A 67,698-nucleotide genomic window follows, 5' to 3' on the forward strand; every position below is an offset into this window, starting at 1 on the left:
ACTAACCTTATACTCTCCTGATACATCTAATATGAAATTGGTGGCTATTTAGTGACTACATCCTTAACTCAAACTAACTTAGCCTTTCACTCGTGAGGAGGTGTTGGCCTAGGGTGAACCCACTTACTTGTGATCTATAATTTTTCTTAATACTAATAATAATATGGTGTTATACCCCTAATCTAGCCTCCTCATGAATCGATGGAGACTAGTTAGGTTTGTAATATCCTAAGGAAATTTAACCTTAATTAACTAAGTTCAATTATAAGAATTGAGTGATTTGATGTGGTATGTGGCTAGTGAGATCTAATAAGTATATTCAATTGTGATTTCAACCCTAATTATAGGTTTGAAGTGAAGTCAGGCTACCCAGGCATCAAAAGAGTGAGAAAACCTGCAGGGATTGTCTTTGTGCTAAATGCCACAATATGTAACACGTCTACCGTGGTGCACAGATAACAAACAAAGAAGGAGGGCCCCTTTGTGCTATGCGACGTGGCACATATGGCTTGTGCTGAGTATGCACGATGCATGGTCAAAATTTCCAATAAACTAGCTCACAATCAGATAGAAAATCAGAAAGAGAAAAGGGAGAAAATGAGAGCAAGCGACAATCCTCTACTAGGACTCGAGGATTTGGACCTTTGGGGACTTTGGGCCCTTTAATCATCTAAGGTAATGTTTCTAAACCCCTTTCTTCCCTTCCTCTTCCATTTTAATGAGGATTAAGATTAAGGCTTGAATATGGAAAGTGATTTAGGATCATTTGAGTATTAGGTCTGAATCCATTGACTTAAATAGAGTTAATGAGAGTTGTTTGAGATAACTAAAACTAAGATTTATAAATTTATAAGTTTTGGTAGTTGGAAGGGCATTAATGATGGTTTGAGAGTTTAATGAAGTTATTGGAGCTAAAGAGAGTTAATAAACTCAATGGATAGGCCTAAATGTAAGAAGTAAGGGTATTGGATATTTTAGAATTGGAAAATAAGACATTAGAAGTGTGTATTTGACAATGTTGATGAATTAGACTTGATTAATTGTAGATTAATTATCTAGGTACCATTTTGGGCTTGGGAAGCAAGCTTGGAAGTAAGATATTGATGGGTAAACCATTGATCTCTTAAAGATTTAAGGTAATCAGGGGAACCTTACTTTAAGTAGTTGTTTATTAATTGAATTTTAATGTGAAATTGGGTTATTTGCATGCATGACTGAATTTGTAAATGTGAAAGCATGCTATACGCTTATAAACCATATGTTCGTATGTTAATTTTGATCTTACATAAATGTGAAGTTGGTTTTGAAATGAATGTTTTTCAAACTATGAATGTGCATTAAAATGAGAAATTTATGATGTGTGATTTGTGGAATGATGATGATATGGTTGCATTAGTATGTGATTATGACATGTGAGGCTAAATGAGGATTGCAATTGGGTATAAAATTTGAGATTTGAAATGGATGATAATTGTGAAAATAATATTGATGCTCACTAGGGTAGTGTATTGTTGTAAGGCCAACGTGTTGATATTCAAATAATAAAATTGTGAAATGGGTGAGCATTGTACATTACATGATCAGTTGGCAGGAGTTTGCTTAAGGAGAGGAGTAGATAAAATTCACATGGTATATATGGCTACCCTCTAATACATGAGGGCTAAGCTTTGTCCCACTATTTATCGAGGGACTGTCTTATAGTTTGTTGAGAGATTAGAACCTAGCTTCTCCACTTGTTTATCAAGGAGATTAGTTTAAGGTATACGACACCCTAGGGATTCGAGAGTGGGGGAAATTGTGGTCCGAGAATGAGTACTGTAATCTTTGGCTAGGTCACACCTCACGATTAGGAGCTTAGGTAGTTAAATCACACAGACATAACCCTGTTTGATATTATAACACACTGTTTTAGTCAGAAGATATAAGAAGAGTAAAAAGTGGTTTAATTATGCATATGTGTCTATTTAACATGTTTCATGGTTATTAAATTTTTGGCAAGTCATGGTAGCGAGTATGCCATTATCAAATAGTTATTTGTGTTGTGATAATGTGCATGGGATTAATGATTTGGGTTATTATCACATCTTTATGTGTCTTGTGATAATGTACTTTGTGATTTGAGATAAGAGATGTAAAAGTGAAAAGAATTATGAAATTTTAACTTCTATCACATGCAATTGAATGTTTATGGAGTTATCAATCCATTTATGTGTGATTATTTCAATTGATATACAATTGCATAGGATAGGTGTACCTTGATTATTGAGTGACTAGACTCACCCCTTTCTTTCAATATTTTACAGACTCTAACTCCTATGCAGAAAGGGAGAAAGCTATAGAGGCTTAGGAATCTAGAGTTCTTACTGTATAACCTCTTAACCTTACTTTTCTTTGTGTAATAATTGATATATTTTCAATTAGATTTATATTTTGCATAAAATTACACTTTTGATGTTTATGATTTTTAGAATGTATTTTGAGCCATGAGTTATTGTTTATATTTTGCTCAAGTATATTACATGGCTAAAATACTAGTATAAGTGTAGAATGTTCATTTTATTACAATTGTGAATGTTGTTATTAAAATACAATGCTAAAACCTCCCTTTCTATTTTTGGGTATTAAAGGGATTGAGGGGTGAAAATTTGATATGGTAGTTTATATGTGCATGTGATGTGTTGTACAGGTAGTTCTAGGTCTAATGAGTATGGTCTGAGTGCTGGGAATAACATTTAGCACATATATGGGGTTTTGGACACCCTTTTAGTCGTAAAAATTGTAAAAAGTGGTAAAAATATGTTTAGGTGTCTAACTTCCTTCTGTGACTTAATTTAGAAGCAAAACATGTGCCATTAATAAAAAGAACTTTTTATAGGTACCTAAATCATCTCATTAAGATGTTAAAAGGAGAAATGGAGCATACCAGAAGTTTTCTAGAATTACTATCATATGACAATAAAGTTGCTGTCAAAATGTGTAGCACGTTGCGGCATGCGGTACAGAAAAGGATCCACTGTAACATGGTGTGCACAAGCCACGGTGCATTATTTTGTTTTTCAAAACTTGTTATTTTTCAATTGTTTTTAAGTTTTTTCACTCTTTTGAGATATCCCATACTTCTAAAACTATATTTTACTCTCATTAGAAGTTGGTTAAGGACTTTGGAATGAATTTTAAATCATGAAAATTTAGGATCTTTAAATCATGAAAATTTGGGATCTTATTTCTTCAAAATTACAAACTTAGTAACCCTATTGATTTTAGACCTTGATTACCTTAGATTTGTTAGCTAATCGTGATTAGATAAGGGAGATATTACGCAAGCTGTAGCACCATTAATGTTAACAAAGTCATCACTGATGGACCCCATGGCACGGGTGACATAGCATTAATGGCAACGAAGTTTGAGGATGGTGATCATGAGCATGGTGACATAGAAGGAGCCCAATACTTCCAATCCAATATACCTAAAGACCCATTACAACATATTGGAGGTTCAATGACAAGAGCCCGAACTAAAGCCATGAAGCAAGCCTTGTTCAGTCTTGTGCAAGAAGTTTAAGAGCTTGGAGAGCATTGGGGCACTCCTCTCAAGCCCAAAGGAGAGCATCTATACGTGTATAATATATTTAAGATCTAAACTCATGAAGAGTCAAGCCCAAGAGGTGCAGACCTTAGCCCAATGCAAGGAAGACTACAAGTTGAGCCTCTTGCAAGCAAGGAGGCATGAAACCCTAGTGAAGAAGTCAAGGGTGGTGTGATTTTAAATCCTTTATGATCCCTTGATTGTCTCCTAAATTATTTCCTATTTTAATGGTCCTTTGATTTGATTTTCTATTTTGAGTCTAGTCAAAGGTTAGAATTAATTATAGTATTAATTTCTAAATTTTGTAATCCCATAGTTTTAGGATCACATCTCCTAAATTATGTGGCTGAATATTTTATCATTATTTTATATTATTTCTCCTTTTAGTATTAGGAAATTAGGGTTTTAATTTTAGGAAATATTCTTTTCTATGAGCCTATATAAATTAGGCATGCTCCCTATTGTAAACAACACAGAAGTTGAATGAAATTATTCATTTTAGAGTTTATAACTCTTGTGAGCCTTAGTGCTTTGTGGTGGCATTCCGTGTGAGAAACAGATGTGATCAAGAGTGTGATCAACTCTTGTGGTGTCTTCGAAGGTTGAGGTTCTTAGAGGCAGGTGCTCTAGAGGATCTTCACCTTGATTATTATCCTATTGTTTACTTCATACCTTTCTTTATTTCTGTCATAAATTTCGTCCCTTCCCTTTTATTCTTGTGTTTTTGTTGTTTCAGGGTTCTGTCCCTAAACTAGCACGATTCTGCTTCCGTGTCCCCTATCAGATAATGATGGACCCCATGGCACGGGTGACATAGCATTAATGGCAACGAAGCTTGAGGATGGTAATCATGAGCATGGTGACATAGAAGGAGCCCAATATTTCCAATCCAACGTACGTAAAGACCCATTACAACATATTGGAGGTCCAATGACAAGAGCCCGAACTAAAGCCATGAAGCAAGCCTTGTTCAGTCTTGTACAAGAAGTTCAAGAGCTTGGAGAGCATTGGGACACTCCTCTCAAGCCAAAAGGAGAGCATCTATACGTGAATAATATATTTAAGATCCAAACTTATGAAGAGTCAAGCCCAAGAGGTGCAGACCTTAGCCCAATGCAAGGAAGACTACAAGTTGAGCCTCTTGCAAGCAAGGAGGCATGAAACCCTAGTGAAGAAGTCAAGGGTGGCGTGATTTTAAATCCTTTATGATCCCTTGATTGTCTCCTAAATTATTTTCTATTTTAATGGTCCTTTGATTTGATTTTCTATTTTGAGTCTAGTCAAAGGTTAGAATTAATTATAGTATTAATTTCTAAATTTTGTAATCCCATAGTTTTAGGATCACATCTCCTAAATTATGTGGCTGAATATTTTATCATTATTTTATATTATTTCTCCTTTTAGTATTAGGAAATTAGGGTTTTAATTTTAGGAAATATTCTTTTCTATGAGCCTATATAAATTAGGCCTGCTCCCTATTGTAAACAACACAGAAGTTGAATGAAATTATTCATTTTAGAGTTTATAACTCTTGTGAGCCTTAGTGCTTTGTGGTGGCATTCCGTGTGAGAAACAGATGTGATCAAGAGTGTGATCAGCTCTTGTGGTGTCTTCGAAGGTTGAGGTTCTTAGAGGCAGGTGCTCTAGAGGATCTTCACCTTGATTATTATCCTATTGTTTACTTCATACCTTTCTTTATTTCTGTCATAAATTTCGTCCCTTCCCTTTTATTCTTGTGTTTTTGTTGTTTCAGGGTTCTGTCCCTAAACTAGCACGATTCTGCTTTCGTGTCCCCTATCAGATAATGATGGACCCCATGGCACGGGTGACATAGCATTAATGGCAACGAAGCTTGAGGATGGTAATCATGAGCATGGTGACATAGAAGGAGCCCAATATTTCCAATCCAACGTACGTAAAGACCCATTACAACATATTGGAGGTCCAATGACAAGAGCCCGAACTAAAGCCATGAAGCAAGCCTTGTTCAGTCTTGTACAAGAAGTTCAAGAGCTTGGAGAGCATTGGGACACTCCTCTCAAGCCAAAAGGAGAGCATCTATACGTGAATAATATATTTAAGATCCAAACTTATGAAGAGTCAAGCCCAAGAGGTGCAGACCTTAGCCCAATGCAAGGAAGACTACAAGTTGAGCCTCTTGCAAGCAAGGAGGCATGAAACCCTAGTGAAGAAGTCAAGGGTGGCGTGATTTTAAATCCTTTATGATCCCTTGATTGTCTCCTAAATTATTTTCTATTTTAATGGTCCTTTAATTTGATTTTCTATTTTGAGTCTAGTCAAAGGTTAGAATTAATTATAGTATTAATTTCTAAATTTTGTAATCCCATAATTTTAGGATCACATCTCCTAAATTATGTGGCTGAATGTTTTAACATTCTCTGTAAGGTTCTCTTAAATTTTGAAAGCAAGAAGGCTGAAAGCTCTTATTGTAACTCCTCTCACCCTAACATTCTTGAGGGAATATAAGCTCTTATTGTTGGATCACCGTTGCCATTAATGCTATGTCTAGTTTAACCCATCCGAGTTTAGGTAGGCTCCATGTATCATCATTTATAGAGTTTCTTTTGCCCAAGCGGGTGAATTTGGATAGAAGCTTCAAATCATTATTTATCTGTTAAGTGCTAGAGAGGGCAATATTGCTATCTAAGATCTCATCTTTTGAGTACAATTTTTTACATTTAGCTTTCAAAAATTCTAACAAGCTTCTGCAGAAAGTCTCTGCAAGGGCGTTCTTCTTATTCTTAAGCTACCTATTTCAATTTTTGCATTTTAGATTATCCAATCCTACATATTAAGAGAGAAGAAGGTATTAAGTTTTGTAGAATTAACTAATTTTTTCCAAACCTTTTTAGCTTCCTCACAGTTGCATAAATTATGAATTGAAGTGTCAAGGGAGTTACAACCAAGCGAACAAATATGTTGATAGGGAGTATTTTTAGTTGTTTGCATGGTTGGTTTGGAGACGATTTAAGGCAGCCTTCCATAAAAAGATATATTTTTTTTTTCATATGTAGGCCACTTTCAAAACTTAGTCCATATATTAGAGTGATATTAGTCTTTATGAGTTTCCCTGGCTTTATAAGCTAATTTGATGGAGAAGTTTCCATCAGAGAAGGGTCTCCAAAGAAGTGCATCTTTTTCACTTTGTTGGTTAGGAGGTTGCATAAGTGAGATTTGTTTAAATACATTAGGGTGGAGATTGTGACTTAAAAGATCAATGTTTCATCCTCCTCAAAAGTTAGAGACCTTAGCATGGAGAATAGAATTGGTATTGAAATTATGACGATGATGAATGATGATCTCAGGCAGAGCTACTTGTAGTTGAGGTGGGACATTTGCACCCCCTTAACTTGGGAGAAATAAGATGCATAAAGTATGAGTTTTGATATTTTGTAGTTTATACTCTCTCTTTTTTTTTTATACTCTGCACTCTCTTATTTTAATATTTTAAATTTTAAACCCATTTTAATCTTATTTTTTATAGCCTAGATTTGAAATTTAATTTTTTAACTCAAAGCCAATGAATATTAGTCTGTAATTTCATTATATTTAAATAACAATATTATTTATTAACCTTTAAAAAATAGAAAAAAAATTTAATTTGACTAAACTAGAGCCACACATCCTCATCTCAAATGCTAGTTAGAGACTAGTAAAAAAAAAAAAAATAAAGATTCAAGGCTTAAGAGTAAACTTGTTGAATGTTTATTTTTTGTTAGCTCATTATACTTGTAAGGTTGAATTAAAAAATAAAGAATAAAAAAAAGAAAAAGAAATAGTGTATTTGGAAGGGTCAAAATTTTTTTCTCGTGCTGCGAATCCTGACTCCACCATTGCCCTCGGTGAACCAGGATCCTAGCTTTACCACTGATGATGATGATTATGATATTTTTTTCCTTCCTATCATAATATAAATTATTATTAATTAATATACAATTATAAGAGAATAGAGGAAAATTTTGATTTTCTAAAAATTTTCTCATATGTATAATCGTGTTCTTGAATATATTCCTTTGATCCTATTTATAAAACATTTTAAACATATTTAACCAAAACTAAGAAAATTTTTAAAACTTATTAATTCTATCTAAAAATTTAATTATTTCTCAACTTATCTCCCATTAAATATATATATTTTAATAATATATTTTTTCTTTTCAATATTCAATGAAAATTAAATAAAAAAATTTTTGATAAAAATTTAATGAGATGACTTATAAATAGAACAAAAAAATCTTCTCTTTCTATTTTATAAATAAAACCAGAAAAAAATAATTATAATATTTAAATTATTTAAAACACCTTTATTACTAATAAAATAAATAAAAAGATAATTTAAAAAATATAAAACACCCATAAATGCCTCAAATAAAACTTCTAAAAAAATACTCTCTTTGTTAAAAAATGTAAAATATTTTTAATCGAACCTCATCTCTCAATAAAACTGTTACTTATTTTTAAATTAACTCTATATTTTATTATACTTACTTTATTAAATACTTTATAATAAACATGAAATTATTATCAATAGGGATATTTTTTTTAAAAAATAATGATCAAATTTTAAAAGATTAAAAATAATTTATATTTTTAAATAATCAAATCCTTACAAATTACTTTTAAATGGAGGGAGTAAAAACTATTCACTCATATTTTGGTCCATCCTAGGCTGACGCGGTAAGTTTTTCGCATTTGCAGGTCATCTCCACCGGAACGCACCCTCTACCGGAAGGCCGAAAAATAAAAAAAAATCACGTGCGGAGGTTTTGGCCCAGCAGTTCCTGAGAGTTCCAGACACACCCCGCGGGTGTTGAAACAAGGAGTAGTGGGTTAGTTCCGTGCGTGCCTGGAAAACGGGGATCGAGGAAGGAACGACAGTGGGTCTCCATTCTGCAAGTTCACTTCACTTGACTTCGTGGGGTAAGTATCAAAGAGGGACCTAAAGCTTGCGGAGATTTAGAAGGTCAGCCATGGATCCTCCGGCTGCTTCAAGCCCGACTGTAACTCAGCGTGATCAATGGATTGTAGAATCTCAGGTCCATAAGATATACGAACAGTTTGCCAATCTTCCTCCTAATGCCCAATCCGTCATGTAAGAATCTTTTCCTTCTCTATCACTCTCAAACCCAAGTTTAGTTTATTCATTGCCTCGATAACTAATTATCTTCGATTCTAGGTTGGAGCTGCAGCGTGATAGACACTTGGAGTTCCTGGAAAAGGGTCTTAGAAATCTGGGTTCCGCGTTTTGCGTTTTGGATGCCAAGTAACTCATTCTCTCCATTGCTTTCTTTTTACTACATATAGGCTCATGTGAAGTCTCGGTTGAAATTTGCTTGTGCCTACTTAAAGGTATTTGCTTCCGCATTCTTACTGGTGTGATAATGGCTTGATTATGTTGAGTTTGTTTGTTAAAACTTATTGGCTGATCCCCCCCCCCTTTTCGGTTCTAGAAATAGCTATTCATCACCCTAAAACATTTGCTTACCAGGATGATAACGTCTACTTCTTATGATCTGGTTCTGGTCAGTTACGGTGGAGTTATCTTGTTTAATTTTGTTATTTGAGCTATTCGTGGAGTCCAACAAGCGTAGCAGACTAAACATGCCTTCTCTGCAGTCCCATCTGTCATAATTAAATCTACTTCATTGTGGGAACTGGAGCATTTTTTTAGCGTCATAAGAACCATTTGAATCTTGATAGCTGCAGCCCTATAATTTTTATAAATTTATGATATCCTCATCTTGGTAGCGTATTTCTTCCTGAACTTATTTCCTGGTCTTAAATGTTGTGACATGCAGTCGACCTTGGCTATGCTACTGGATTCTTCACTCCATTGCTTTGTTGGGAGAATCAGTTGATGATGAAATGGAAAATAACACCGTTGATTTTCTCTGTCGTTGCCAGGTTTGACATTTTGATTTAATCTCATTGTTTAGTTATCTTGCATTTTATGTAAATCTTATAAGTTGATCTCTTTCTATACGACTTTCTTGTTCTCTCAATGTCTCTTTCCTTGCCTGCTCCCATTGGAAGATACATATTATATATAGATATAATTATTCTTGTCATGTCTTGACTCCATGTTTAAAAAGATCTACCGAAACAAATGACTCAAATTAGATAACCCAACCTTAATCAGAGTTGAATAAATAAATAACAAGGAGTTGATGCTGATGAAGAATTTAGCAGAACATGTATAGTAGGAGAAACGAGAATGGCAAGATAATGGAAGACTATAGCTGTTTAAACAAAGGAGTTAATGGTGAGTAACACCTTTGTGTGCAATATTTGAATAACGTGAGGGGAAAAGTAGCAAATAAAGGAAAAGGAAGAAAAAGAATTGTGGATGATAATAGTAAAGGAAAAAAAGGACTCATGGAAATAAAAGGACCTGCTTGTAGGACCACTAATTGACAGCTACTGTAATACCAGCTCCTTATATCCACAAACTTAAAGAATAAATAAGAAACTGGGAAAAGAATATTGGAAGGGGAAGAGAAATAGAAGCATAAAAGGATAGAATTCACATGAATAATAAAAACTTGACAATCAGTTACGGGGACACCAAAGATAGGGTTCCATTTGTTAGGTGAGATAACTTGGACATAAACACGTTTTTGCTTAATTTGTTGATTTGTGGTTCAGATATAGTAAGTCCTACTATGGATGAAAAGTGAGAATGATGAATTAAAAATGATCACTGAGCCTTGAGGACATCTGGCCTTTCTCACAAGCTAGGCATGAGGTTGATATACTTTGCCTATGTGCAATTTTAATCTGGGTCAACAAACCCAGTCTATCCTATTGTTGTCATCATGTAAACGTGCCATGTGTAATAATAATTTTTTAAAGATTATTTAAAATAGATATTGCTTTTATTTCTTCTCCATTTTATGATTCTTATCCCACTACATGTCTTATATTTATTTTTATTACTTGCAGGATCCAAATGGTGGATATGGTGGGGGACCAGGCCAGGTAAGCAACTATATCACTTTCTGGCATATTATTTGTTGAGTGTTAAACTTTGGCCTTGTTGAATGCTGCAATGTGTATGCATAACAAGTTAATAAACCAATGCACGTGGTATACCTCCATATTTGGGCATGATATTACTGCTACTTGCGTGTGACAATGGGAGAATAAAGTGATAGCATTGTGTTCAAATAACTTGAATTCATGGCTTTCGTAGACTTTATTGTATTGCTTAAGTTAAAGCAACTTTTGTTTAATTTGTTTTAGGTTATTACCTATAAGTTTCTCTTTGTGCTGGAGATTAAGATTTTGTGAAGTAACTTAATCTGTTGTTTTCTTTTTATGGAAGTTAGACATATGCCTTGGATCCTTGAGGTTGAATTTGTTTTTGCTACTGCTGTGGCTTCAAAGTAGTATAATTCTAGATCTTCTCAAATTTTAGTTGTTTGTTCCTTTGCATTCTCTTATGTTACAATGGTTAATATATTTGAAATTCTCCTCAGATGCCTCATCTTGCCACAACTTATGCTGCAGTCAATGCGCTTATCACATTGGGTGGTCATAAAGCTTTGGCATCAATTAATAGGTGGTCAGTTTGTGCTCTTAAAAGCAAGCTTATGTTATCACATTACAATATATGCACTTTTATTTTTTTGTTAGCTGTAATTTTCTGACATCTTGAAGTGAATGATTTTTTTTTTTTAATAACATATCATATTCTCAGAGATAAATTGTCCGGGTTTCTACATCGAATGAAACAACCAAATGGGGGATTCAGGTTTGTATTTATCTGTGTTGAATTTACTAAAAATATTTCAATAAATAAATGTAATTGACATCCACTCGCAGAATTTATAATAAATAGTGGGTAACTTTGATCCAGTAACTAGTCCATCTACTTAGACAAACATCATTTCACCTGTGGCAAATTTTGATTGTCTGTATCTGTACATTATGAGTCAGTTACACATAAATCAAAAGCTATCTGTATGTTTAAGTGTTTTGACTCTAAAGTCAGTGTGAAAAGCATTTCTTGATGCTAATTAATGTCCTTGTTGGCACATTCAGAATATATGGCCCATCCTTGAATTAATTTGTTTATTATCATGAATTCTTTATTCAGGATGCATGATCTAGGAGAAATTGATGTTCGAGCTTGCTACACTGCCATTTCTGTGAGTGTTTGTTGTCTCTGTAGCTCTATCTTCATGTCATATTTGATCATGTTTAGATATGTATATAATCAGACACGGAACTTTGTGGATGACATTGCTGACTTCATCATCAGAGTATTCATTTCATTATCTTGAACTTGGCTTTTGTGTCACATGTTACTAATAAGCAATGACAGGGTGTTAAGCCTATAGGTTAATTGACACCATTTTACTGTTAACCTCTATCATCTTCATTGTGGAGGGAGACTTTTTACCATTGGTGTATGTGCATGTTTGAATTATTGAGTATCTTCCATATCATTGCTTGTTAACACCTTTTTTCGGTTCTCTAGCACATTTTTTCTTTATGGATTGAGCTTGGTTGCCTTTATATACCTATTCCTAGTGGTTCTAGATTGCTTTCTTTGGAAGACAATTGTCGCTTGAATGAGATTATATTCATCAAACAATATTTTGAATACCTATGTACGGTTTGTTTGTTTTGTTTATTTATTTATTACCAGAATTGTTATATGGCATAAAATTCAACATCTTGTTTGAACCAGGTTGCAAGTGTCTTGAACATTCTAGATGATGAGCTGATCCGTAATGTTGGAGACTTCATTTTAAGGTTAGTTTGAAGCAGCACTAATTAAATTTTGTTGCAGAACATGGCTGTATGTTGCCATCACAGATAACATTGTTCAGAATTGAAGATAATTGTTTGAGTTCTTCATTTAAAGATAATGGTTTGAGCTCTTCATTTGAAGATACTTGTTAGCGGTTACAGGGATTGTATGATATGTTGGGTTAGTAAAATCTCTTCTTGTCTGGTTGCTAGAATCTGTAATACTTTTGACTACCTTTCTATTGGTAGACTTTGGTTAATTGGCTCATTATATATTTAGCTATCTAACAGTTGTGTTTAGACTTTTCATTTGGAATATCTTAAAGTTTAGGACTATAACTCTTGATTTTAATGGTTTATAATTAATTTGTTTCATATCATTTATTTCTTATGGTGCATGCTATATGCTCTGGCATTTCTCTGCAGCTGTCAGACATATGAAGGTGGCATTGCTGGGGAGCCTGGTTCTGAGGCTCATGGAGGGTATGTTTCATTTTGCTCTCTGTTTCTCTTTGCTCGTCATGCCCTTCCTGAGGCTATGCTTTGTGATTTGGAATTGAAAATAAAAGGGTGTGAGAAGTGAGGCTGTTGGAAAAACAGGATGGTATTCAATTTGAACATTGGACCTTGGTTGGAAGCACCAAAAGTGGGAAAATATGGAAGCACTTTTATTTTTTGGCCTTGCAAGCAAATATGGAGGGAAAATATGTAAAATTAACTAAATAGTATATAATGTCAATAAGTTATGTTAACATATTAATTAAAATCTCAGAATTATTCTCATTTAATAAGTAGATTCCAAAACTTCACATTTGTAATATCTATGTGGCATGTATGTGGATGTGCCTATCTTATTGTGAAGTCCTAGTAAATTATGACTTTGTTTTAGCAGGTATACCTTTTGTGGATTAGCTACAATGATTCTGATCGGTGAAGTTAATCGCTTGGATCTGCCTCGTTTAACTGTAAGAGGAACCTTCCTTTTCTTGTGGCTCTCAATTAGTCTTACAAAAATTTCTTGAGGTTGCAATGTTATATTGTATACTTGTATGAGGTACTAATCTGAGTTTTTGTTCTAGGAGTGGGTAGTATTCCGGCAAGGTCAGGAGTGTGGATTTCAGGGGAGAACTAATAAATTGGTTGATGGATGCTACTCTTTTTGGCAGGTGATTTTAATTTCATTGTTTTTTCTTTGGGGTTATTTGTCTTTTGATAACATAGATTGAAACTCGACTGTAATCAGGGTGGGGTTGTTGATCTATTGCAAAGATTACGTTCTATTGTTGAGAAACAAATGCCAAGCTTAGCTGCTGAAAGAGGCTATAGTGCTGAAGAGTGTCCACAGATTCCTACAACATCTGACGGATTTGAAGAAGGTTTGGATGGGATCTCTCATGATGAAACTTGCCATTTTGGGATTCTAGACAGGCTGTAGTCTCTGATAGATGCTTGAATTCTTCTACGTTGTTGAAATCTCCGTTTGATGCCAACATTTCTAATTTCTCATTCCCATGAGCTTATGATTTTCGCAGGTGTGAGGAGGTCCTCTTCGGTTAATTTTAACGACATTGGTTGTAATTTTATGAAGGAACCCAGAGTAACAGAACCTCTTTTTCACAGCATTGCCTTGCAGCAATACATTCTTCTATGCTCACAGGTCTGAATATATTCTTATTCTACCTATTGGCTATACTGCATTTCAAATATAAGGCTTTTTCTGGAAAGTCCCATGTTTCAATGTATAAGGCAGGGAGATTAAGCTTTTGGTACCCAGTCAATTGCGCGTAGTTGTTAGAACTGTGTGTGGAGTTGATTATTAAATGAAGTTGTTGATGATGCAGGATCTAGAGGGTGGATTGAGAGACAAACCGGGCAAACGTAGAGATTATTATCATACGTGTTACTGTTTAAGTGGGCTCTCATTATGTCAGTATAGCTGGTCAAAGAACCCAGATTCCCCACCGTTGCCCAAGTCAGTGTTGGGGCCTTACTCTAATCTCCTTGAACCCGTCCATCCCCTCTTCAATGTTGTCTTGGAAAGATACCACGAAGCCCACCAATTCTTCTCCGGCTTCTCCTGACTGGTGGTGACCCCATTTTATGTACCTCACCTGTATTTCGTTCGATCACTTCGATTCTGTTGGCTAACTAGGGTCATGTTTTTAAGATTGTAAATTGCTTCTTGTGAGCATTCCATTGAAGGGGGGAAAATCTATGGTTGTTAGTAGCTTTATCTACTCTTCGAAATATTGGCTAATCTAATGAGTTAAATTGTGCTTGACTTATGAATGTTGCCTCTTGTCGGGTTTTTATGTTAGGGAAAATTACACTTAGATTTCATAGAAAAAAATTAATTATCAAAAGGTTTCATGAAATGTATAAAATATTTTTTAGTCTAACTCATATGCATTTATAACTTAGCAAAGGGTATTCTGTTGTAAATATCCTTTATGAAGTTATAAATGTATAGGGTTTAAAATTTAAGAATATTTTGTACCATTTTATAAAACTGTTTGGTAATTAAATTTTTTTTGTGGGATTTAGGTGTAATTTTCCTTTTATGCTATTTATTCAGATGCTGTATACAAGTCATTTTTAAATGCCGTGTCAAAATTAAGAAAAGTTAATTAATCATCTTGTCGAAAAAAAAAAAAGAGCTTATTTTTAAGGGAAAATTGTTAAACAATATCCCACCGCAAATTTAATTGTAAAAAAGAACCTGGCACAAAGTAAAAAGACTGAAAGACCAAAATGTATTTTTAGCCTCACAACATCGATCACCGCTTACTCACCCTCCTCACATCATCGATCGCTACTTGTCGTCCCCCGTCTTGCGATCCAAGTTCTTTGCTGACAAAGTTCAGATTGCCACTGCATTCAATGAAGACTTTGATGCCTCGAGAAGCCTGGAGCATCACTCTCATCTTGCACCATTTGCCATGGTGTTGAACAATAGATTTAGGTTTACTGCAAGGCTCGTCAATTCATTGGGCTTGTTGCTTCGGAAGTTAGGTCAGTTGCGCTCCTGATAGTTGATGATTCTCTACTTCTTTTAGGGATGCACATGGGCAGGGTAGGGCTGGGCAGGAGCCTGCCCGATGCCCAGCCCAAAGAATGAATGGGTTGCAAAATGCAGCCCGAAACCCAGCCCTGCCCATAAAATGCCCTATTAGTTTGGGCTGGGCAGGGCTGGTTGGGCAGCTTTGCCCAGGCTATCAAATAATCGCCCTGCCCATTAAATCACAATTCTTTTTATCATTTTAAAATAAAACTTTCACAAATCAACAATAATCCTATGTGTCAACTCAAAATAGCATCTATAAAGTCAAAAACCATAAATTCACAATAACGGTAACAGTCACAATATCAAATTATCCATAATTGAATCCAAAATAACAACTATGATCATTGAAAACAACAAAATTCACAAAAACTTGGAGCATCATATGAGAAACAACAATTTGAAAGAGTAGACTCCAATTCACAAAAGACTTCTTCCCAACTCTCAACCTGCATGAATGGAAGAGGAAAAATATGTCATAACTAAACATATTAAAATCCTTATTCAAGGCAAATGCATGGTGAATCTTGAATGGAGTAAAAGGAAACTCACATGCAAGCCAACATTTGCTCTGGAATGCATCAGATTTGGCCTCCTCTAGATAAAAGCAGTCAAAAGAAATGGAATATACAGTAGCCGAAGCATAACTTTGGTAAATAGCAAAGCATAAGGGACCTATCACTAGTGTCCACTTCATCCAACTTAACCAAATTTACAAACTTATTTAATTTTTCAAAGAGTTAATAAAGGGTCAAGATATACCTGTAAGGAAACACTTCAATCAACACTAGCAGCCGCATTCTCCCCTCCAAATGTTGCATCTGAAGACCAAAAAAAAATTACATTAATATAAAAACTAAAATAAAGGGTGTATGTGTGCATGTGTAAACTTTAGAAAAAAAAAATATGTTACTTGTAAGCTGAATAATATTTTCTGTCTCATTAAAGTTATCAAACTCATGGAGCTTATCAACCAACTCAGAGAGAGATTGCCCACTTTGTAGCCAATTTTGCCCACAAATCAATGCTTCTGTCATTTTAGGAGATAAAGAGCTCCTATATTGATCAACTACACGTCCACCAGTACTAAATGCAGACTCAGAAGCCACTGTAGAAATTGGCATAGCCAATACATCTCGTGCCATGTGGGAGAGAATTTTATATTTTTCAGAATTGGCTTTCCACCATGATAGTATGTCAAACTCAGAATCAGATGATGAGATTTCAGCTCTAGAATCAGTTGCAAGATATCTATCTAGCTCACTTTGTGGATCCATTGAAGTTCTTTGCTTCAAAGACTCTAACCACATTGCCCCTGGATCCTCAATGTCGTTATCATCATCATCATCAAGAGAGGGCAATGATCTTGTAGATGCATTATTTGTATGGGTAGGCCCTAATTCAGTAGGAACCCCAACAGAATACTCATCAAATAGTCGATACAAATAAGTTTTGACCTTCTCCATCATCAATGCACATTCCTCAGGGTTACTGAAAAGGAGTTCAAACATGTGATTTACATAAACTAATTTGTATCGAGGATCCAAGATCACAGCCACAATCAACAATGGATTCATATTCTCTGCATGACCCCAATACTTATCAAACTTTAGATGCATCTTAAAGCTCATATCTCCTAAAAAAGTATTACCATTGTTTCCAATATGCTTCTGCAACATTTGCTGAACACGAGCAATTTGGTGGAAACAATCATTTGATGTTACAACAAGGGAGCTTGAAAATTTCAAAGTTATGTCATAAAAGACCTTCAAGAATTTGATGAAGACTTTAGCATTTTTCCAATCATCAAGAATAGGGCTAGAGAAAACACTTCCCTCTTGCCTAGAGCTAAAGAATGCAATATAGTCATCATCTTCATCACGCATCCTCTCAAACTGTAACATCCCAATTTAAATTTTAATAGTTAATTTTTGGTAAATAGAAATTTTTTAAAAAAAAATATTTAGAGATAAGTAAATTAATAGGAGATGATTATTAAATCTAACTTAGGATATAATTCTAAATTTAAAAAATAAATAAATAAAAAAATAATAAAAATAATAATAATTAATAATAATAATAATAATAAAATATTATTATTAAAATATTATTATTATTATTATTATAATAAAAAAAGTATGAGAAAGAAGGAAAGAAAGAAGAGAACAAGACGCTTTCGGTGCTCTTCCCGCAATGATTATATTTATATAATAATAATAAAAAAAAGAAGAAGAGAGAGGAAATAATAATAAAAAAGATGTGGGACCCACTGAATTTTTATAAAACTCACCCGTTTCCTTTCATTTCTTCAATTCTTTTCCTGCACACGAGCTGAGGCGGAGAGAAGTGAGTCGCTGGTGCGAAATATCTAAATTTTTAAGGTAAGAGTTTTTAATAGGATATTTAGGGTGTGATTTTAAGCTTTTCAAGACTAAGTAAGTGTTCTAAAATTTTTACTTAGTCACCCTTCTTCTTTGGTTTCTGATTTTGTAGTGGTAGAAAATTTAAGATCTGGAAGAGGGATGAATTTATGTTGAATAAATATGGTTTTTGAGGTTGTTAGTAGTATAATAAATATTCTAGAGTATAAATTTATTGGTGATCTTTGAATTTGTGGCTTATCGATCAAATTTTAGACTAGATCTGAAAATATATGTTGATTTATTGAGGTTTAGATGATTATTTGGGATGAGAAATGAATTATTATAGCTATAGGATTATGATTCTAAGCTAGAGACTTAATTTTTAATTTTTGGATATTTTAGGTACGAATTTATGAAATAAAAAGAAAATTTTGATAATAGAAATTAGTTTAGAAGTTGATTTTTAGATTATTAATGTTTATTGATAATTAAAAGAGGAGTTAAAAATTTTACTTAATAGTATTGACTCTAGATTTGTATTAAGATTGAGATTAGAAATTATGTTATATTTTTAATTCTATTATTAGAATTATTTTATTAGTTTCAAAAAAAAATTGAAACTAATATTTATAAATAATATGTTATTTGTAGATTGTATTACTGGTGAAGATTGTGGTGAGAGAGAAATTTTAAGGAATAATTTATTGAAAAAGCCACGAGGTAACCATGCTTTTAATTTGTGATTAGTGTTACTTCATGTTAATTGGGTGATTATTGAGAAAATTATGAATTTTGTAATATTGTATAATTGTGCAATATTATTATGAATTTGTTTAATTATTATGGGAGGTGTTGGGAGACTTGCTATTATTGTTGTATTTATGTGCCACGTGGTACGCCCCTATTGGAGTTCAATAGGTGGCTTGTAAGGGCTCGGGCTAATATACCTTTGGCTGGGTAATTTAGCACCGAGTGAGGGCTACAGCTCGAGGTTAATGGAGGGATATAAGGATGGTTGTTTGTGTGTATTGTAATATTTCTTATATTTGTTAGAATTATATTATTTTTAATTCTCACTTAGTAAGCACACACTTAACTGTTTGTATACACTATCATAAATTGGCTTTGGTTACTGGGACTTTTGAGTCTCATTATGTGGTTAACAATTTTCAGGAGAAGAGCCACGAGTGACACGTGGAGGAGACCCAGAGGCTTAATGGTATAGATCCACTATCTCTTTTGGGTATTTAATTTATGATTTATAATGTGTTATATTGCCAATATTAGGACTTTTTGTTTATTGTCAATTATATGAATATATAAATGTAATCATGCCTTTTAAACTATTTCTATTTTTGGTATAATTTGGATGACTGTAATTTTAATATTTGGTTTACTTTGGATTGGTTAAAATGGCATGATTATAAGGCCAAATAACTGGCTTGTGTTGAAAATTGACTAAATTGCTTATTTTACTTGTTGGGAGTATAAGAATGGACAAATGTGATTTAGTTTACTTGTTGGGAGTATAAGGATGGACAAATGTGATTTAGCCTAATGGCATGTGGGAGGTAAAAATTTATTTGAAATGTTATAGTGTGTAAATTGAAGCTAATTATAAAATATTTTATATTAAAATTATTGATATAAAAATATGTTGGGTGGCTGTAACCCAACTATGGTTGAGTTAAATTATTTAAAAAAAATTTTGGTGTGTTACACAAACACCTTTTGAAACTTCATTGCAGCTTCCAACATCAAATATGTTGAATTCCATCGAGTGCTAATATCAAGGCAGACAAGGCTCTTGGTTTCTATTTTTTCAGATTCAACCCAATTTTTAAATTTTAGAAACTGTGAAGGAGAAGACCGAACATATCTCATAGCACTTCGAATGGCTTCAAAACTATCTTTCATGTGTTTGATGCCTTCATTGACCACCAAATTAAGAACATGTGCACAACATCTTAATTGTAGATAGTCTCCTCCACAAATCAAGCCCTTCCAACTTCTCAACCTCCTTTTAAGATATCCCAAAGCCGTGTCATTAGATGAAGCATTATCCATAGTTATGCTAAACACCTTATCAATACCCCAATCCAACAAGCATTGCTCAATGGTCTTCCCTATAGTCTCACCTTTATGATCTTCAATCATAATAAAACTTAGGATCCTCTTATGAAGCTTCCATTCATTATCAATAAAATGTGCCGTCAAACATAAATAATTGAAATTTTGGTTTGACGTCCAACAATATGTCATGAGACAAACACGCTTAGAACATTGCTTTAAGATCTTCTTTAGCACTTTTACTTTACCAAGATACAGCTGCCACACATCTCTCGCAATTGTTGTTCTTGAAGGGATTGGAAAGCGAGGTTCAAACTCATTCAACAACTTCTTAAATTCAGGCTTCTCAACAATTCTGAACAACTGCTCATCACAAATGATAAATTCAGCAAGAGCTCTTCTACACCTCTTCTCATCATATAAGTGAGTGACTAAAGATTTTCCTTGCCTACTTGTCCTACCTGATAACAGATTTATCATTCCTTATTTCTTATCTTTGGTGGCCTTATGAGGGTTCTTTAGACACTTTGGGATGTGCCTCAACAAAGAATGTGTCCCATGGCGTGATGGATCAGAAGCATAAGTCGTGTGGCAAAACTTGCATGCTGCTCTATGCTCCCCATTAGTTTCTTCTATAGGCAACCTAATAAAGTAACCCACACCTCCGATGTATGTTTAGGTTCCTTTTCTTTCCTTTTTCGACCCCTTCTCTCAGCATCTGTTACTTGTGTGACATGTTCTGTAGGAGTTTGGGTGGGAGGAGCACGAGGGGGAAGAGAAGGAGGTGCAGGTGGAGGGACAGATTGAGGGGGGAGGGGAGGTAGAGGGGGAGGGGCTGCTGTTTGTGTAGGAGGAGTATGGGTTGGGGTTTGTGTAGGTTCGGTAGGGGTTGGTGAATGGGAAGGTCCAGTAGGGGTTAGTGTTTGAGATGTTTCAAAATAGCTTGATCCTCCATGCTAGCATAACAAAATTACAGAACCACAAATTTCATAATAAAAATACAAAATCAAGCTTGTTATTCAATGATATAAAAATCACAAAGAAATACATATAACACATAATAGAGATGTAGAACAGTCATGTAAAAGCAGTGATTATAGATTAGGAAACAAGAAATTTACCATTTTCAACAACTTTCTTCTTATACAGTAATTGGGATAAAATTCATTTATCAAATCATTAACAAATCAGATAAAGTGTGTGTGATGTATTATATATGTAACATTAATACATTATAATATAATCTATAACAATAAAGCCAGAACTCAACTTATAATTGCCCTCACAATCTCATATCATTATTTTCATCAACAAAGCTTTTTTTTTTTTCAGACAGAAACAAATCAAATCAAAGACTAATATGGAAAAATCATGCAGGCTTGGAAGATACCAGACTCGACTTTATATAGAGACATTGAGCATTATCCAAGTTCCACCTTAATCCCAAGTATTCTCATTATTCAACTGGGTTCTCCTATCTACTTTGCAAACTCTTCCTACATCAAACACAGGCACGTAATATTTCTTCTCTCTCTGTATATATATATATATATCATGATGATCCAAGTAATTGACCCTTTTTTATGAATTTAAAAACTATGAAATAGGATCATGAGGTATATTCAATACGAGGCGAGTTCTAGTACTGGGGAAACTATAGAGCATATCATCCTCGATTTATCAGGTTCGTATGTCATTATGTTTCCAATGAAGTACTTTTCTAGGTACATATATATTTTGTAACTGCTATTGAAGGATTATTGCACTAAAAAAATGAAGAAGAGCAAATTGAAAACCTGGGCACTGGGCAGACGAACTGAATAAGATTTAAGAGTGGAGACTGGAGACAGAGATGAGTGAACAGCAAAACAGGTGAACAAGACAGATAAAGTCGAAGAACATGCAATCTATCAACACGCACAGCTGGAGTTGACAAACGCTGAACGGACGATATCGTGCCAGACTGCCAGTGGAGACTGATGGCGAACGGTCGAAGAGAGTGACTATGAGAAATACTCGAACAGGGAGAGGGGAAAGAGGAGAATGACGGCAACCATAAAGATTGTGTGAGGGCCGAGGAGAGAACGACGGCAAGCAAAGGTGTGGCAGTGTGAGGGGAGAACGACACAACGAGAGACGAGATTAGAGAATGAAGGTTGAAGATTGAGCTGTGTGGCAGTATTGGTTTGTGCTTCTGCCTTATGGGACGCTGAGTCGCTAATCCAATGATGCTATTGCTGATTGCTGAGCCTGAGACGCCACCGGGACGCTGGAGTTCGGACTCTAGAGTGGAGAGTAGAGAGACGGCTAGGGTTAGAGATTAGAGAATAAGAGGTGGGAGCGGGAGGGACGCTGTCGCTAACTCTGAGTCTGCACTGCAATGCTGATTGAAATGCTGGAGTTGGGCTGTGGACGCTGGGCACTGGGCAGATGGACTCAAGCAGACAGCAGATCCACAATTTGGCTTCAAAAAAAAATATATGAGCACATTTCGGGCTGGGCCAAACGGGCAGGGCAGCATACCTTGCCCGTTGCCCAGCCCTGCCCGAATATCAGCCCAGCCCAAAAATGCCCAAATCATCTTGGGCTATTTTTTTTGGGCCGGGCTGGGCAAAATTTTATCGGGTTTGGGCGAGCGTGTCGGGCAACTGGGCTCCATGAACACCCCTAACTTCTTTGCTATCACTATTATTTCCTTGCTGCTCAAGGTTACCCTTGCATTGTAGTTACATCACATCCCATCGAGAGAGTATTTAAATTTGTCAAACAAAAAAAATATAAAATATTTTATTTTAATCAAAACTAAAGATTACAACAAGAGGATGATTAATGATAATTAAAGATTATACATGGATGCAACTTGTTATGCCCTGCATTTCACGGGATCCTAACGCCCTTTGTAATATGGAAGTGGGGTCTCTCTACTTCTTTTTTCTTCATTTCTCTCCACTTCTCCCATCCTCATCATTCATTAATTTTTTTATTTAAAAAAATTATTTAATAAAAAAATTTGATGGAGACGGGAGAAGTGGAGGAAAAGAAAGGAAAAAAAGGGAAGAGACCCTGGTCGTTGTAATACCCCCCACCGTTAGGAGTAGCCTTACAGGCTGCTGGACCTAGTCCATGTGGCAACACAAACTCTTGTAAAAGAAAAAAAATATATTTAGGTCCTATGTAAGTTATTTATTTATAAATAAATCTTATGAATATAAAAAAAAAAGGGACCAAATTTTTTGGAATCTAAACGTAATTTGAATTTTAAGGGAAAAGACTTCTAAACGCCTATATACTGAAACAAACAGGCCCTATGCCAATTCCACATTCCTTCATCCTCACCGTCCTTGTCGCCTTCCCTCTTCAGTGACGTCAGACTGCTAAACCTCTCTCAACAAGTTGCCTTCGTCCATCGCTTCGTTCAGGGCTTTTGCATACCATCGCGCCGTTGCCTTCGTCCGTAGTTGCCGTCTCATCGATGCAGCTTTGCCGTCGTTGTCATTGTCATTGACTCCATTGCCATCGTATTTAATTTGCTTGACAGCCCTGGACGCTTTTTCTTGCCCCTTTCTCTTGGTTTTTATTTTTACGTGTTGGTTGAATATCATACTCCTTATTTAGTTGGTTTTGCCAATGAGATATCTTAGAAGAAGAATGTTATTGGTTATGGATACACTTGGAAAGAAATTGCTGCTATGAGATATTTTTTGGGATATATGAAGTACAGAAGTAGTGGGATTTTGTATTAGTCAAAAGACTCTTAAGTTTCTTTTTTTACAAAAAAAAAATTGCTGTTGTTTTTTTCATTTTAATGCAATGTCCAATTCTTTTTGTCTTTGTTAGAATCCCCGAGAAATAGATATGTTTTAAGATTGGAATTTGGACAGTGGGCAGAGGAAGGGATAGGTACGAGAATTTAGAGGTCCTAGAACTTCAAAGGCTAGAAATATTTGGAATAGTCAAGTGTTTTTGAGGTCGTAAATTGTTTCTTGTTAGCATTCCATTGGAAGACATAAAAAACTCTTTGCAATATTTGTATTAGGCTAATCTTATAGATGAGTTAAATATGACTCACTCACAGTTTGTCAGGCTTTCATATTACTCATTCCTATACTATATATAAATTATTTGTAAATGCTTTATCAGAATAAAAAAGTTAGTTAATTCATGATATTTTTCTACAAAAATTTAGCTAATTTTTATTAAATGTGTCATTTTTAAAAAATATTATTCTTTCTATTAAAAAGTATAAGATATTTTTAATTAAATCAACCCTTAATAAAATAGTTATTTATCTTTAAACTAATATCATCTTTTCATATTTATCCTTATTTAATTGAGTATTTTATTTTAAAATAAATATAAAATAATTTATTCATTATGGACACTTAAAAAAAACACAATAATTTTACTATGAAACACTAAAATTTTTTTATATTTTTTAGCATCCAACTTCTTAAAAAATATCTTTTAAATAAAAAATTATTTTTTATAACATTTTACTCCACTTAGAAAATTACAAATAAAGTATAATAAAATAACTACTTGTTATTTTTTTATGCAAAGTGATTTATAATAAATTATTATTGTTTTTAAAAACATTATTTATATATAGGCCGAAAGAGTATTTAAATCCGTCAAACTTAAAAATAAATAAATAAAAACAATTTTAATCAAAAACTAAAGATTATAATAATGGGGGTAATAAATGATAAAGAGAATCCCATCTAGCTCTTTTTGAAAAAATTAATTATACATAACAATTAATAATAAGTTATATTTAACAAAAATTAATGTTCTTGTTTTAATAATAATTTATTTAACATTAATTTTTATTTATGATTAATTTATTTAAGAAAAGCTGGGTGTGATTCTCCCTAGATGATAATTGAAGATTGTACATGGATGCAACTTGCTGTACCCTGCCATGCACGGGATCCTAACGGCCTTGGTTATAGGACCTACTCCACGTGGCAACACATACTCTGGGAAAAGCAATCAAAATCATTACAACCCAGCCATCTAAGCTGGCCGGTTAACTCTTGCCACGTGGTGACTTGAGCTCCGACTCTTCAAAAATCACGCCGTCATCTGATCTGTGATCACGTGTTGATTCTTTTCTCGTCCAAAAGCCGTTAATCGCGCCTTGCTGTTGCTGGGCCTCTCACGTCTCTATAAATGAACGAAGCTTCTCCAGGTCACTTGGAGATGATGAGAAGAACAAAGATAAGTTTTTTTTTTCTTTTGTTTTTTTTTTGGGTGAATGTTTTTAGAGTATTTTTAAAAGTAGTGTATTATATTATCAGCAATTGAAAATTTGTCCCTCAATCTTTTAATAATAACAAGTCAGTATTATTTTTTAATAATAATATTATTTCTTACCCTTTAAGCTAGTTTTAATTATAATTAAGATGACCGAAAGTCCAAAGCAATATCCCCCAACAAGCATCCAAATGTTTACTCAACAACATTAAAATATCAAAACTAAAATTAATGAAACAAACAAAGTAACAATTAAAGCTATTAATTATGATCGATCTTTAAAAGATCAAGATCTAAATAGACTAACTTTTTTAAGTCTAATTACATTTTAGAGGTTTATTTTACATAACCCAGCCCTTGTTCTCAAGGTTAAAGAGCCTCAATCCTATTTTTTTCATTTTTCAAATTAAAAATTTAAAAAAACATATTTAAAATCTCAAAAAATTATTACATATAATATTATGTTTAAAAAAATAAATTTAAATTAATTCACATAATAATAAACTTAAATTTAATAAAAAATAGTAATATATCAAAATCAACTCTCATAATAATTAAATTTTATTAAATATTGATGATTTTTTATTGTTATTAACATCAATATAATTTAATTATTTTTTTTTGTAGAATCTTATTAGTGATTAAAGTTTTTTTAGTATAGTATTTATTTTTTTATATTAAACTTTTAAAAAGTAAATATGTAAAAAGCCAAATCCATTTAAACTTAATTTATTATTTTATACCTTAAAAGTAAGAACTTGATGTTGAATATTTTTGAGCTTGAAAGAATCAATTTGATTGACAGCTCCAGTAATAACGTCGCTGAGCAGTGAGAGAATAGCGGGAGAGAGAGTTTGGCTTCCTCGTTTGCTTCAACATTCCAAGTCATTGCGCTGCGACCTCCACTTGCTGCACATGAATTTCCTTGAAATTCTCAACTATTTTGATGTCAATTCCCTATTCTGCACCCTTCATTTCCTCAAAATCCCACCACCTTCCACGCGTCTCTCTCCTCTTCGTCTTCTTCGGCCCTCCAAATATATAAATAAAAACATTCAAATCAACTGGAGCTATCCACCTATCTTTTATCTCTTCGTAACGCCCCTTCGAAAGTTCACGCTCTTGCTCCTTGCAGAGTTCTGTAGGCAATCCCGATTTATCAATGAGGTACTTTTTATCTTTTGGTTGTATTCAATTCTGATCACTGAATATTGAATTCGATAACGCTTCACTTGTAACAATACTAACCAGCGTCTGGAAAGAATACATGACACAAATTTAGTTTAGTATATGGTTGCTTCTTCTTTCTTATGTAAATGTTATTGGGCACTGGAGTCCCTTTCCTTTTTGTCTTTCGCTTTCGTTCTCTCACTCTCTTTTTTACATACGTGATTTTCGATCGGAACTCATTGGTTTTCTTCAAATACTAATAACGAAAGAGATAGCCGATTGTGGAAAGGAACATGGGCTTTTTTCCTGCTTGTAATTGAAATGGATGGATGTGTCTAATTCTACGGTGTTTTCTGCTTTCCTCTGCCGTAGGATTTCAGCAATTTCTCTTGATTAAACAGTTCAATGCCTGGATTAGCGATGAATGATTTAAATAAGAATAGTGCATCAGATGAACGTAGTGGGGGTTATACAACCCTTAAGGAGAATTTTACTCAGCAAGCATCTCCTAGAAGTCCATTTAGCTCTAGTAATTTCCGCAGTGGCTCTATTGATCTGCCTATTGATGGTTTGGTGGACAACTCTATCGAGCAATTGTATCGCAATGTGTGTGACTTGCTGAGTTCTGATCACTCACCCTCCAGGGTTAGTTTTTACTCATATGGTGAAGAGGCAAGGATCGATTCAGAATTATGCCATCTAGTTGGAGATTTTGCAGATTTGGAGATTACAAAGGAGGTAATTACAGAGTCCAAAGTGGAAAGCGATACTAGCGGATCAGCTCCTGAGAATGATATTGCATCAAATGGTAACAAGTATGTAAAGAAAGAAGACATGAACCAATCATCCAAATCAACCTATAAAGGCAAAAACTTGCGTGAAAAGCCACCCATTGACAAGAGGAATGAGAAGAATTCCGGAAAAGGAAATCCTCTTTATAGTCTGAGGAATCAGAGGAATGTTGGTTTGCTTGGTGTGAAGCCGCAGAATGGGCTTGAAGGCCTTATTGATGACCCAGACCTGGGACCATTTTTACTTAAGCAAACAAGAGAAATGATCTCTTCAGGTGAGAATATGCAAAAGGCTCTTGATTTGGCTCTTAGGGCTCTGAATTCGTTTGAGATATGTGCAAATGGGGAACCCAGTTTACAAATGGTAATGTGTCTGCACGTCTTGGCAACAATATACAGCAAACTAGGACAACAGAATGAAGCCATTCCTATTCTCGAGCGTTCTATTGATATTCCTGTTTTAGAATATGGCCAAGATCACGCACTAGCTAAATTTGCGGGGTGCATGCAATTGGGTGACACTTATGCGATGATGGGGCACATGGAGAATTCGATATCTTTCTATACACAAGGTCTGAAAATCCAAAGACAAGCCTTGGGAGAAACAGACCCAAGACTTGGTGACACATGTCGCTATGTGGCCGAGGCCCATTTCCATGCACTGCAGTTTGAGGAAGCCAAGTATCTTTGTCAGAATGCTCTTGATATTCACAGGAAAAATAGGCATACCACTTCCCTTGAAGAAGCATTGGACAGGAGACTCATGGGACTCATATGTGACTCAAAGGGTGATTATGAAGTTGCCCTTGAACATTATGCTTCAGCAAGCATGATCATGGCAGCTAATGGCCAAGAATTAGATGCAGCTTCAGTTGACTGCAGCATTGGAGATGCCAATTCATTTTCGGGACGCTATGATGAGGCAGTTTTGGCTTATCAGAAAGCACTCACAGTGTTCAGGTCAACAAAAGGAGGTGGTCACGCAGTTGCTTCAGTTTATGTCCGTTTAGCGGACTTGTACCACAAGATAGGAAAGCTTAAGGAATCAAAATATTACTGTGAAAACGCAGTCAGGATTTTTGGGAAGACCAACCTGAGCCCTTGTATCCCCTCAGAAGAGATTGCAAGTGGGTTAGTAGAAGTTGCTGCTACATATGAATCAATGAATGATATAGAGCAGGCAGTGAAGTTACTGAAGAAGGCGTTGAAGATATATGATAAAACCCATGGTCAACAAAGCACCAGCGCGGGAATTGAGGCCCAAATTGGGGTTATGTATTATATGCTAGGGAACTATTGTGATTCTTACAACAGCTTCAAGAGTGCCATTGCCAGGTTTCGTGCCAGTGAACAGAAGGAATCTGCTTCATTTGGGATTGCACTGAACCAGATGGGTCTTGTCTGCGTGCAGCTTTATGCAATAAACGAAGCGGCAGAAATGTTCCAAGAGGCCAGGAGTATATTGGAACAAGAATATGGCCCATATCACCCCCACACCTTAGGGGTCTGCAGCAATCTAGCGGCCACTTATGACGCAATGAGCAGGTAATTAACTCACGTTCCTTCTACATGCCTGAAATACTGAGAGTCGTCAGCGATTGTTTTTCATTATGATCATCAGAAAAGAATTCATTTCATTTATGGAAACTAAAGTTTACCTATAAAATTTATACATCAAAGAAGATTTAAATGCTCGTTGAATCTTGATCTGCGGTGAACAGTGAACTCATAAATATCATTAAAATCAACAGTAAAAATCACATTGAAAGATATACTTAATTTCCCGTGCATTGCACGAGTGCAAATACTAGTTAAGTTTAATGTTAAATTTGTAGGAAGGAAATCCTCCTTAGCTTGCTGTAATATATTCTTACATATTAATACAATATAATTTCTGGCTTAGAAAATTGTTAAACTGGAGGAAATGTTTCTTTTTAATACAAAATTATTAAACCGGTATTCTATTATTGCATTTTAAAAATTAATGCATGGATTTTGCAATTAAATTTTGATATAAAGTTACATACGGATGTTAACATCATCTTGTTTCCTATGGTTTTCGCAGGGTGGACGATGCCATAGAAATTTTGGAATATGTGATTGGCCTGCGAGAAGAGAAGTATGGGAGAACTTCAGATTTGGACGATGAGAAGCGCAGGCTGGCAGACTTGCTGAAAGAAGCAGGGCGGGCACCAATAACAAAACATCGATGACATTACAAAAGACAAATTTCGGCCAATTCTAACTTTAAAAGACGACGACATAGACATCACTTAAAGCAGGTATTGTCACGGACAAAGGAGCAAGGCCCAATCAAGGTTCTAGCCCAGCAGATGCGACTGATGCGAGCGGAGCTTGGGTGGATGTAGTTATTGGGCAGAGACGCAGTTGTCGAATTAAAAGACCCACGTGGAAGCTTAGATCCATGGTTGACGTAAATGATAAATGAGCGAGAGAGGAGTTATGATGGTTATTCTTCTGACTCTCTCTCTCAGTGGGCAGTACTATCTGCATTTCCTGAATTTCCGTTACGCTTTCTGCTATCACCGAATTGTCATGATCCATGTTGAGGCAATAAATAATTCATTTCATTCCATTCGTGATTTTGACTGTGACAGTAATGCATGTAGAATATGATGAAATTGATTGTTTAACTTCTTTCGATTATCATTTTTGCAAAGTTGGAAGGGGGAAAAAAGATATAAGTGGAAATAATCTGCACTTCCCCGTCCCCCATTTATCACAAGATTTCCGAAGCTATCTGCTTTTGCATTGATACCCTATACTGATCACAACACAAGGTAGTTTCTCATTTATTTTCTTGCTACTTGTAGAATAAAGATAATTTCACTAATAAAAAAAGTATAGTTATAGACGAAAGGAATTTACATTCTTGCCTCTAGTAGAACCAGACATTCAATAAATTATCAAGCACAGGATATACCTTTTTTCCTCCCCAACAAGCTCAGATATATATGCATATATGACAAATAAGGAATGTTATCTTGCCAATAATCCTACAAAATCAATTAATGTACCCATTAGGATTTCAATATAATGTATTCATACATACATTAGGATTGAGTGGATTTGATCTCAACCCAGCCTGATCCAATCTCTCAAGTCAACCCTACAGACAAGACTAACATGGTACAAGATTGGTTGAGCACCCTTGCATCTAATGGCTTGTAAAGAATATGATTTTCATTATAAATACATTCGCAACTATTATTTTATGCAAGACACAAGAAAAACTTTTTTAAAACTGAATTCACTCTTCTAAACATTTAAACCTATTGAAACATGGTTAAATATTCAAAAAACAAAAACAGAAGTTATGAATCCCGATAATGCAGCTTGAAAAATGTATTTTGCTCATAAATAATGTAACTTTCTATAAATTTATATTGATAATTACGAATTATTTTTAATTAATATTGAAGTTTTGAAATTTTATACTAATGATGGATATGGATAGGGACTCGACAGCAACCAGCCAAGGACACGAAAATTTTGAATAAAATGAAATACATGTATACCACACACAAACATGCAGGATACCAGGCATATCATGATTCATCAGGCTTTGGTTCAAGAATAACAGGGATCTTCCGCTTCTGGTCACCTCGCAATACTTCGACGATCACCTGGATATGAACATCATTCAAAATCAAAAACTCTTTACTGAAATTACAAATTAGTTATTTAGATTTAAGTTTCCATAAACAGGTTGATTAAACAAACATCGCAACAAAAATAAAGTTCAAATAAAAACGGATTAAGTTAACGAGGTCTTGTGCATGTTTTGGCTTCTTACTGCTCAGGTTTCACTTGACTCAGCGAAACCTTTCGCTGTCTGGATTGACTTTTAGGACAGACGTTTGACACGTACGTTCCAACAAAAAATGGAAAAGGGAAAAAGTAAATAACATGTCTGGATTGAAATTTTTATTATTGTCATTTTTTAAACAAGAATGGCCAGTGGAGAATATTGCTAAAAACAGAACTGTTTCTCGCTGAGGCAGGGGGCTGAACACAAATAACATAGATAACATTTTAGATAGAGTCCAACTTCTGCCTTAACAGTATGATTTATTCTGCTACACGTATATGACATCCGGTCTGAACCAGCGTAAACTGCAACAAGATACAAGTAATGCAGATAATTACATGTTTTACATCTATTTTTTTAAAATTGCAGTTTTTTTTTTATATTTTTTCAGCAACAAAAATTGCAGAGTTCAATTTAAGTTTTTCTAAAAGAAAATTGCACTCAATCAAGGGCATCTAAATTTTGCAGGAGCTCAAGATAGAGAGACTCAACATTGCTACAGGAAATAACAGTAGGACCATACCTTATCGTCCACTTTACACTGATCAAGAATTCTGTACAAATCACTTCCATTAGTAACCCTTTTACCATTCACAGATGTTATTATGTCGCCTAAAATGAGTCTACCATAGGCATCACCTTTGGTCGATTGCAAGCCCTACCAAAAAACCAAAAAATTTTAAACTTCGATGAATTTCGAAGAGAAGGGTATAATACTATAAGCTGACATGACAAATAAAGGTTAACAGGATAAGAGTATGCATACAGCTTTCTCAGCTGGACTGTCAGCAGAAGCATCCAAGACAAGCACTCCACTTACACCCAACTGCTCCACAGACTGATCGGGTGCAAACTTGATCCCTAAAACAGGTCTTGTGACCTTCCCAAACCTCACCAATTGATCAACGATACCACTTACCTAAATATATGAGACAAGTGATTAGTCATCAAATTTAAAGGATGATGAAAACAGAGCCGCACTTTTCCTCATATCCAAATAGTAACTTCATATAAAGCAAGGTTTAAGTTAGAACTCACTGTGTCCACTGGAATAGAAAATCCAACGCCAGATGATGCACCAGATGGGGAATATATAGCTGTGTTTATACCAATATGGTTACCAGAACTATCCAATAGTGGTCCCCCACTGTTCCCTGGGTTAATCGCAGCATCAGTCTGTATAACATCTTGAATTGGCCGACCAGTTGCAGCTGAACTAATTTCTCAGCGAAGTCCACTATTGAGAATGTAAAAACAGGCAATTAATACAAAAGATAGATAGTGCAAAAACCAACACATGAACTTTTCTATTCACCATAAAACACATCTTTCCCAAAAGGTAAAGGATAAAGGAAGAAAGAGAAAAAATTACCCAAAAAAGGAAGAAAAAAGAAAAAAGGTTTTCTAGTATAAAGCATTTCAGCAAAGGGATTAGAGGTATAAGTCCTTGCCCATGATTTTCTTGACTTGTTACTTTCTCTTTTATATTTTCATCTGTGCTTTTAGTTTCAAAAGAATTTGCTTTAAACGTGGGTATGAATTCTCTAGCATTCTTCGCTGTTTAATCTTATCTTTAGTTGCCTGATTAAGATTTTAGATATCTTTTCCTTCCACACCCCACCATCTTTCCCTCATTTATATGACTTTAGAATACCCTCATAGACAGGCTATTGGAGGCTCAGAGTTAATGCACTATATTTTAGGGTCAGTGGAGAACAAATACTAGTCATGGACAAAAGTAATTAGATGTAACTCAAATATGCACACCATTTGACCCCAAAACTAAAACAAAAACTAAAACTAAAATGGAAGATACGCATCACACTATACCAATTTGATAGGGATCTATTTTGACATTGCTTTGCTTTAGTAAAATGTCGTATACATGCCTGGATTTTTTTTTTTTTTTTTGGGTACATGTAGATGCATAATTCAAAGTACGACATAAGAGTTGGAAATTGTAATATTTAGATAGAATGAGGTTTCTTTTTTTAAAAGAAAAAAATGATTGATTGGAGTTTCATACCTGATGGCACCAGTAGTAAGAGCATGGTCTAGTCCAAACTGCACAAGGATAAACATCAGATTGGCCAAACAAACAGTCAATTATGTTGACACACATAACATTCTAGTTATAGATTATTTAGAAGCTTCATTAAGAAGTTCAGCAGCAAGCATACTTGAAAACTTCAAAGAAATTAAAGCATGGCCATGACAATTACAATCTTAGTAACTTTTCCACTGTTCTTTTAATATAAAAAAAAAAAAGTCTTTTTGTGCTTTCATTTTAATATTGAATATTGAATTGCCGGAGCATTTTCAATTCACTGATCTTGGAAGCATGCTTTTGCACAAAATGTTGAAGAGGAAAAATTGGTACGGCAACAGATGCAGGCAATACTGAATAAATGACCATGGTCAATAAAAATGGCAGATCTTTGACAAAAGACAACAACCATTATTAAGTGTATAAAGATTATAATCCAGTTTCATGTAAAATTGATTGATTACAGATATATAAATCAGGAATAACAGAATTGCCATGATCTCTGAAGCCAGAAAAAGCATGGATATTGCAATTTATACAAGCAGAGTGTAAATTTGTACTCACTGGATTCCCAATAGCGTACGCTTTCTGACCAACAAGCAGGTCATTAGAGACAACAATAGGTATAGGCCTGAGTTTGTCTTTAGGCCCATCAACGCGTAACACAGCAACATCCTTATCCTGATCAAAGCCAACAACTTTTGCATCTTATGTTGTCTGGTCGGCAAGAGTGACCCTGCAAATTACTAGCACTAATTGAAAGAGGAACAATGACTTTGCTTAGGCATTTTAAACCATTCTCACATAAGAATCCACAGTCAAGTTTTCTTCCCGACAGGCACAAGGAAAGGGAATCAATCATATCACTTGCCAGACTCAATACAAAACAAACCATAATGAATTAGGTGCAATCATTCACACAGCATGTTGACTTTATTTAACTGATAAATCACAATAAAGTTAATAGAATTAGTAAAGTAGAAAATCATTTGGAGAAACAATAAACTGAGACACACGCAGAAGAGTTTGTGACAGACAGATGGGCTATGTACTAAAATTCCAAGCTATCATCCGAATACTTGAAATAGAGATTAAAAATTCATTGCAAAAGTAATTACAAATAAATGGCATAACATAAGCAAATTATTTTTCCCAGTTCTTTAAAACAAATATAGAAGTGCCACCAATAATCTTATTTAATCTGTTGCCATTTGGCAACTTTGTTCTGTTCCACGTCTAGTTGCATAGTTTAAAGTTCCTACTTCCTAGCATCATCATCATCATATCATTCTAAAGCCGAATTTTATCTGGAACTGACTAAACTTGATAGAAGAATTCAAATTTCAAAACCAAGCAACTGACCTGAGATCAGAAGCTGCACGGATGACGTGATAATTGGTCACAATATGAACATTTTTATCCCAAATAAAGCCTGATCCAGAACCTTGTGGAACCTCCAATACGTCCAACGTAAAAGCATCCTGCCTAAGAAATAACAATCCACCCGCTCTTAAGAACATTAGAATCCACATTGAAAACAGGAAAAAAGAAGAAATTATAAACAGAAAGATCGGTCAGCGCTAGTTAGCAAGACACTTACTTAGCAGCAAGATTGGTAATGTATACAAAAGAGGGAGTGTTCTCTTGGAATAGACGAACAGTAGCGAGCTCATCGGACTGCAATTTCCTGGGCGAAGTGACCACAGAAGCAGAAGCGGAACCAATATCGGCAAGAAAGAAGGAGAAAGACAGAGCAACAGAAATGCAGAGAAGAAGAAGAGAATCGAGTTTAGGAGAGGAAGTAATGATTGGCGAGGAAAGGATGCTAGCGTTTCCGGAGAAAGCAGAGCGAAAAAGAAAGAGGGTACGACAATTGGGAATGAAGCTTTCGTGGAGAAGACCAACGGATTTGGGAACGTAAATTGCAGGTTTGTAGCGTGGGGATCGAGAAACTTTGGATGTGGAATGCAAGTATGTGGAAGGGAGTGCGCAAGCAGAAGCCATTTCTGTTTCTTGTTAACTATGGAGCTTTGCTTTCAAATTATTTGCATTTAAATTTAAATAATATTCAAAAAATTATAATTTTTACAATGGATAAATATGTAAGGAGAAACCAAATACATCAATTCTATTATAAGTTCTATGTAGAGACGGAATGATAAAGCGGTGGCTTAAGAAAAAAAATCATAGATTCATGATTACAAGTTTTTTGTAAATAATAACAATATTTTATCCCTGTAAAAATAAAGCTTTCATAAATTGAAACACAGGCACGGTTACATAGGACCGTGGATTTTTTTTTTATGACATATATGAGCGCTTGTATAAGCACTAAGAAGTAGAAAAATTCACATGGAACTTTCTGAATAATCTCAATTTTATATTTTTAATCAATATAAATATTAAAAAAATCAACAACCTAACAAATCTAATTATAGTCTTGTAAGCTGCATAGTACATAGTATAAATAATATGAATACAACTCTATCTTAATTCATAACTGAAACTTTGATTAAAAAACTTGTTATCCATCTGAAAAACTTAACCAAATAAAACATAATTAAATCAATCTCCTCCGGTAGAAGAGTTTACCTCCAGAGGCAATACATATGGACAGGCTTCAAGAAAGACAGAAGCATAATAACCCGTCCTCTAATAAATACAGGACCAATATTCCACTTCACCGAGTAGCGGCAGAATGGGTCACATTCACATGCTAATCATCAAGACCACTAATTTGGAGTCAAACCAATAGGAAGACTCAATAAGAACCCTATAACTAATCTCGAGTTCTCAATTCATTAATCAAGAAAAGAGTGAACAAAACAATAACTTGGCAATGTTATTTATAGGCATATACGTGCTGCGTTGCTATTACCATATAACGCGAATAAAACTCCATCTTAGCTGTAACACTCGATGACAAAATGAAAAGTATAAGCAGGAACTACAAAATTTTATCAAGAGGTCTTAACTCTCTTGGTACGGCATCAAAATTTCCGGCATCTACGTCAGATTGCAGCATAGGGTGCTTCCCCGTTTTCCAGAAAATGCCCTCCGCCATGTGCTCCTTGTTTGGAGTGAGAAGCACATAATTGGGATCTGCCCTTTCGTAACTGCACAGAAGTAAGAGGAGCGCATCTAAATATGAACCAACTTGTCCCATTATGACCGAGTACAATAACACAGCTTATTATGCTATGTACTCGCATAAATAAGGTTATACTGAAAGTAGTTCTCATTTTCATGCAGCAACATTGCGCGCATCTACATTGACCTAAAACTAAATTAGCAGATAATCCCTTTGAACAAAAGTTAATGCAAAAAAATGAACCTGGCTTCTCTAAGACTCTCGCTTTGGATGCCAAACCCATAATGCATGTTACCATCAACACGATCCCGAGTGGCTACAGAAAAATAGAACATGCTCAGTACTCCAAACATCCAACACGGGGATAATACATTACTAATAAACAAAAAACTAGGAACCCATACATAAAATCAACCACAATAAATTTTACTATGTTAAAATAGATATTTTTAGCATTTCCGTTTTTATTTTTCGATAAAGTTCTTGGTAGCAGATTGAGGCAATTTTACCCGTCCCTTTAGCTATGTTAGGGTTGTACAAAAATCACCGCTAAGTCAAATTGCATATCCAATGCATGTCACAGGGACGAGAAAATATTCACAATATAGATATCACCGTTTTCATGTCTACTGCTTCCTGTAGTTGGGCAAAACTAGAGGAACAGGATTTTGGAGGCCTGGAATTATTTTTAAGAAATAGAGCATTACCACAAGAATCTAAAAGCTGAAGGAGGCAAACAGGATGGATTCTATAATCTAAAATGCAAATATTTTGAATTTCGGAAACTTTTGGGAGAACACCACCCCAACACCCTTGCTTTTCTAGGGGAAAAAGCCTCAATGCAAGTCCACACCTGATGGCAATGTTATATAGGCGAGGGCATAATAGCATAAGCCTATCATACATGTGGTATAAATACAAGATGACAAGTTGGGGTATAGAAGTGTTGTATATCCTCCAGGCTACACATACAAGAACCAATGAAAAAGGAGGAAAAAGAATTTAGTGAGAATGAAGAGAAGAACCCCACACCTGAAATATTGAAAGTAAAGGAAGGTTTCCACCATGACTTGAATGCCAATGCCATTGATAAGCCACGATGTCCAACCTTTGCCTGAAAAAAGGGGTGGTAGTCTTGTTAAATCCAATCTAATCCATGTGCACCTGTATCACATAGTATCAGCAATTCATTTATACAATTTACCTTCATCAATAAGTTTTTATTTGCCTGCCAGGATGCTCCTACTTGAAAAGTGGAGTCGAGGATATTGTTCGATGTCATAGCATCATCAACCCTTTCACAGAAAGAAAATCAGATCCCACTACATTAGTGTACACCAATATGAATGTAATCTGAATTTTTTTAAAAAAAATACCTCGTCTGTAACTCAAAACCAAAATCAATATAATTTGTAATTCCAACTACATCATGCTGTTCAAAGGGGTTCTTCACCTGTTCAAGTGAAAGACTTATTCAGCAAAATATTCATTTATACAATTACACCTGTCAGCTTGAGACTACAACCAAAAAGAAAAAACAAATCTCATAATTATTAGAAGAATAAAACAGTCAACAAGAAAATGTAAGTAGTGTCTTGGATCGAATGGTATCAACATAAATATGAAATAGAATCAGATCAAAAGGTCAAAGCGCCCAGACATAAAAAGGTCCTGGGTACATAACATTAGCCTCTAGTTTAAGTATTTTTCTGAGTACGGTGAACACTATATTAAGAAAAGCTCCTTCTTAAATTTACAAGTTATATTATAAATTTACAAATAAAGGGACCAATATCCCAAGTTTCCAGAAATTACAAGTTTATTCAATAAAAATTTACTCCCTCCAGTCTTGAATATAAGTTACAAATAACTCCCTCACTATATTAAGAAAAGCTCCTTCTTAAATTTGTCCCAAATCAAAAATATTTTCAACAAAAGCCCCTGATTTAATCTTTAAGCTTCTACCTTAAATTTAATGATACATAATTACAACTCCTAATTTAAAGTAATGATTTTCTACCCAGATTTCCTTTAATGAAAGGCATCATTGGAAAAAATTATTTAGTGCAACAAACAATGGTTATTTGTCAGCTTATAATTTGGACCAAACAAGTCTTCTAAAATTTCCTTATATCCAAAACCAGAGGGAGTAATTCTCAACTACAGATGATTCTTACAAGGAAAACAAGGCAATGGGCAAGAGAGGTAATTTTTCACCAGTCTCATAATTCATAATATATGTCAACATCATAGTTAAAAATAACATCTCTTAACAAATAACCATGGATGACAAATTTAGTGCTCATGCTTAACATCATGCCATTCAAACATATATGCAACTGTTATGCAACAAGAAAAATCAGACACTGATGGAGGAACAACAACCACTGAACAGAAAAAGAAAAGGAGAAAGAACCAAGAAACATACCCGTCTTTGGACAACCATATGTTGATAAAATGAGGCGATAAACTGCAAATTGTTTAGAGTTTAAGAATTTATTGCACAGTTCCCAACATTTTAATAACTAAAATAGAAGGAAGAACGATGCATTAAGTTGGCTTGAAGTTAATTGAGTTGAATGCATATATTAGACAACAGGCCAGTAGAAAATTTTATACTACTTCCATATTGAATAGCTTCATGAAGCAAACAATAAATTAACTAGTCAAAATAAATGGAAAAGTTGCCAAACTTAGCAATCAATTTGAGATCCAGCAATAAATAAATAAATATGAGAAAGCAGAATATACCTGAGAGCTTCTAACAAGCTCAAGACCAAAATTGAAGGACGGACTCAAGGGGCTGCCAAATCCCACACCATAACCAATCGCACAACTCCAGTTCATCAAATTTGTGAGTTTTGAATCTCCATCTAAAGAAGAATCAAAACATTAAAAAAATTTGCACACAAATTACTTAATTCACACATTTTCTTCTTATTAGAACTCTTGCTTCACTACATTAAATCCTAAAATTCGTTTCCCAATTCCCAAAAATCCCACAATGCATGTGCTGAGGTGCACCTGTTATACAGATTCACAAATGAAGTTAAGCAACTTATTTCAACTACAAGTGCAAACATCAATTCCACTCAAATAAATTGAAAGCAAGAAAAGTTTAAAACCCTTAACATGACTTGTACAAATCATCCTGAATGGAAAATTGATGCAATGATGTCAGCTTTCTGGTGAGAGCAGCAAACATGTCATCTTTTCTTGTATGATTGCAATTTATATGCTGACAGAGAAACAAACTCAATGATGCAGCAAGCAACAAAGCACAAAAGGAGAACAGAGTTTAAGGCTAACTACGCCTCTGGTTTTCCACTAAACCAGATTACAAACTCCAATCCCAGAAAAAAAAATCAACAGAAGGAAGGTACGGAGGCAGGAAATAGATAGGTTCTAGCACAATCCAAGACAGCTAGATGTCTCCAAAACTACCTGACCTTCGCGACACCTTGTTCTACTTTTATTCTCTTGTAAATATATCCTCACTTCCCTTACTTGCACTCTACTACCAGCCACGTGTCCCAATATTTCCATGTTGAAATCACACAAGTCCTCTCATCTACCCCCTTTCCCCTTACTGTCAGCCTTACCTCTAGCACTCATACACCTTAAGCAAAAGCTTCCCATAATATGCCTACTCTCAAATCAATAGGCTATAAGAAAAGGAAAGGAAAGGATAAAAAGTGGGAAGAAAAACAAGTTAAAATGAAACCGATAACTAAGCTACTAGCAGAGACAGTAGCACAGTTCAATATATGCACCCGTATAAAAAAAACACTGCAACAGAAGCAGTTCTACTACTATAATACTTCTAAATAAGAGGTTGAGGGGGAGTTCCAAAGCAATCATATCTGGAAGCCTTACGTAGTGGCTCATACTGCACTCCAGCTGTCACCCTTCCCATCCTGCTGACCAGCCATACACTTTTTGGCATTTCATCTTTCACTGCAAGGTATGACAATCACACAACACATTCATAATCATCCCAGCCAGATCATAAAGTGATACTTCCTTCCAAAATTCCAATCCATAAATTAAAATTTACCAAGCATGGGAAGAAAAGTACAGTAATCCTCAAGCTTTTACAAAACTAAACATCCTTCCCAGGAGATGTTAAAAGCGCATCAGCTTGGCAGATTCAGAATTTACTCTTTAAGTGTTTGAACCTACTTTAGTAAGGAGCAATACCGTGCCATCCCTCTTTACCAACTAGACTAAATTTTTTATTTATATAGTATCATCTTTAATTCAATAAAATATATTCAATGTGCAGTCTATAATAATAATATTGCAAGCTTTCAGCATAAAAGTCATCTAATTCCTATTGACAAAAATTAGAGGAAGCAAAGGAGGAGGAAATAGTTAAAGAGAGAGCAAAGCCATTAGTTTCCTGAACAAGTCTTTCCAAAATTTCATGGCAAAGCTTAAAATTTTTCCAACAAAATATTAAGTAATAGCAATGTGAACCAAAATAAGAGAAAATTAGCGGTATAGGAGAAAAAATGACAAAGTCGCAAGTGCCACAGGCTGATCCTTCCATTTTCATGAAATCTGAGAGACTCATATAATGAATAAGATTGAAATGTATTATACAGAGAACTCCTGAAATCATAATATCACAGGCCAAAGCTTCATTAACATGAAAATCAGGTAACATACCAGCAAAAGGCACAAGTGAGATTCCACAAGAAAGGTTTTTAGAACCATATCTCAATCCCATCTGGCCATAGTCTTCTGAAGATTCTCTGTACAAATGGTTAGCTTCATGAACAATATCATATTGTAATGTAATACGTTGGATGTACAGAATACCATAAAAACTCAATCCATGTGCTGCAACCAGTGCACCTTTTCTTCAAAAGCAAAGGAAAAATTCCATAAGCTCCAAATCCATATTTTGGATAGTAAGCACACGATCTCATCTGCAAAATCCTGAAGATACAGAATGCAAAATCTTTACCTCTCCCATGGCAAGAAACCAACTGAGGGTGGAACATATGAACTGGAGCTTTATATTTCAAAGCAAGAGTCCCTTACTGATCAGAGTTCGACACATAAAGGTCCATGAAGGTATGAGGATCATGAACATCACTGTATGCTCCACCAAGGTAAAAAAAAAAAAAAAACTCAACAAACCATATAATAAAAGCATATATATCAGAAACTACACTAGAACAAAATCACAAGACCTTTGCCATCGAAATAATGCATTCCCTATGATATTCTCCTCAGGCTTGTGATCAAGAGGACCTGAAACCTAAACAGGTTAAGGGAAAGTGATTCTGCTCACAGCTCTAACTTTACTGATCACTTAATCAAAACCAGAACACAAAACTGAAAAAATTTAGATAAGTAAAATCTAATATCTTCCATGGATACTGTTGCAATAAGATCCACATGAGGATCATCAATTGGCTTTAGCATAATTCTTGTGGTAAAATGCCTTGCTTCCTGAAAGTAATCCTCAAAAAGGCATTTCAAAGCAAGTTTCCCAAATAACAACTTGTAAGAAGGCACCAACATCCTGCATCATCTCAAATCACAACAGATAAGAACCATATCAACTTCCTAATACATATAAACATGAACCAGATTATTGCCATGAGTACATGATTTAAAGTATAGATGCTATTACTACCATATTACAATGAATAAGGGGAATTCAATGCACAAAAATAACAATGGATGAACACAACGAAATGTAATGCACAATGGATGAGCACAATACAACATATAAATCTGAACCAGATCAGTGCCGTGTTTACATGATTTAGTACGCAGATGCTAATACTACCATAATACAATATACATCGAACGAGGGGAATGCAATTCACAATATTACCGTGGATGAACACAACGAATTGAATCTACATACTGCTAGATTGACGTACCCATAAGGGTTACCCATATTATCCACTAGATGAGGGCTAAATAATCGAGGTCCATAGGTCTTTGCTAAATGAAATATCAATTATATTTAAATTATGAATTTCAAATAGCAATAACTATAATCCCAACGAGAGAGAACCAAAATAATTACAAATTACTATCAAACGGAACCTTTTGAGTAAACTGAACAGAAAAGAACACAAAAGGTAGGGCCGGGGATATATGAATTCAACAGAAATGTGCAAGTGAAATGAATGAGCGCGTAACCTGTCACGAGCAGCAAAGGGAGGGAAATCGAAGAGAGGAGGCACCAGCACCACCTGAGGAGGAGGAGAAGGAGGTGGCTTGTCGACAAAATTCCCCATTGCTCTGTGCTGCGTCTAAAAGTTTCACGGATTACAACAACAACATTTATAAACAGACAGAGGGCGCGCAACAAAGTGTAAAGCGCGAAGAGGAGATACAAGATTGGGAAAATACCCAACGGACCAAATCGCGCCACCGCCTTTCACGTAACTTGACCGTTTCCGCTTCAATATTTAAATAGTATTTACGATGGCCTTTTTTGGGCCTTTGTTTTAGCTGGCTGGACTGTAAGTTTTTATTTTTATTATTTCCTTTTTTTATTAAACTAAAATTTATTAATATAATAAAGGAAAAATATCAACAACCAAGGTTGCATATTTATATCAGTCAAAATACGTAAGATTTTAAAATTTTACTACAGTTTCATAATCCTTAGTTGAAATTAATTTTTTTAGTGAAATGATTAAATTGCTCCTAAAATATAAAAAAATTAAAATACATTTTTATTCTTAAACTATCATTCAATGAGTATCCAGTATTCTATACTATTTGTTGTAGCAATTTTATCTCTAAAGTAATTAAAATATAGCTTATTTGCCCCTGACATTAAATAACTCAAAGTTAATAGTTAAAAATGCTAAATAGGACTTGAGTTTGACAAAAATTGCCACTTGTCATGCAAAGTGGACCAAAGTTAAAGTATATTTTTGTTACATTTTAATTACTTTAGGAGCCAAATTGTAACATTTTAAGTTTTCTCATTTGTAATTATCAGTGTTTTCAAGAGGTAATTTGATCAATTTAGATAAATTTTTGATTTAGCGAAGTTTATGAGAGACTAATGTGATTTTTGAATCCTTGGACAGCCTTAGAAGAGGGTTAGGTCGATGTTCAAGCAGGCCATGGCACGGAAGGGAGTTTAAAAATTTATGGGATATTCTATGTCATGTGTCGTGGCACACGTGCAAAATCTACACTTATCAAATACGAAAAACAGATCAAAAATAAAAGAAAGAAAGAGGGATAACAAGAGAGCGACGGAGAAGAGCTTGTGGTCTACTAGGGCATGATTCGTAGGCTACTTTGGAGGCATTTGGAGTTTAAATCATTATTGGGTAAGTTGCACATTCCCTTTTCTCCCTTATTATGCAAAAATTATGGATTTATGGGACAATGGGGCTTTGATTTCAGTTCTCTTAGGTTTAGACCGAACCTATTGGTTTTTTTAAGGTCTTGGGGAATTAAATCAAGCCTCTAACCCTAAGTTTATGAGTTTTGTGGTGATACCATTTGGTGATCAAAATATTTATAAATTAATTTAAAAACAACAAATAGGACTACACATAGGGATGCACTGTGACATACGCACATATGCCGTGACATGTCCCTCACTGTGCCTTACGACGCAGCATATTGCACAGTTTGACATCAACTATGTTGTCAAGTTGACAGCATAGGGGTGAACCTTCATCTTGCCCTATTCTTCATTTGATGTCCAATTCAAGTAAACTAGGTGTTTTCAAAAAACTCTTTTTATACTAGTAGTGGCACAGGTCTTACTCTTAAATAATTTCACACAAGTGAGTTAGACACCCAAACTCATTTTCACACTTTCCACAATACACAGGTGTCGGAAACCTAGCTCTTGTACCAAAAGCTATAACCAACACTTAAAACACACTTAATAAAGTAAGATTACCTATACAACACACCATATGCATAATATAACTCACATATATCATTCTCAACTTTCAACCCCTTAATATCAAAACAAATGAGGTAGGTCCAGCATAGCATATATGTCATAATAAATTCCTTTTCATGCATTCACATTCATACCCAACTCTCATACCTTACTTGCACTAATAATGCTACCTTATCAACATCATCATTTCATATTACAAGATATTAAGGGACCAAAATACAAATATCAGCTCAATAAGTGTTTGATGCAAGTGAATGCATAAATTCAAAATGTGAAATCATAATTGGCAATATCAATATTGCATTACATATAAAATAAACCAAGGTGAGGCCTACTATAGGAACACATAGTCCTATGCCTTAGGTGCTTTTTCCTTTTCTCATTCTGAGCCAGAGCCTATAAAATATTGAGAGAGAGAGAGAGAGGAGTGAGTACAATCACTTAATAATCAAGGTTCTTCTACCTTATGCAATTGCATATTGTTGTATAAGGCATACAATCACATATCATACAATTTCACAAATATCATATGTCATTTCATATAATTCATCATAATTTCATCTTTTCACAATTTAATTCACAAAGCACATTGCCATATTACTAACAACCATGTGACAATAGCCAAATCAAATATTAGATGCTCATTGCCATAGTAATAACAATCATATGATAATAGCCAACTTAAATATCATGACTTATCACAAACTTAACAACCATGTGACATGTCAGATAATATGTATGATCGAACTAATCTTATATCCTCCTTATAGCTTTTAATTGAAACCATGGGCTATAAAATCAAATAGAGCTTTGTTCGTGTGAATAGGCTACCCAAGCTCACCAATTGTGGAAGCAACCTAGCTAAGGTCACTACTTTTACTCTCGAACCATGGCTTCCCTTACTCTTGAATCACTAAGGTGTCATAAATCCTAAACTAGTCTCCTTAACAAACAAGTGGAGATAACTAGGTTCGAGTCCCTTAATAAATAATGAAACTATCCTTCAATAAACAGTGGGATAGTGGCTACTTCCTAATTCCAACGGTAGTTAGCTAGGCTAGCTTTTGATTTTAATGATAAGCAACCAATACCACGTGAATTTTATCACTACTTATCTCTCTAAGTAAACTCTCACCAATATAGATCATGCATCACTCATGCTCACACATAGCATGTTATCAACTTATAATAACAAGCTCACTTTCATATATTTAACAAGCTACAACATATGAGCATCATATATGAATCCACACATTGTCATTTCATCACACACATATACCATCATAACATTTCATGCATCATAAGTTCATTTCTCATTTTATCACCATATATTTATATCACATTGCTTACAATATTATATCAAGTTTTTCCTAACAACACATGACCATTCATCATCATGTTATAATTAAAAAAAACTCATCATAGCCTCATTAATGTTTCTCAAAACACGCTACGAATTAGCCAATGAAAATCAATTAACCTACAACTACACAAAATAGATTTCCCTATCTACCTCAAACCTTTGAGTGGTCAAAAGTTTACCCTTTAACAAGTGCTTCCAATTCAGTGTCAGGAATGATTAATCTATAATTAATTAAGTTCACAATCATTAACGTTACTCTTTACAATCTCTTAACTTCCTCTTTGAACACTTTAACCACCACACAATATTAACCTTTGAGTTTACCCCCGACCAATAGATACATTAACTTCCATAAACTATAATTAAGTCATATGAATTTGAGTAATATTGATTTTAATATCCAACAACCTAAAACCACTATTTATACAATTTAAATGTCAAAATGTCTAAAGTTCTTATTTCTAGCATTTAGACTTATCCATTGGGTTTATCCACTCCCTTTAACTACAACTATCGTTAATAAATCCATTAAACACCATTAGTGGGGTCCAACTTCCCTCTTAACCAAAATAATTGTCATTTTCATCTATAATGAGAAACTCAAGCTTAAAGACACTAAAAATTATTAATATTAAGTTTAGACAACTTATATGACTCTTATTAACTCCATTTAAGTTAATGGGTTAGACCTATAGCCTCAAAGATCTAAAACTCATTTCTATATCAAGCTTTAACTCTCAAATCTATTAAAAAGAGAAAATGGAGGAAGATTAGGGCTTGAAAAACTTATCTCAAGTCATTAGAAGCTCCAAAATACTCTCAAATCTTCAAATCTCTAAGCTCTAGTAAAGCCCTTGCATTCTCCGTTGTCCTCTTACTCAAACCTCTCTTCTCTCTCTGTTTTTTGAACTAATTTTGTGACTTATTACTATCAAATTTCATCCATGCGCCACAGCACATGTTCCTACGCATCATAGCATGTGGCATAGAAATGGTTCTTAGCATTTATATGACTTGTGCGCCGTGGCATGTGTGCATGCGCTGTAGCATATAGCATAGAGCCATTTTCCTTAATTTTTCTCCTATTTTGAAGTCCAAGCGACCTAACCTCACTCTATACCCGCATTTAGGGTTGAAAACACAACTCAAAACACTCATTAGTCCTCTCTGTTCACATATCACACTAATTCTCATTTAATTATCCTTAATTAATATAATTAACAAGAGGTTAAATTTTTAGGATATTATATTCATGACTTAAGAGAGCTTGTTGAAGTTTTTTTTGAACCCTAGATTAACACTTGTCTTTATTAGAAACATTTATGAGAGGAGGTATTTTTAGTGTTATGAGATGTAAGAGGGATAAATACTCCTAGACCCCAATTTGTGCTTAAAATTTGAGAATCATTTTCTTTTATTTATTTTCCAATTTTAATTGAATTTTCAAAATTAACTTTACCTAATTATGTTTTGTTCAACTCAATTAAATTTGCTTAGTCTTTTGCTTAATAATCTTTTTTTAAACAAATTTCCATTGGAACAATATTCTATTCACTTTATATTACTTATTACGACCTGTGCACTTGCAGAGATCACAACACTCACTAATAACTTAACAAGTAGTCATTTATAAAATGATAAGTAACTATTCAACTCTGACAAGTATTGCTCAAAATGTGAAGCAAAGTTTATAATATATATATATATATATATAAAGATTTGCGTTATATAATTAAGAGATACTGTTAGCTTAGTGGCTAATAATACTTTTGAGTAGCCAAGGGTCTGTGGGTTCAAACTCCTCTTGGCTACCTTTAAAACAAAATAATTTGGCCCTTTTATCGAGTCGGTGACCAATCCAGTGGCTGGTGGAGACTTCTTAAAAAACTTAAATGAGAGATAGTTTTATCTTTTCACACTAAATTTTAATTACATTTTGATTTCTTGATCTTGCAAAGTGATTTTAGAATCTTTTGATCCCTTTTTGTAAATAAGTTGCTTTAAAGGTTCTTGATTGTGATTTTTTCTATTTTTTTTCACAAGACCCAACACCTTTCTTGTGACTTGATTAGCTTTGAAGTTTAAATAGCATTTACAATGGGCCTTTCTTGGGCCTTTATTTTAGGCTAGAGGGCTTTTATTTAAGGTAGGCTGAGCTATAAATTTTTAATTGAAAGAATCACATTCAAGAACTATTCAAGTAAATTAATCATAGAAAAAGACTATCAACAAATTTCATTTTAAAAAAAACAAGTTCATGTTTCAATTTTAACAATAATTTATTTTATATTGATCTTTATTTATGAATAATTAATTTGAGTGATCATTGAATGTTATTTTTCCTTTTTAGTTTTATCAACTGCTTTTCGTCGGCCTTTATTATTTTATTAGTGAATTGGATTCAAGAATAATATAATTTTAAATAAATTATATTTTAATAAGATATTTTCTAGAATTTAAATACATATATTTATATAATATATTATTATATAATTTATTTACACATCACAATAATATTATCACATTTTTATTATGAAATTACTATTTTGTTCTTTTTATTTTTCAATGTATAATTTGTTTATTATATATTTCAACAAAGGCGAAGATTTCTGGTTCTCCAATTGCAGGTAAGTGACTGATCCGTGAACCTATTGCCTCTATTATTTCTCCCTCCATTAAACATCTTCCCTCCCTAGAGGAGCAAAACGGATGGAGCCAGCCCTAATTAATTTTTAGTTGAAATATATATATATATATATATATATGAAGTACACTTGGTAATTTGGACAAGAAAAATGCAAAGCATGCGGGACAAGGATGGGCCCAACTAACCCAAATTGTTGAACCAGTAACAGGAGAAATTTTTGACCCGTATTCGATTCGTTTCGTTCCATTCAAGTTCCCGTCTTTTCTTTTGAAAGCCTTTGCTTCCGTGGTTTCATCTGGATTCTGGTTAATCCAACTTTATGGGCAAAATTACAGTGGCAGCTAGAACCTTCCCCTCTCAATGCAGTTTGATATGCAGACGAAGAGGGTAGATGATACCACGGTGGACATTTCAGACTTTTGAGTAGATATGCAAGCCCTGTGTTAAAAAATTTCGTCTTTGAGGTGCTACTTTGCCTCCTCTTTTTCTTATCTGTTTTCAATTTGGGGTATTGAAATTAACAAGTCTTGGATCTGGATGGACTGTGTGTATGCTTCTTTTTTGGTGGGTTGTATTTGATTCATGGGATCTTTGAAGTTTTTTATTTTGGGGCATTCTTATTGATTTTTCACTGTTTGCTTCGAAAACTTTATTTGGGCTGAATTTCATTGTATCAGTTGTCATTGAAAAAGAAATTGAAATAAAGAAAGAAATGGTAAACATGGGGATGTAATTTTGATAACAAACTTTCTAGTTTCATGTGCTTGCTCAACAATGCATTTCAGGAATTAACTGCTTCTATTTAATTGAATTTTTTTCTTGTCCCAGATAGATGTACAAATCTTGATAGGTGAAGTTGTGCCCAGATCATTCTTTTTGGCCATGATGAACATAAAAATTGAACCTGAATGCATTGCTTGACTGCAGTTCTTTCTCTTAAATCAAGAATTTAAATTTTGTGTTTATCTTGGCTGCAGTCTTAGGTGTAGTGAAGGTGCAAGAAGGGGGATGTCTCTTCGGATAAAAGCTGTTGTAGATAAGTTTGTGGAGGAGTTGAAGGAAGCATTAGATGCTGACATGCAAGACAGGATCATGAAGGAGAGAGAGATGCAAAGTTACATTAAGGAACGTGAGCGTGAAGTTGCTGAGCGCGAGGCTGCATGGAAGGCTGAGCTTTCTCGTCGGGAGGTGTCCACTTCTCATAACTTCTTTTGTTTTAATGAACACAAAAGAACATAATAAAAGTTGTGATAACTTTGATCCCACTTTAAGTAAGCTAGATATGCTTGGTGCTGTTGAACAGTTTTCAAGTTTTTGAGGAGTTATTACAGCTATGACTTCTTTCGAACCAAAAAATTGGCTTAAGTTTTCAGTATTTGCATTTTAAGAGTTTTAATCATGTGGTGTGAGCTTGTTGCTGCAAAATAGGGATTTTCATTTATGGGGTTTGATGTTTTTATGAATAATTTAATATGCAAGTAGGGTTTTGTTTATGTTCTCTTTTAAATGTCTGCTAACAATTATAATTTTGCTGAGGTTATGGATTAATATAACCAGGCCAAAATCAAATATATAAAAAAAAATAACTGGGATGATTTGATCTTTAAGCTTGTTCTTTATTATTAACTTGTCCTCAGTAGACACATGAGTACAAATATGTTATGGGGCAAGATTTACGCACTTAGTCTTATATACTTAATGTACTTTCATCCAATCAAATTATTACATGTGGATTTCAATATGTTAATAATATTAATAACAAGAATTTGTTGTAGAAAAAATAATCGATAAAAAATCCATATGTCATGATTTAATTGGAAACAAGTGCCTTAATTACATAAAATTGAGTATACAAATTTTTTCCTATATGTTATTATATTATGCTCTCTTAATGCTTTGAAAGACAAGCACGTTGCATTCTGCCAACGGTTTCATGTATCATTCAGCGCCTAGTTTTGCACAAGATTATAGCTGCTGAATGGCCTAAATCATTTATCTTGCAGGCAGAGATTTCTCGCCAAGAAGCAAGGCTGAAGATGGAGAGGGAAAATCTTGAGAAAGAAAAAAGCGTATTAATGGGAACCGCGTCCATTCAGGATAATCAAGATGGAGCTCTTGAAATCACAGTCGGTGGTGAAAAATACCGTTGCCTCAGATTTACCAAGGCCAAGAAATGAGGCTTTACTTGGTTGGCACCAAAAAAAGGAATACGAATCAGACATTACATTCTCCACCAAATACCTAGTGTGAGGAATATGGAGAAATTTTTCTGAATGATCCACTCATTTTGAAGCTCAACAGAAAATCACTTGTCATGTCTTTGTTATCGGGAACTGTTCTGACTTGTTACATTATAATTTGCCAAAATATTCTTTGTAAACTCTGGGACGGGTGTAGATTTAAGGAGAGAGGCCAAGAAGCTACAAAAGAAATATGTACAAAGAACATTGATGTGGCAAAATGGACCATCATGAAGTTCAGAAAAGGGGCTTTTATTCATAATTGAGTTCGTAATAATAATACAACATAATTATAGGATAAAGCTCAAAGCAGCTCTCTTAATTGCAGACACAAGCTCTGAGCATGACCCTATAGTTTCCAGTGCAGAATGGTGACCATATCTTTTACCAAACAAAGAAGAAAAATGCGGTAATAAAAGACCTTGTCAACGTTTTATTGCTCCTCATTTCTTGCAGGAAAAGAAACTTAAATAATTGGAACTAGCAGTGGAGAATCATCTGCCGTCTACTCTTTTTTGAATCTCCATCTCGTTCATCGTGGTTTATAACAAAGTACATTTTCTTTTAGCCGGACAATACTAGATTTTAGGGAAGCAAGATGAGGTCAGTCATGGCTCATGTTCATGCAGATATAGAAGAAGAAAGGCCAAACTGAAGGGTCCAAAGCTCAAAACCCCCTTTCACAAAGTCATAGTATCCTCCTTTCAATGCCAGAGTTTTGTTCATCAATCCCTCTCTCACAAATGGGTAGGTCAACAGGTTTCCCAGTGAAACATTCACAGCTTCCTGAAAAATGCACCAAAACCTTCATTATCAGCACCGTCATCTTGGCATGTTGCCATTTCATATCAGAAACTTGTAGCTTTAATGTCTCCTACCTTCTCACAATGTGAGCATAGCTCTTGGAAAGATGCACCGGCATGTGCTGATTTCACCTTCGCCTTTGCAGGTAAACATATTTTCACCCAATCTTCTATAAATTCACTGCACACAACGCAACAGTTACAGTAAGTACAAATTGGCCGCATTAAAAGGAATGTTTTATGTTCGATCCTTCTTTTCAAGTCCTTCAAAATTATTCATCAGCGCTTCATGTACTTAGACTTACGTAGAGATGGATCCATCATCTGGAATAGAGAGAAGCCCCTTGATACCTCCACAAGCACTGTGCCCAATGACCACAATGTTCTGAACCTGTACAAGAAAATTACAATCGTCCAGTCAAATTGTGAAGTCAGAAATTATTCAAGAAGGTCTGAGACTCTTTCAGTATTTGTATCATGTACCTTGAGATGCAGAACTGCGTACTCAATGGCAGCCCCAGCTCCAGCGTATCTTGTCTGATACATCAGAGCAAATCAGAATTTAGCACAGTTGAGAGTACTAATTAAGTACTGATATGAAGAAATGGTTGAATTGCAAAGAGACCTGGTCGTAAGGTGGGACAATGTTAGCAACATTTCTGACCACAAAAGCCTCTCCAGGCTGGAAATCTAGCACATGAGATGGGCACACTCTTGAGTCTGAGCAAGCGAACACCATAAACTGCAACATGCCATAATTAGACTCAATTCAAGCTCACTACTAAGAGAGTCTCAATGAAAAGTTATGAGGTTTGATGCAAGTAAATTCTACAATACCTTTGGGCTCTGGCCCTTGGCAAGTTCACCATACAAAGCTGGATTCTTGCTGTTGAAAATGAGAAGAATATTAAGAAAGCGGGAAGAAAGAAAATTGCTGGTGAAGTGAAGGAGTAATGAATAGAGACAAACTCGTATTTCTCTCTCTTGAAGTGAATGAAACCAGTTTTGATCCTTTCAGAGGCCTCGGATGATGCCACGCCATCAACTGTTTGTGTTGCCGTCCCTAACTCAGCTGTTATCTGCTCTACTTTTGCAGCTGCAACGGCTCTCAGGTCACCCTTCTCTCTATTTCATTAAACACAATGCAAGTCAAATCTCGAAGTCATGAAATTGCATGTGTGTTTGTGTTTCCAGCAGAGTGCTTGGTTACCTTAGAAGTTTCTCGAGTTCTTCTATGGCTTTCTCGTAGTCCTTCCCCATATCCTCTCTCTACACAAAACTCCAAAATAGTCAGCTGAAACTCATTCACTTACTAGATATGTCTTCACAAAAATATGCAGTTATAAATAAAGTGTTCTCCAATTCTCTAGACTTTTTTAAGAAATAATTGATTTATTTTTCACATATAGAAAATAGGCTATTGTATGGTGGCGACGACTGACACATACTAATCAATACAAATCGATACCACACACCTGTCACTCCAATTAATCTATTAGCTAACTCAGCTACCGACGTGGTAGTGGCCCCGTGAAAAGCCCAAACTTTAAAGCGCTACACACCCTTAATTCTTGTCCAAGTTGCAAAACCAGATTCACCAATTAACACGTGGTCACTATTAGATTCTAGCGTACTTAACCATTTGAGCCAACATTGACCCTCGAACGAATTAGGATCAAACAGAATCCCCAGCATCACTTAAATGGATAATACTACTTCTGTGACGTGTACTGATATTCACGTAGCAAGAAAAATTACTAAAAATGAAATTTAAGCAGAGTACCAAAGTAGGGGTGATGAATGGAGCAGGAGCAGCAAAGACAGGCTTGTCTTGGATGAGAGAAGGGAACTAGGAAGAGGAGGAAGAAGAAGAAGAAGAAGTGGGTGGGGTGAGTGTTGCGAAGACAAAGGGACGTAACGTGGTTGTTTTGAGAAAGGTTTTTGCAGTGACAGAGGGGAGACACAAGTTGTTGATGGAAGCAACGGACATTTTGCAGAAGAAACGATTTCATGGTTATATAGCTGCCACAAGATTATTATTCACCCATGCTTATGTGTTGATCTCTATCTATTCTCAAGGGACCAGACGAAGATAACGAAAGCAAAAGCCAAGCAAATGAGAGCTTGTTCATTCCATCCTCCAAGATGAGGTTTGAATGTTGGAGATTAACTACGAGAGAATGGCCATAACTCTACATTAAAAAGAAAAAAAGAAAAAAAAAAAAGAAATAGCAACATATATTAGTAATAAACTTGTAAGTAACGCTTTGGTATCATGGCTGGAGGAATTGTGTGTGTAGATTTTTCCAATGAGATGTGGCAGTGGGTAACCCAATGTGTTATTGTCGTTGGGAACGTCTGTCTTTAGTGTTTGGGATGCAAAGGCAAGTGTGAGCAAAGGCAATTTGCCACGTGGCTGAGGATGTAAACCCTTATACCCCAGCATGAAAGTTACACAAACAAATTAATGCCATGAATGAAACTTGGAGAGGATACACTTGTTCAGTTTCTTTCTTTTGTTCTTGGTAACATCCACTTCTTTACTTACAACTGGGTTGGCTCGTTGATATCTCCTTTTACTTAGTGAAGGGTTGGGATCGCTCCACCTCTAGCCTCATGACTCTCTCTTCCTCTCTTCCCCTCGTTCTGAAGCATCAGAGTCTGATTGGTTGATACAGAGTGATCCAACCGTTCACTAAGTAAAAGGAAATATTATCTCTGCTTTCTGAATTTGATGAAACATGTGGCTAAATCCGGAAATCCGTTGCTAAGTGAAATGCGGTAATTTCCCTAAGTAGAAATATGGACATTAAAATAATTAGTTCCAAGACGGAATGATTAGTTTCACAATTTGTTAGAAAAAAGTTCATGTAACATATGTTGCAGATTTGAAAATAATATAGTAAATTTAAAAAAAATATAAAATCAAGAATTAGTAATTTTTTTTTTTGGGTTGGGGGGGGGTTTTAAAACAAGAACTAGTCACTTCAATTGAAAGTGAGTGGTGGAAGCAAGAACCAGCCTATCCATTTGGGCCATACTCGTTACTTTTGTGTTGTTGAGCTTCCTAAATAGTAATAAATAGAACGATTTTCATGGGTTCACTCGCAAGCAAAGACACACAAACGAGACGCAAAGCATAAACATAAATATAAACATTATGAAATAATTAGATTTTTATACATTGGATAGATCATAGTTTCATACAAAATTTGTTATCAGGTAAAAAAAAGACATTTTTTTGGTTGAAGAATGTATGTGAACAAAATTTCAGATGAAAAAAAAATCGAAATTCAAATTTAAATAGTAAAAGAGAAGTATCAAATCCGATGCAAATCACTTGAATCACAAAGCTTTTTGACTAATAAATCATATTAGAAAGAAATTGCACTCTTGTAAAACCAGAAAGAAAGAAAGAAATTGCACTATTCATTGTTTCTTTTCTGGCACCGCTTGTATGAGATTTTTGAGCGTAATTTAAGATGCAACATTGTATTACTAGTACATGTAGTTGTTCAATGCAAGCAAAGCTTCATTTAATTAAGGGAAGAGTGAGAGGATTAAATAGAATGCAGCCTAGTTAATGAATGATAACTTGAAGCAGTAAATCTACTAAACGATAGGAACTGAAGATGGGAGGGTTGAGGGGGAAGAGGGAAACGAGACATTATTTGAATTCCGACGTCCATAACGATTTATGTTTAGATTTGTAGCGGTGAAGCGTTTAAATCAAAAGGCATATAAATGCAGAAGAGGAGGGGGGGTGGGGGGAGAGAGTATACATGGTCGCCAAAGGGAGCACTGAGCCCAGTGAACCAAGGGACTTGATAGAGATGCTTAACGGTCATAACTGCGATGAAAAAATGGAAGATTGATTCAGAACTAGCAGGAGGGAGAAGAAGAGAGGAAATGAGTGGCGAGGAAGACTGTTTCTGTGGGAATTGCCCAGTGGTTCTTAATATATGTAACAACGTTGTCGTCAGCTCAGGCAAAAATGCGTCGCCTAACAAATGAGTATCCCATGTCAACATTCCCTCAATAAAGTGACGATATTATGTCAACATCTTTGTCGTTACTCTTCCTTCAACCGCCATTAGTTTTTTCCCCCCAATACTAGTATATGATAATTCTAAAATTTTTATATGCCAGTAATTTTTCTTTTTGGCTTAAAGTCAGATATTAACATCTTCATTGTGGTTAGGTTAGATTAGACAATCTCTAAGAACATATAAAAAATTACTTCAACACCTAGTTCAAAATTTAAAAAATATAGACGACTAAATAACTAAGTTAAGACAATTAGCATAATGCACAATACTAAATGCAATAACAAGTCCAATCTTCTATTGGACAATTAGCTATATCTATACGAAGCCCAGTAACAATTTCTAAATCATCCTTTTATTCTTTTCTTTTTGGTATACGTGTCTTATGTTCATGTATTTTAGGGTTGTGTACCTTATCAATATAAATCAATACAATACTTTGGGCCTGGTGAGCCATTTTTATAATATTTATTTCTTAAGTTGGTAGCAAAGCAAAAAGGCAAATAGACATGGCTACTCCTTCTGGTTCGTCGATAAGCTCGAATAAATCTCAAAGCTCTCTTGCCTCTACTGCTTTACTCACCAAAAATCCTAGTGCCTTAGATTCACTCAACCAAATTTGTTCTATCAAGTTGGATGGAACACACTACACCATTATTCAGCATACTCATGTACTGCCAATAATCAAAGGACACAAACTTGAAGGCTTTGTCAATGGAACTAAGCTCTGTCCAGTTCAGTTTATTCCTAATAAGAAGGGTGAAATCAAACTTAACGTAGAGTTTGAAGACTGGGTAGCAATAGACTAGCCACTCTTTGGCTAGTTATTGAACACGATATCACTTGAGGTTTCATTAGAAATGACCCAAGTCTCAACAGCTACTAGTCTTTAGAATGCAGCACGTCAACTTGCCGGTGCACAGAACAAAGCTCGTGTTCTAATGCTTAAAACCAAGCTTCAACACACTCAAAAAGGATGATCTCGCATGGTCAAGTATTTGTCCAAAATGTGAAGCATTGCAAAATAGCTCTCCATTGCTGGACACTCCATTCTACTACCTAATCTGATTATTCAAATGCTAGTCGAATTAGATGCTAATTACAACTCGATTGTAGTACAGCCGAGCAAGGAATCCGATAACTTAATCTGGATCAAATTTCAAGTGTCCTTGCTCACATATGAAAGTCGCATGGATCAACTTATGTAAGTTTCCCAATTGAATATTTCTACTACTAATTTTCCCAACTACATTGAATCATTTCTAGCAGGGGCTCGAGAGGTCATGCTCATGGCCATTCATGCAGGACTAACAGTAGTAAGGATTGTCCTATGTGCCAATTGTGTGAAAGATATGGTGACAAGGTTGACACATGTTTCTATCGCTATGACCGAACCTTTGTGAAGTCAGGGCCTAAGAAGAAAGTTGGTTTTTCAATTGGTTCTTCCAGTGGTGATCTTAATGCTGTGTTTTAGGCATCTCCCGAGACTGTGAATGATGATGCTTGATATATTGATAGTGGAGCAACTAGTCGTGTAATAAATGATCCTGCTCGTCTGAAAAATCCTATTACTCTTAATGGTAATGTTAAAATTGTGGTTGTTAATGAAGATAAACTTGCTGTTGAAAAAATAGAGTCCTCGACTCTTTAAAATGTTCCTCATAAGAGTGTTTCTGTAACAGTACGGAGCCACCCCTTGGGCCTCGACTCGGTACTGGACTCTGGCCCATCACTGGACCAAAGCCGACTTTCCCACAGGTGGTACTGTGGTTATTCCTCACCACTGCCTCTCCAGGGTCTTTTGGAACCTCCCCAGACTCGAACCTCCAACCTCTACCACCTTAACAAAGTTAAGGCTAAGTCTGGTACCATTGAGTCAACTTGACTCAATGGTACCAGACTTAGCCTTAACTTTGTTAAGGTGGTAGAGGTTGGAGGTTCGAGTCTGGGGAGGTTCCAAAAGACCCTGGAGAGGCAGTGGTGAGGAATAACCACAGTACCACCTGTGGGAAAGTCGGCTTTGGTCCAGTGATGGGCCAGAGTCCAGTACCGAGTCGAGGCCCAAGGGGTGGCTTCGTACTGTTACATAAAAGGCGCCTTTTATGTAACAGCCCTCCTGGGTCACCACTGCCTCTCCAGGGTCTTTTCCCAGGCGCTGGACACTTCCCTCTCACAAGGTAATGCCGGCTTTAGCCCAGGTGGTACTGAGCGTATTCCTCACCCCACCCTCACGGGGGTCTTTTGGAACCTCCCCAGACTCGAACCTCCAACCTCTACCACCTTAACGAAGTTGAGGCAAAGTCTGGTACCATTGAGTCAAGTAATATGTAACACCCTCAAATTTACAAACCGATTTTTCGCAAGTTATTAATTCAAGAAATCATTTTTTTTTCATTGAACCCTTATCATGGTAGAAAAATTTCTACCATGATACATCCAAGACAATATACCACAGGTCTTAAAATATCTCAAAAAGCAATTAGAACCATGAGGGACAGACATGATCCTCATAGCATGTTATTTAAATTAGGTCATGAATCAAAAGGGACAGACATAATCCTCTTGGACATATAAATGCATTTAATAAAAAGGATTAGAGTTTACATGCTCCATAGACAAGATATGTCCTAAGTTGGCACAAGATACATTGTATAATCCAAAATAAGAGGCAACGTAAAAGATGGTGTCTCATACACCATAATTACACCTCTGGTGCTTTCTCGGCCGGATTCGCTCCTGTAAAAATATTAACCACGGGGAATGAGACTTAAAAGTCCCAGTAACCAAAAATTAATATGTAATGATGCATGCGGATGTAACTAATCATGCGATTGCTAAGTGGGCACACAAAACATTTAACCAAACAATATTTTCAAACAAACCGAACAAGTATTTAATTGCATGACTGCACCTTATCTCCTCCTTTCACCATGCTCGGACGCCAAATCACCCGGCCAAAGGTGAGTTGGACCAAGCGACACGCCACTCATTGGGTCCAATGAGGGCTTACCACGTGGTAATAATTAACCGAACAGAAATTCCCATTAACACCATACATTAAAATACCCTGACAAGTCATGCATCATTCAAATATCCAAACAGGAATATATCCGAACAATAATATCTCATCATGATAAACAAAAATAAATTTTTAACCCACTTGGCAATAATTTCAAACAAGTATATACAGTATTTATTTTCAATAATTCATAATTTTTCCAAACAACAAAACAACACATAACCATTCACAAACACACTCATCACAACACATTAATAATGGTTACCTTGTGTCTTGAATAACAAGTTCCCCTTCACAACTCCTTTTTCACCACTATCTTTGTCAATATAATCTACATAATTATTTCACAATACTATATATTAATTTTACATTAAAATAAATAACTCTAATTTAAAGAGTTAGAAAGTCTTAGATCTATAATCCATATTAATACTAATTTAAGATTTATGCCTCATTTAACTTTCTAAATTCTTTTCTAAAATTCTCGTACCCTAATAAACTATTTTTTTTATCCTCAAATCACTTCTAGTATCACAATTTCATCATTCTATATTCTAAAAATTCGTTCAAAAATAAATTAAAAATTTTAGAATTATCCTGAAACCTCAAATCACCTTTCTATAACCTCAAAAATACCTATTCATACTTAAATAAATATTTAATAATTAGAGATTTATCCCTACATCTCAGATTCCACATAAATTCAACCATATAGATCTAGATTTTAACTCAAAAATTCTTAAACATGAGTTTCAACCTCAATAAAATATTCTATAATATTTATTATATCCCTAAGAGTTTTAACCTATATTTTAATCTATCATATCATCAGATTAACTATCCTATAAAAAAATCCTAATCAAAATATTTACTCTATCCTACAAAATAATCATATCACTAGAAAGCTAATATTATTTAGAAAATAACTATAAAATTAATTTTGTAATTAAATAAATTTTTAAATGCTAATCTAAACAGGAAAGTTAGAACATACCTGAAGAAAAAGAAAATAATCCTCCCTTGCGAGAAAACGCCGAGCAACGTGAGAGGAAGAGAGAAAAATAATATAAAAATGGGATTGTGAGTCCCAAAATTATATTAAAAAAAACTATAGGTTTGAATTTAATTATTCAAACCTTTGGGCCAAAAGTTGCAATTTTCTCTAAATTGCATCTTAGCCTCTCATGCTTCCTAATGCACACACCCCCTCCTTTTTATACATGAAGGCACCTCTTCTCTTCCCTCATCTAACCAATGTGGGACTTAGAAACAACAACCTTCTACCCCCTTTTTTTGTTCCTTCTACCTTCTCTTTTTTTTTAAACACACACATAAAAAAAATTATTTATGTATTATATCTTAACTAAATATTGCTTATGTGGTTTTAAATTTAAATTTTTAAATTCATAATTAAATACCTAATCATAATATTATTTCTAAATAACCTCAAATAATATAAATTCCTATTATTATCATTTTTTTTCCTCAAAACCTAAATTCCACAATTTCTTTATTATATAAAAATCAGGATGTTACAGTTTCCCTGCTTAATATTTTATGTTCTCTTAAGATTAAGAAAAACTTGTTGAGTGTTTATAATTGGCTTCAAATAACAATGCAGATGTTATTTTTAAATCTCATGGTTTCTCTATTAAAGATCAATAAACGGGGGAAATCATGCTACAAGGACTACCAAGTATAGGCATGTTCAAAGTTTATGATGAGAAGGAGGATGGTAGAGCTAAACTCATGTTTGTTACAAAAGAAGAAGATGATCTTTCAATAAATAGTAATAGTATTTACTTAAACAAGAAATTGCGGCATTGTAGGCTTGGATATCCAAGTAATAGAGTATTGACTCAAATTATTAAGGATTGTAATTTGAAAATTCAGAATATGAATGAAAATATATTTTGTGAAACATGCAAATATGACAAGCCTTATTCTCTACCATTCAAACTTTCAACCTCTCATGCCTCTAAACCATTAGAATTAATTCATATTGATTTGTGGGGGCCTTCACCACTAGCATCAGTAAATGGTTTTAGGTATTATATATTATTCTTGGATGATTATAGTAGATTCTCATGGATATATCCATTAAAAACTAAAGATGAAGCCTTGTCAATGTTTATTCAATTCAAAAACTTTGTTGAAAACCAATTTGACAGCAAAATTAATGTTGTGCAAAGTGACTGGGGAGGAGAGTATAGAAGTTTCTCTAAAGTTTTACAAGATTCAGGCATCCTTTTCAAACATTCATGCCCTCATACATCTCCTCAAAATGGGAGAGCTGAAAGGAAACACCACCACATTGTTGAATTAGGATTAACCTTATTTACCCAAGCAAAAATGCCTTTATTCTACTGGTGGGAAGCATTTCACACAACCACAAAACTTATAAATGTACTACCTACAAGTGTTTTAGGCGGAGGAACACCCTACTTAAGACTTTTTACCAGATATCCTGACTATAGTAGATTAAAGGTGTTCGGATCAGCTTGTTATCCTTGTCTTAGGTCTTATAATCAGCATAAACTCCAATTTCAAACCATAAAGTGTGTTTTTATGGGTTATAGTAATTCACATAAGGGTTACAAATGTCTTAATCCTACAGGCAGGATTTATATATCAAGACATGTTATCTTTAATGAATATGATTTTCCTTTCTCTACAGGTTTTATTAATAAAAGATCTGTACCTATTGAAGAGGAAGTTAATCCTAAAGTCTTCTTTCAATCTTGCAACTCTAGCGTGCCCTCTGTCTATCAAGCCATGAATAATACTCAACCCTTAACATCTAAGCAATCCTTTAGTGATTGAATCTATGCTTGTTGCTTCCTTTACTTCATTAATGCCATCTAGCCCAATTCCTCTATCTCCTCAGTCTGTAACACATTAAAATATTCAATCAAATTGTGAAAGTTCATCTCTTATATAGCACTCAACTACAAGTGCAGAAAATGCTCCTACTAAAGCTACTTCAATATCATCACAACAACCAGCTAATACACATGCTATGGTAACACGAGGCAAAGCAAGTATCATTAAAATTAAACATCCTTATGTTAGTGCTATTCATGTTGAACATCAGGATGTTTTTTGTGAACCTCAAAATGTTAAAGAAATATTGAGGTTTGAAGATTGGTGGAAAGTAATATAATGCTCTTATTCAAAATCAAACCTAGAAACTTGTGCCATGTACAGGAAAAGAGAACTTATGGGTGTTTAAAACCAAACTCAATGTGGATGGTTCTCTCAAGGCTAGAAAAACAAGATTAATTGCCAAGGGCTTTCAACAACATCCAGGCATTGATTTTAAGGAAACATTCAGTCTAGTCCTAAAAGCTTCCACTCTAAGGTTTGTTCTTACTCTTGCTGTAACCTTTGGGTGGCAAATAAGGCAATTAGATATTAATAATACTTTCTTAAATGGTTTTCTACAAGAAAGAGTTCTCATAAGACAACTGAAAGGATTTGTTGACAACAAATATCCTAATCATGTTTGTGTCTTAAACAAGGCTTTATATGGACTACGACAAGCTCCTAGAGCTTGGTTTGAACAACTAAGTTCAACTCTACTTGGTTGGGGATTTTTACACTTAAAGGCTGATACAACTTTGTTTTTTTGGAAACAAAACACAATAGTGTTATTTGTCCTAATATATGTGGATGACATAATTGTTACACAAAACTCAAATTTAGTCATAGAAAATTTCATTACACAACTTGACAATCTCTTTGCATTAAAAGATTTAGGCACTTTGCATCACTTTCTTGGTATTGAAGCATATAGAGATGAGATAGGATTATATTTAGAATAAGAGAAATATATTTATGACTTACTTCAGAAAAGTAGAATAGCAAATTCTGCCTCAGTTCCCACTCCTATGGTTGTAAATCATCACTACTCAAAAGAAGAAGGTAAACCACTTAAAAATCCAATAATATATAGGTAGATCATTGGAGCATTGCAATATTTAATAAATACAAGATCCAATATCATGTTTACTATGAATAAACTTAGTCAATTCCTAAGTTCACCCACAAAAATCCACTGGCAGGCTCTCAAGAGAATACTATGCTATCTCAAAGGTATAACATATCTAGTTTTGCATGTGAAACCATGTACTCACCTGACTTTACAAGGCTATTTTGATGCCGATTGGGCTGTCTGCCTAGATGATTGATGGTCCATGGGAGGTTACTGTGTATTTCTTAGCGAATTGTTGATTTTATGGTTCGCCAGAAAGCAACGAGTCATGGCTCGTTCAAGTGCAAAGTCAAAGTATTAAGCGCTAGTGAATCTAGCGGCTAAACTTACTTGGATTCAATCCTTCATTCAAGAACTTGGGTTCTATATGAAAACGTCTCCAGTCATGTGGTGTGACAATCTCAGTGCAACGGCATTGGCCTCAAATCCTGTGTTTCACACTCAGTCAAATTACATTGAATTAGATGTTGATTACCTAAGGGACAAAGTGCTTTCCTGCCAACTCTTGGTACAATACATCCCATCATTTGAGCAGATAGCAAACGTGTTTACCAAGGCCTTATCTCACTCCAAATTCTGGCCCTTTTGTGACAAGCTTGGGCTTGTAACCTCACCTGCCCCAAGCTTGAGGGGGAAAGTTAAGACGATTAGCATAAGACCCAATACTAAATGCAATAACAGGCTCAATCTTCTCTTGAACAATTAACTATATCTATACTAAGCCCTGTAACAATTTCTAAATAATTCTTTTATTCTTTCCTTTTTTGTATACATGTCTCAAAACCCTACCTATATAAAGCAATACAATACCTTGAACCCGGTGAGCCACTCTTATAATATTCATTTCTTAAGTAACTATTTCTCTTAATTTTTTTAATGTGTTCGTCTGCAAACTTGGCTGGGCCTAGAAGATCTCTCACGGGAGATGGATGTTTTTCAAGATGACGCATTATACTTTGGGTTTCATCATTACAAGTTTTACAAGTAGTAATCATAATCCGTTGGTTTGGGCCAGAAAAACTGAACGTTATAAATACATTAACCAAGTCACCTAGAACTCTGTAAGCATGAACAAGTGTGGTTCAAATCTTCTCAATATGACTGGAAAAAACACCCAAAACTATCTAATCATTTTTACAATGGCGACGAAGAGTTCTGCCTGTTGAGCTTTAGATGAAACAACTGCATATAAGTCATTCATGGCATTTTAAGAAGTGACAACTGACAACACAAGGGCTGAATGAAGCTCTAGCAGCGAGACAGACAACAATCTCTTTCATTAGAGATGGCCCAAGGTATGATCACTCCTCTTGACTTCACAACTGCGACAAAATTGCATGGCTTCACAATCTAGTCCCATGACACCATTGTGTTTCTAAGAGACTACTTGCGATTTGGGAGCTAACGTAATAGGGCAGACATTGAAAGCAATGCAGCGAGCTGCTTTCGCCAGCTTAAACCGCTCTTTTTCATCCAGTGGCCTCTCGATCACTTTCACAACGTTGGCATCCTGGAAGCGAACAAACCAAGCACCCATTTACGTTAAATAACGATTAAGCATGCTGTGAGAAGATCCTAAACAAAATATCCACCAAAGTTTGATTAATTTATTAACTTCACGAATGCATCAAAGGTATATCCAGCCTAAAAGTTACAAGGTAAAAGGCACTAGAAGGCAAACGATAAATTATTAAGGAGAAAAAAGCGGAGCCATCCCATAGAAGATAAAGTTGTTGGTTCTGGTCAGCTAGGTAGCAGTGACTAACAAATTGCGAAAGATTAACACCTCTTTTAATAAACACTGTATGAGATTAGAAGAGCATTGATCCAAATACTAATACGTACTTTCTGCTGGTGTTTAACAGAAGGCCTAACGCTAGCAGTGTCTCCAATCACAATTACGTTGTTAACGTTCCCCCTATCATCCCTTTCTGCTGGCGAAGAATTTGAATGCTTCCATTGTCCGTTAACAATAAACTTATAGTAGTACCTGAAGGTCAATAAGATTGATATCAAACCAATAAAGCATTTTGGTTAATGATGGCCTCCGTTGAAAGATAGAGGCCATGGTCAGGACAATAGAAGTTATTTTTAGTGATTTTTAGCCACTTCGTCTGACAAAGGAAGCTTAGATAATATAAGCCACGTAGGATCCATAGCAAAAATTTAGGAACGAGTAGCACACATACTTTCCTTGAGGAAGTTTAACTTCTGCTTCATATCTTATCCCACCCTTGTGCATTGCTTTGATTGGTTCTTTCCAATTTCCAGTAAAATCTCCCACCAATGTTACATCCTGTCCCTGGTACATAGAAAGAGACACGGGTGAAACATAAATAACTATCCAAAACTAGAATTTTAAGGTCAATGGGAATAAGTGTGCACTAATAATCTCTTAATAGTCCTAAAGAACTATCTGCATAGCTGCAATGATACAATAACTCACTGATCTGTTACCTCGCTCTCATTCCATACAAATGTGACAGCATGTGTAGGGGGTCCATCATGGTTGCCCTTTTCAACCATAGCTATAAGATCCCATGTTGCCCAGGCAATTGCTGGCCTGCAATCATGCCTCTATGAGAAATTTTCCATGATAAAAGATAAAATATGACATGACTCAAAAAATAATAAAAATGGAACATAGGAAACGTCATAGTATAACTTGTAATGACATGAAATAGAAATTAATCAAGTGATTCCTATTACAATGTGATTACTGAATCTTCGTCTTTCTTTATGTTTGAAACTGTCAATTGTGAAGGTGTTTTATATGGACATGAGTAGTACTCCTGTTTCAATAAAAAGATGTATGCTTTAATAACAAGCAGACACATAAAGGTGAAATGATATAAGCATGGATAGACATAAACAGTGGATGGTGATAGAAAGAAGTACTGATTTTTTTTTTTTTAAAAAAGAAAAGCAACTACATAGAGAAAAAGCTATAAACTGAGATCTTTGTATATAAAAGAGCATAACAGTCAGCTACCTCACCTCACTCCTTTGGGAACCTAAATGTTCCAAAACATAATCTATATCACCTTTATTATCTTTCACCAGTGGCAGAACCTGTAGTGGAAGACTTTCAATGTCTTTTATTTCCTTTCCGCAGATTTTACCCTGATTAACTGAATTAAGATGATAACTCACTACCAATTCAGCATCAATAACCCAACCTATCTCCAGGTTCAATGAGCTATACTTTCTGATTTTTTATTTCAATTAGTGAAAGTCTCTTAAACAAAGAAAATAAACGTAAGAAAGATAAAAAAAATAAAATCAGAAGGGGATCCTAACATACCTAAATAATGTGATTCAACAGTTAAAATATATAAAAATAATAAAATAAAATCAGTGGCTATCCTTATCAAGATACTCAACAGCGAGCAAGTCATCCTTAATTGAAAAATTAAGGTCTGATACACAATTGACAGCCAACATATTGACATCAACCCAACCCACCCCACAAAAGTTCTTAAATTTAACAAGAGCAACCTGTCAGGCCTGCATGTGTACATCCCAGTGACCCATGTATAAGCTGCATGAAGGGAAAGATCTGTCATCCAGTGCAGGTATGCAATCACACAAGCAGGAGACCGATCAAATCCAGAAGTACATGTAATGAAAACGCGATGATTTTTCCTCAGCAACCGCAAGAGAAGCCCCACACAAAATGGTAATTTCTTCCTCATATCATAAGAATCTCCTGCCCTGAAAAAGGCCAGAAAGGAAAGTATCAAACCAGAATTTGAGATCTGATCTACAGGCAAGGTTAAGGTGTTTAGAACTATTGATCCTGTTTCGACAAGACATTATTCCTAATGCTTCCGACTTGTAGAATCAGTGCTCTAAATTTCTAGCAGCAAAAAAAAAAAAAAATTGATAAATTAATCATTCAACGACTGATGTCACAAAGTAACACATCACAATTACATTTTATTGTTCACAAAATGGGCAGTGAAAATTCAGAGACATTTTTCACGAGGAAAGATATCTTGGAACCAGACACTAGATATCCTTAGCTTTAATATTTTCACCAAAAACCTTATATTACCGTATGGAATAGTTGATCATAAGGATATTATTCCTTTGACATGATTCATTAATAGATTTGAAATCAATTCCCCAATTCTCAGCTTCAGTTGCACTTTGGAAGTTCAGAATAGCAGTGACTCCCTGTTGCAGAAATTTCCCAACTGTAATCAATGAAATTTTGAACGCAAAAACTAAGATTTTATATATAAAGGAAATTGTACAGTATAAGATTTTATTGCATGAAAAAAAAATTACAACTCTGAGAGCGTTAAAAAGAAAAAGAAATTCTGTTATTTATGGTGCTACTGGTTGGCCGTGGAATGCACGATTGCATCATTGAAAAGTAATGAAAGATAAACACGTTTTGGTTCATGATAAGAAATCCTACTAACGTATTTGCCACTAATTAACCAGAAAGAACTATGAAATAGATACAGAATCCAAAATTTTCATTACACGGCATGCCATCTGGCTAAAAAATCTCATGATCAAATGCTATGCATATTTCAGTTATATCATACATTTCACTTTAATATTGCAGTCAGTCAACTGCAATTCTTTTTTAGGATTAAATGGCAAAAATATCTTGAAACTTTTCCTCTAGGTGCGCTTGGCATCCTAAACTTTTTTTGGAGTATTTTTGCCCCTAAAATTTCAAAAAACAAAGCATTTTTGTTCCACCGTTAAAAATCCCTAACATTGATTGTTAACTGAAGTTTAACCCTGGTATTTTACGATTTTTCCCTCCTTCGTTTGTGCATTTTTCGGCTTTCATTTTCATTCGTTGAAAGAAGAAAAGTTAAAGAATTCACTAGAGAGTGAAATTGGAGACCAAACACAGAAAGAAGGAGGGAAAAAACAAAAAAAATATCCTCAATCAAACTTGAGTTTAACAGTCAATGTTAGAGATTTTTAACAGTGGGACAAAAATGCTCTATTTTTTAAACTTCCGGGGTAAAAATATTCCAAAAAAGAGTTTAAGATGCTAGGCGCCTTTGAATAAAAAGTTCCAGAGCATTTTTGCCCTTAACCCCTTTCTTTACAAGTAGTTCATGCACACACCATTTTTTATTCAACATGCAGAATAAACAAATACAACTTCACTGTTATAGGCTTTAATATATTCAAGTTTTGTGATTGAAAAGTGACTTGAGTCATTTTTCTACAACATTGGTTGTTGATGCTACAAATTGGGTTTTGGGAGGCTATCTTGATATTAAGGTGAGGAAATTCTTACCTCAACTTTTGACAATGTTTCCACATCAGCTTCTGTTTGTATACATGATCCCACATATATTTGCTCCGAAATCTAATAATTTGCATAATGGCAGTGCTCATTAAAATCTATACTTATGAGCAGAACTAAAATGAATGTATTACACTAAAAAATAAATAAATAAATCCACACCTTAGAATAGCGCATACCAAGGGAGTGATCATAGTACATCTCGCCTTTTGAACGATCCAGAGCTTTGACATATTCCTCAAGTGGGAAACTTCCATGAGCCCACTCTCCTTCATCATACTCTTCATCACTAAAGAATTTTATCTCTTCATTGAGGAGGACATGTTCATTTGGATTGCCCAATAA

At 34.8% G+C, this 67,698-nt stretch overlaps 7 protein-coding genes, 1 long non-coding RNA gene and 1 pseudogene across 11 annotated transcripts in view; 3 read left to right on the forward strand and 6 right to left on the reverse strand.

Moving 5' to 3' along the window:
• The first annotated feature begins 8,290 nt into the window (after positions 1-8,290).
• Positions 8,291-14,649, forward strand: LOC129306930 (protein farnesyltransferase subunit beta). The gene is made up of 14 exons (XM_054947751.1): positions 8,291-8,699; positions 8,784-8,870; positions 9,406-9,511; positions 10,550-10,585; positions 11,086-11,168; positions 11,307-11,360; positions 11,706-11,757; positions 12,303-12,367; positions 12,791-12,847; positions 13,257-13,329; positions 13,444-13,530; positions 13,608-13,740; positions 13,897-14,021; positions 14,206-14,649. Exons 1-14 carry the CDS (start codon positions 8,578-8,580, stop codon positions 14,443-14,445), a joined length of 1,320 nt encoding a protein of 439 aa, XP_054803726.1. The 5' UTR covers positions 8,291-8,577; the 3' UTR covers positions 14,446-14,649.
• A 1,553-nt stretch (positions 14,650-16,202) lies between these two features.
• LOC129305539 (zinc finger BED domain-containing protein RICESLEEPER 2-like) lies at positions 16,203-17,311 on the reverse strand. Its single transcript, XM_054945541.1, has 2 exons — positions 16,339-17,311; positions 16,203-16,246 (listed from the first exon to the last, which is right to left on the reverse strand). The coding sequence occupies exons 1-2, from the start codon at positions 17,309-17,311 to the stop codon at positions 16,203-16,205; spliced, it is 1,017 nt and encodes a 338-aa protein (XP_054801516.1).
• Positions 17,312-25,959: 8,648 nt separating this feature from the next.
• Positions 25,960-29,671, forward strand: LOC129307191 (protein KINESIN LIGHT CHAIN-RELATED 2-like). The gene is made up of 3 exons (XM_054948075.1): positions 25,960-26,281; positions 26,657-28,620; positions 29,141-29,671. The coding sequence occupies exons 2-3, from the start codon at positions 26,690-26,692 to the stop codon at positions 29,286-29,288; spliced, it is 2,079 nt and encodes a 692-aa protein (XP_054804050.1). The 5' UTR covers positions 25,960-26,281; positions 26,657-26,689; the 3' UTR covers positions 29,289-29,671.
• Positions 29,672-29,861: 190 nt separating this feature from the next.
• On the reverse strand, positions 29,862-35,443 carry LOC129307192 (protease Do-like 1, chloroplastic; annotated as a pseudogene).
• Positions 35,444-35,715: 272 nt separating this feature from the next.
• On the reverse strand, positions 35,716-42,468 carry LOC129307193 (uncharacterized). Of its 2 annotated transcripts, none has more exons than XM_054948076.1 (15): positions 42,427-42,468; positions 42,214-42,326; positions 41,437-41,581; positions 41,247-41,314; positions 41,095-41,148; positions 40,906-40,989; positions 40,717-40,802; positions 39,922-40,002; positions 38,797-38,918; positions 38,474-38,515; positions 37,422-37,498; positions 37,250-37,340; positions 37,078-37,159; positions 36,289-36,361; positions 35,716-36,070 (listed from the first exon to the last, which is right to left on the reverse strand). In XM_054948076.1, exons 2-15 carry the CDS (start codon positions 42,309-42,311, stop codon positions 35,902-35,904), a joined length of 1,272 nt encoding a protein of 423 aa, XP_054804051.1. In that variant the 5' UTR covers positions 42,312-42,326; positions 42,427-42,468; the 3' UTR covers positions 35,716-35,901. The 2 variants fall into 2 exon arrangements, with proteins under 2 accessions (XP_054804051.1, XP_054804052.1); XM_054948077.1 differs by having other exon boundaries at positions 42,214-42,320; positions 42,427-42,450.
• Positions 42,469-48,174: 5,706 nt separating this feature from the next.
• LOC129306229 (uncharacterized) lies at positions 48,175-50,469 on the forward strand. The gene is made up of 3 exons (XM_054946702.1): positions 48,175-48,431; positions 48,945-49,155; positions 49,971-50,469. The coding sequence occupies exons 2-3, from the start codon at positions 48,976-48,978 to the stop codon at positions 50,142-50,144; spliced, it is 354 nt and encodes a 117-aa protein (XP_054802677.1). The 5' UTR covers positions 48,175-48,431; positions 48,945-48,975; the 3' UTR covers positions 50,145-50,469.
• LOC129306228 (carbonic anhydrase, chloroplastic-like) lies at positions 50,444-54,930 on the reverse strand. 3 transcript variants are annotated; one of them, XM_054946699.1, is made up of 10 exons: positions 54,793-54,930; positions 52,794-53,800; positions 52,221-52,279; positions 51,980-52,135; positions 51,848-51,896; positions 51,636-51,752; positions 51,494-51,547; positions 51,316-51,401; positions 51,086-51,191; positions 50,444-50,993 (listed from the first exon to the last, which is right to left on the reverse strand). In XM_054946699.1, the coding sequence occupies exons 3-10, from the start codon at positions 52,268-52,270 to the stop codon at positions 50,829-50,831; spliced, it is 783 nt and encodes a 260-aa protein (XP_054802674.1). In that variant the 5' UTR covers positions 52,271-52,279; positions 52,794-53,800; positions 54,793-54,930; the 3' UTR covers positions 50,444-50,828. The 3 variants fall into 3 exon arrangements, with proteins under 3 accessions (XP_054802674.1, XP_054802673.1, XP_054802675.1); XM_054946698.1 differs by lacking the exon at positions 52,794-53,800 and having other exon boundaries at positions 54,793-54,926; XM_054946700.1 differs by lacking the exons at positions 52,794-53,800; positions 54,793-54,930 and adding an exon at positions 52,486-52,787.
• Positions 54,931-57,599: 2,669 nt separating this feature from the next.
• LOC129304794 (uncharacterized) lies at positions 57,600-59,330 on the reverse strand. The gene is made up of 3 exons (XR_008591781.1): positions 59,070-59,330; positions 58,341-58,406; positions 57,600-57,792 (listed from the first exon to the last, which is right to left on the reverse strand). It is a non-coding gene; the product is annotated as an uncharacterized LOC129304794 (long non-coding RNA).
• A 3,744-nt stretch (positions 59,331-63,074) lies between these two features.
• Positions 63,075-67,698, reverse strand: part of LOC129304675 (phosphoglucan phosphatase LSF1, chloroplastic) — a 6,676-nt gene continuing 2,052 nt past the window's right edge. Inside the window, exons 3-10 of the mRNA XM_054944416.1 lie at positions 67,516-67,698; positions 67,345-67,416; positions 66,127-66,248; positions 65,568-65,783; positions 64,527-64,632; positions 64,259-64,371; positions 63,915-64,059; positions 63,075-63,579 (exon numbers count right to left, since the gene is read on the reverse strand). The exon at positions 67,516-67,698 is cut by the window's right edge and continues 244 nt beyond it. Coding sequence (XP_054800391.1) covers positions 63,445-63,579; positions 63,915-64,059; positions 64,259-64,371; positions 64,527-64,632; positions 65,568-65,783; positions 66,127-66,248; positions 67,345-67,416; positions 67,516-67,698 — 1,092 coding nt within the window. The 3' untranslated portion in view covers positions 63,075-63,444. The remainder of the gene's footprint in view (positions 63,580-63,914; positions 64,060-64,258; positions 64,372-64,526; positions 64,633-65,567; positions 65,784-66,126; positions 66,249-67,344; positions 67,417-67,515) is intronic.

Source organism: Prosopis cineraria, unplaced genomic scaffold, assembly GCF_029017545.1.
Source record: "Prosopis cineraria cultivar Desert tree isolate PC_DT_omini unplaced genomic scaffold, ASM2901754v1 PC3, whole genome shotgun sequence".
NCBI lineage: Eukaryota > Viridiplantae > Streptophyta > Magnoliopsida > Fabales > Fabaceae > Prosopis > Prosopis cineraria.

What these genes read in the sequence shown, in the direction of transcription:
- LOC129306930 (XM_054947751.1), top strand. Translation starts at nt 8,578, where the DNA reads ATGGATCCTCCGGCTGCTTCAAGCCCGACTGTAACTCAGCGTGATCAA. An exon ending in ATGGTGGGGGACCAGGCCAG is followed by an intron (nt 10,586 to 11,085) that starts GTAAGCAACTAT and finishes AATTCTCCTCAG; the next exon opens with ATGCCTCATCTTGCCACAAC. An exon ending in GCTTTGGCATCAATTAATAG is followed by an intron (nt 11,169 to 11,306) that starts GTGGTCAGTTTG and finishes TCATATTCTCAG; the next exon opens with AGATAAATTGTCCGGGTTTC.
- LOC129307193 (XM_054948076.1), bottom strand. Translation starts at nt 42,311, where the DNA reads ATGGGGAATTTTGTCGACAAGCCACCTCCTTCTCCTCCTCCTCAGGTG. An exon ending in TATGTGTCGAACTCTGATCA is followed by an intron (nt 40,990 to 41,094) that starts GTAAGGGACTCT and finishes CTGTATCTTCAG; the next exon opens with GATTTTGCAGATGAGATCGT. An exon ending in ATAAAAACTTATTGATGAAG is followed by an intron (nt 37,160 to 37,249) that starts GTAAATTGTATA and finishes CCCTTTTTTCAG; the next exon opens with GCAAAGGTTGGACATCGTGG.
- LOC129307191 (XM_054948075.1), top strand. Translation starts at nt 26,690, where the DNA reads ATGCCTGGATTAGCGATGAATGATTTAAATAAGAATAGTGCATCAGAT. An exon ending in ACTTATGACGCAATGAGCAG is followed by an intron (nt 28,621 to 29,140) that starts GTAATTAACTCA and finishes TGGTTTTCGCAG; the next exon opens with GGTGGACGATGCCATAGAAA.
- LOC129305539 (XM_054945541.1), bottom strand. Translation starts at nt 17,311, where the DNA reads ATGCGTGATGAAGATGATGACTATATTGCATTCTTTAGCTCTAGGCAA. An exon ending in AAATATTATTCAGCTTACAA is followed by an intron (nt 16,247 to 16,338) that starts GTAACATATTTT and finishes TTTGGTCTTCAG; the next exon opens with ATGCAACATTTGGAGGGGAG.
- LOC129306228 (XM_054946698.1), bottom strand. Translation starts at nt 54,858, where the DNA reads ATGACCGTTAAGCATCTCTATCAAGTCCCTTGGTTCACTGGGCTCAGT. An exon ending in GTGCTCCCTTTGGCGACCAT is followed by an intron (nt 52,280 to 54,792) that starts GTATACTCTCTC and finishes AGTTTTGTGTAG; the next exon opens with AGAGAGGATATGGGGAAGGA. An exon ending in TATGCTCACATTGTGAGAAG is followed by an intron (nt 50,994 to 51,085) that starts GTAGGAGACATT and finishes TGCATTTTTCAG; the next exon opens with GAAGCTGTGAATGTTTCACT.
- LOC129306229 (XM_054946702.1), top strand. Translation starts at nt 48,976, where the DNA reads ATGTCTCTTCGGATAAAAGCTGTTGTAGATAAGTTTGTGGAGGAGTTG. An exon ending in CTGAGCTTTCTCGTCGGGAG is followed by an intron (nt 49,156 to 49,970) that starts GTGTCCACTTCT and finishes TTTATCTTGCAG; the next exon opens with GCAGAGATTTCTCGCCAAGA.